This window comes from Macrotis lagotis, chromosome 1, assembly GCF_037893015.1.
Source record: "Macrotis lagotis isolate mMagLag1 chromosome 1, bilby.v1.9.chrom.fasta, whole genome shotgun sequence".
Taxonomy (NCBI): domain Eukaryota; kingdom Metazoa; phylum Chordata; class Mammalia; order Peramelemorphia; family Peramelidae; genus Macrotis; species Macrotis lagotis.
In genome coordinates, this window is record NC_133658.1 from 587,627,751 (window position 1) to 587,685,825 (window position 58,075).

Sequence of the window (58,075 nt, forward strand, 5' to 3'; positions counted from 1 at the left end):
GGAAGTTTATTTAAAGTTTAAAAATAGTTTAAATAATAGAATTTCAATGTGTTTGGTTTTTATTAGAATCTTGTCTATGTTACTTTTTTGCATTTTAAAAACACTTTTCTAAGAAGAGGACCTTGGGCTTCCCCAGATTGCCCAAAGAGTTTTATGGCTCTAGCCTCTTAGTTCCTTCAAGCTTTGATTATGTGACTAACTGAAAAGATAACTCAACAGTCTTGTAGAGGCAAATAAAGGAGTCAACAACAGTTGGCATCAGCATCCACCCAAAGAAAACAAATATAATTTCATAAGGCATCTAGTCAATTTTCCTTAGAGTGTACTTGATAAGTATAAACAAAAACTACTAAGTGGCTTTTGTGCATTATTTGTTGAGAAAATTAAGAAGTTCAGAAATTGAAAAAGGATTTATATCAGACCTCTATATCACAAACTGTTGCAAGGAATCCTAAAACACCACAAGTTTGCTATTTTTTCCCCAAAAAACATACTTTATATTATATGTTATAATAATAGCAGTAATGGCCATTAAAATACTAATTGTACTAGATTTTACTCTACATGGTCTGCCAAAGTTTTGTTTAAAACCGAAGGCTTCTTGGGGTGGCTAGGTGGCACAGTGGATAGGGCACCAGCCCTAGAGTCAGGAGTACCCAAGTTCAAATTTGGCCTCAGACCCTTAATAATTACCTAGATGTGTGGCCTTGGGCAAGCCACTTAACCCCATTGCCTTGCAAGAAAGGGTTCTACAACTGTGGAAAAGTTTAAGAACTATTGCCTTAAAGCAAGTTAATAATATATAAATATATATCTTGATACTTGATGGCTTCACTGAGAAACTGAGTACATTATTTTATAAAACACAATAGTCAACCAAATATTAAAACTAGTTAAACAGTGACTTATACCAGTGCTGTTTCTATCTGAATTTCATTCAGTATAAGGGAATAAGCATGTATTAAGTTCTTCTATGTGCAGGCACTGTCCTAAGTTTAGAAATATTTCATTTGATCTTCACAAGTTTATGAGGCAGGTACTATTATTCCCATTTTGCAGCTGCAGAAATTGAGACAATCAAAGGTGAAATGATTTACCCACAGTCATACAACTTAAGACGTATCTGAGGCTGCATTTGAATTCAGCTATTGCTCATGCCAGACCTGGAGCTCGATCCACTGCTCCATGTAGTTTCCGCTGTAGCATGCAAAGGATGAGAACATCAGTAGAAATAATGATATAATTTATTTATTGATAACATCATTAAGCCCAATCTGTCTTCCCTGTGGAGGTTGATTGATGTGCAGTGGCAAAGTTGAGAAATGCCAGCCAGTATAATATATAACAGAAGCTTCATGTGTCTTGAAATCATTATGAAAGCTATGAAAGACTGGCAGAATGCTAGTAAATTAGACTCTGTCAGTGTCACTGATTAAGCACACCTGTCAATCTGTTTTAATTATTCCTAAGAGTCAAAGAAATAGGGGCGGCTAGGTGGCGCAGTGGATAAAGCACCAGCCCTGGAGTCAGGAGTACCTGGGTTCAAATCCTGTCTCAGACACTTAATAATTACCTAGCTTCGTGGCCTTGGACAAGCCACTTAACCCCATTTGCCTAGCAAAAAACCTAAAAAAAAAAAAAGTCAAAGAAATAGACCTGATAGGTACTAGGTAGTTGTAGCCTGGCTACATGAAAATCTCTTAGAATGATCAACTTAATACAGAGGATTATGAAAAAATGGGCCCTCTAATATTCTGGCACCACAAGAAGTCAAGATCCACTGGAACAAACCAGAAATATCAGTATTCCATTTGCTAACAATACTTCATTACCAATGGTGTTGACCACTAAAGCAAGCAAACCATGAGGGCATATAAAATAGAAGACTTGACTATTTCCATTATGTGCCAGTATTCCATCATAACAAAACTGGAAATAGATCTTGTTATAGTTAAGAAGTACTACTTTTTTCTTTTTTTTTTTTTGCAAAGCAATGGGGTTAAGTGACTTGCTCAAGGTCCCACAGCTAAATATTAAATGTCTGAAGGTGGATTTAAACTCAGGTCCTCTTGATTCCTGAGCTGGTGTTCTATCCATTAAGCCACCTAGGTGCCCTACTACTACTTTTCTCAATGGCATTCAGAGCTCCAAACCACATAGCAGATTACCAACCAGTATGGGCAGGAATATGCTCATATTTTTAGTAACTGACTCTTTAAAAAATGTACTCACTAGAATTCCCTTTTAAATTTAATCTGCCTTAACAGTTTTTGCATCACTATCTTAACAAAATAATCTCAAAAAATAAGCTCTGATTTGTAGTGTTTTCTATTTCTAAAGTACAAATGTTCACACGAAAATTTAACAATTTTACAATTAGTTCTTTCGAACTAGTTCCATCTGAGCACAACCCTAAATTCAGGGCATTTTTAAAGAATAACTTCTTACCTAAACCCTACATTAGACAAAATAAGGCATAAAATCAAGATGATACTAAAATCTGAAGAGGGAAGAGTCAGAGATAAAAATTCAAGGATGATATCTTTGAAAGGCTGAAATGATGGCATATCTCCACTTAGAATCCCTATGGAAGCATAAAGAACTAATTCCCAGGGGTGGCTAGGTAGCACAATGGATAAAGCACCAGCCCTGGAGTCAAGAGTACCTGGGTTCAAATCCGAGCTCAGACACTTAATAATGATCTAGCTGTGTGGACTTGGGCAAGCCACTTAACCCCATTGCCTTGCAAAAACCTCCAAAAAAACCTAATTCTTCCATTTTGCTATGAAAATTAAGAATATTGGAAGTTTTGGTCAAAGTGACATCCTTTCTCACAGAAGGTATCCACCTGTGGACTCATGTGGAACTTAGTCATTTGGGTGCCTCAGGAGATTCAGGTTTTTTCTTGTACTTTCTGACAAAATACTTAACTATTGTTATTATCTAGGATGTCTCAATATAGCTCTCCTAGAAAGTTACTCATTGTACAAAATAGTATCAAGTATAGAACAGTTATTTATATCCTCTTCAACAAAAGAAAGGCTTAAAACACCAGACCAATTAAGCCTTTATTAACAAATGCTTGGTTGTAAACAGTTCCTCTGTGCTTTTCTTCCCAATTCACATTCACAGACCAGTCCTCCAGAGCACCTCCTCCCATGTTGCAGATCTTCACTCCTAAAACTATAACTCACAAGCTTCTGATGCATTTGGGGAGGAGGAGTGGGGAGGAAGAAGGGGGAGGAGGAGAGAGAAGTCAATATGGGTTAAGTGATTTACCCAGGTTCACATAGAAACAAAAGCATTTGTTAAAATGGCATAGAAAGACCATTAGCTCTAAAACATTCCCTCACAGTATACAAAGTGTCAGTGAGAAGAGTAGATACATACACATAGAGCACACCGGAGGAACACAGGGAGAGAAACATTTGGCCAATGTGAATCACACCTCTGATGCCCATTCTCTTGGTTTGCTCAATTTAATCCTCTTGAGATTGTCATCTCTACTAGACAGATCACTCACCTTACCCAACTACAGCTCAGCTTCCAATAGCCCAAACTTATTTCTTTTGATTCACAAAATTCCTCCATGATAATGCTTTGGCTGACTGGACCTACTTCTTGTTGGGTTGTTTCCTACTATAAAAGTAGATTCATTCCAAAATAACACTGATAGCAGAAGGAGAAAGCAAAAATCTCTTCCCATTCCCAGGGGCAAAAAAGTAATTCCCTCTCCAGTGTTGAGGTCTTTTTCCAAAACTGATTCTGTTTTGATTGCCAAAGTTCACACTCCTTATAGATATCTCTTACCTTCATTCATTCCTTAGATTGTGTCTTGTTTTTAAGGGGCCATTAAGGGTATGACCAATCATTTGACTAGCCACCCTCAAATTCCATCAAACTTGACTAAAAAACTCCTTTACTTATCAGAAAACCATAGCATAAATACTTTTTGCACATTATTTAAGATTCTTCATTGTCTTTATTGCTTACTTTTTATATTTTGTAATTTCACCAACTGGAAAAAGGGCAAAATGAATGGATTCAGCTGATTGTTTTAATAAACTGTCTGCCATTATTACAATTTAAACATGAAATATTTTGTGGAACAGCTGAACAAGTATATCACTCTCACCTCTGAACTATGCTGCCTATATAACTTATTAGTCCAGATTCCTGTCAAGATAGGGTTTAATTTTAGCCCTTCAGTTACAGAATCTTCCTAGTACTGGCAGTCTGTCTGAGAAGCAATTGTTGAAATCACTTTCTGCTGAGAAACTAGCATCTGGCCCTGGGAATTCCAGATGTCAGAAGTTGCCTCCAAAACCAGAAACAGCCATCCCTTGTTATCCTAATATAATACCTGTGCTCAGGGAAAGAAATATAAAGTACAGGCTTACCTAGGCAAGTACAAGTTTTTAATTGCCATTATTATTTGGTGAGGAGAAGGAAGAAAAATTCCTTTTTCTCCCTTGCTGGAAGTTCAGGGAATTCTTGGCTGTGGTCCAATAAAGAGACTGCCTTAAAAGTGGAAATTGTCTCTCCCTAATTCTTTTTTTTAATTTTTATTTTTAACTAAACATCAGATAAAATGAGCATTCCCATATTCTTAGTAGAACACAGAGACTTCTACAAGAAACTTTAGGTCTCTATTATAAGACATTTTGCTTTTGTTTTCATATATAAGAAATTTAACCTATAACTTTCATAACTATCTTGTCCTATTTTTCTGGATTTAATTGTTTTCTTTGCTGCATTTTTTTTTGAAGATTCCTAAATTCTTTTCATTCTCATTTTTTTTGGTTATAGTATCCTTTTTGCCCCCAGAACTCCTATCATCACGACTACTACCTCCATTGAGGAAAAAAAAGATGAAAGAAAAATAAGGTCTGTAACAAATAGGCATAATCAAACAACACTAATTCCTATACTCATTGTGTTAAAAAATGAATGTCTTATTCTACAGGGTCTGTTATGTATTAAAAGGTTGTTAACATGCTTCATCATCAGTTCTTTGGAACTGACTGCTCATTGTATTTATTAGAGCTATCAAGTCTTTCAATATTCTTTTTCTTTAAAATGTTGTAAGAGTATAATCCTATTCTTCTGATCATATTCATTCCACTCTGCATCAGTTCATATAAGACTTTTCCAGGTTTCTCTGAAATCATCCTTTTTGTCATTTCTTAAGGATCATTAATATTAGATTATATTCAAATACCATAATTTATTTAAGCATTCTCCAACTCACCAGTGCCCTGTTAGTTACAGTTCTTTGCTACTATAAAAAGAACTAACTCCTTTCAGCAGTTCAGTGATCAAGGACAGTCCTGATACCTATTATGGAAAATATGATCCACATCCAGAGAAAAAACTATGAAGTCTTAATACAGAGCAAAGCATATTATGTTCACTTTTGAAAACTTTTGTTTTTTTTCTTTCTCGTGGCTTTTCCCCTCTTAATTCTAATTCTTCTTTCACAACGTGACTTATATGAAAATATATTAAATATGACTGTACGGGTACAACCTTTATTAAATTGTTCACTGTTATGAGGAGGGAGGAGGGAAGATGATAGAAAAATGTGGAACACAAAAGCTTGCAAAAGGATGAATTTTGAAAACTATCTTTGCAACTGTCTGTAATCTTTGCAGTTATCTGTAAAATAGAGACACACTAGAGAAGGAAATGACAAACTGCTTCAGCATCTTTTTTTTAAAAAAATTTATTAATTTAAGGCAATGGGATTAATTGACTTGCCCAAGGTCACACAGTTGGGCAGTTATCAAGTTTCTGAGGTCAAATTTGAATTCAAATCCTCCTGACTCCAGGGCCACCTAGCTGCCCCATCATTTTCCTTTTCTTTTTTTCATCTTTTTCAATCTGGTAGATGATAGATAAAATTTCAAAATTTTTTAAATTTGTATTTCTCTATTTGTGATTTGGGATAGTTTTTTCCACATGGTTGTTATTAGTTTAGATTTCTTCCTTTGAAAATTGCCTTTTCATAACTTTTGATCATTTCTCTATGAGAGATCTCTCCCCAGTTCTTCTAGCCCACAAAGTAAGTGGCTGTTCCTTTCTTACTAATCCTTTTTGGTATACCATTCTGATTATAGGCTTTGAGGAGCCAACCAGGAGCATCTGGCTTTATGCCCTTTAGCTGAGGGACAGAGCACATTAAGCCCATCAGAAGGATCCAAGGTTCAGGCATGCTCCAGTTGATGGCTCTTGGTACAATATCATGATGTGTCCTGGTCTAGAGTCCTAGCCTTCCTTGAATTGAAGACCTAATCAGACTCACTAGAATAGATTGTATATCAAGCTGTGTAACCTCACTCTCCCCAAGCAAGGTGACAATATAATCTTCTCTGAGTTCTTTTTGTTAGATTTTTCAAGGCAATGGGGTTAAATGGCTTGCCCAAGGCCACACGGCTAGGTAATTATTAAGTGTCTGAGGTCAGATTTGAACCCAGGTACTCCTGACCCCAAGACCAGGGCTCTATCCAATGTGCCACCTAGCTGCCCCCCCTCTCTGAGTTCTAAGGATACCTTTGGTAGGCTGTGTTGTCTCTTCTCTAATGCTGTCAGCTTGAGTCCCCATTCTAGGAATGTTTCCTTCCTCCCCATTCATGCTTCCCCCCTACCATTAGCCACCACTGACTAACCAATTAATGTCAATAACATCATTCAGATTCTCCAAACAGATATTTGCTTCAAGAATAGAACAGTTGTATACGCACATTTTCCTCAAGACCTCCTATTAATTATTACCTCCTTGGTCTCTGGAGAAAGTAAACTCAAATATAATACAATTTGTAATTAGCATTGGTCCCATCAAGTTTACATCCAAATGCCAAAGTAGTCTTCATCTCTGCTACCTCAATCTTGGAACCATCAATGTTGGTTGCAAAATCTGGCACAGACTCCATTCCCAGATTCTGAGATTCCTGGAGTTTTGAACTCTGTACAGCTTGCTCTCCTGATGTTTTCAAATTAAATATCAAAGCCTCTAACTTCCTTCACCTAAAACATACATTGAAGCAAAAAACTGAGACCACATGTGGACCTCAGAAGGACAGAACCTGAGGCCTCTTTCCTCAAAGCACTGTCTTTCACTATCACACAGGAAGAGAAATACAACCAAGAGGAAGAGAAAGAAAAAGGACAAGGTGAAATAGTGCCTTTTAAATGCATCCCAAGTTCTGGTTTCTATAGCTGCAGCCAATCAAAGAGTCTTCTATTCATCACATTGTTAGCAAACTGGAACCCATTTGAGAATGTCTATTTGTACTCTAAAATCCCTGTAAAGAACTTCCAGAACTTAGCAGAGTGCCTTGGCATATTTGAATGAATGGATGAACTTTTATGATACATCATGAATACCCTTCCAGAATACCCTTTTCTCAAGTGGAGATTTTCATCAGTGGCATTGTTCCTAAAGATCAAACTCAACAGTTACCAGCCTTGATTAACATAGGTAATATAATTAATTGAAGATGTGAGAATCAGCTACTAGAACAATAGAAAGCTAATGGAGGTCAAAATAAGAAAAGAGTAACCGGCTAGTAGTGACCAAAGGAAGATTGGATGATCTGTTTTTTACTGTTGACCAAATGAGAGTTAGAATGTGTTTTTGTTAGCCAAATATAATTTGAAAGAGGGAGTTGTTATAGATGATATTTAGTGAGTGTGTGCTTTTGTTTTATTTCCCCATTCATATTTCTTTTTGTTTAATGACACTTTTTTTACTTTTTTTTAATTTTACTTATTAAGGCAATGGGATTAAGTGACTTGCTCAAGGTCACACAACCAGGCAATTATTGAGACCGGATGTGAACTCAGGTCCCTCCTGACTCCAGGGTGGGTGCTCTAGCCACTTTGCCACCTAGCTGCCCCTTTAATGATACTATTCAAAAGGGTTGAAAACTGCTGGGACAAGAAAGCTTTTCTAATTAATCAGAACCACTCTCAAAACAAGATTGATGGTCAGTGAGTCACGTCTGTGAACCACAGCATGCCAGACCTTTATAACCTCTACTATGTTCTGAAGTCTATCCAAGTTCATTTGTTTGCATAATACCTATGCATCCCATCCTCTTTTTGCCTTCAATCTTTCCCAAAATTAGGGTCTTTTCCATTAAATCTTGTCTTCTTATTAGGTAGCCACAGTGTTTAAGTTTCAGCTTCAGTATTTGACCTTCCAGTGAATAGCCTTAATTAATTTCTTTAAGTATTGACTTACTGATTTGATTTCTATGTTGTCCTAGAGACTCTCAAAAGTCTTCCTCAGCACCACAAAAGCATCACTTAAACCAACTTTCTTTATTGTCTTAATTCTCACACCCATATACTGCTACTTTAAAGCTCATAGCTTTGACCATATGGATCTTTGTCAGGAAAGCAACATTTCTGCTTTTTAGTACTGTCCAGATTTTCCATGACTTACCTTTTTTCCCCTTGTTTTTGTAAGGTTAAATGACTTACTCAAGGTCACACAACTAGGTATAGTTATTAAGTTTCTGAGCTCAAGTCTCAGATCAGATCTGAGCTCAAATCTGAGCTCAGATCTGAACTCAGGTCCTCCTGACTCCAGGGCCAGTGTTCTATCTACTGTCACCTGGTTGCCCCCTCCCCATAACTTATCTTTCAAGGAGCAAGTGTCTTTTAATTTCATGACTGCATTCACTCTCCACAGTGAACTTTGATTATAATATAAAATCTGATACTGCTTCCAATTCTTCCTCCTCTATTTGCCAGGAAATGATGGAACTCATTGCCAAGATCTTAGTTTATTTGATGTTGAAGCTCCAAGCTAGTTTCTACACTTTCCTCTTTCACTTTCATCAGGAGATTTCTTATTTACTCTTCACTTTCTGTCATCAGCGTAGTATCACATGCATATATGAGACTATTACTATTTCTCCTGGCATCTTTAATTACATGATTTCACATGATATACCTTGCATATAAGTTAAATAAATAAGGTGACAATATGCAGCCGTGTTTTATTCCTTCTCTAATCTTAAACCAATCAGTTGTTCCATGTTCGAGTTCTAAATCTTGCTTCTTGACCCATATACAGGCTCCTCAGGAGATGATCTCTTTGTTTGAGGGCTTGTCACATTCAGTCAAAAACTTTAGTGTAGTCAATGAAGCAAGAGTAGATTTTTTTTCTGGGACTCTCTTGCTTTCTCCATAATCTAGCTAATGTTGGCAATTTGGTCTCTAGTTCTGCTGCCTCTTCTAAAACCAGCCAGTTCTTCCAGTAATTCTCAATTCCTATGTTGCTGAAGTCTCACTTCCAGAATCTTGAGCATAACCTTGCTGGCATGCGAAATGACAGCAATTGTTCAATAATTTGAACATTAACATTGCCCTTCTTTAGGATTAGAACATAAACTGATATGATCTTTGTACAGTAATTAAAATGTACATGACAAATTTTACTAAAATACAAGAATAAATTGTTTTTTCTTCCACAACTACCAAATATAATGAATCTTTTTAACTCTTGATAATTCTTTAGACATGGACAGATAACTAGAGCTTCTATTCAAGTGGAGTGCTCACTCCCTGATGAGATACAATGTCATATAAAGGGACAGAGCTAGCACTCATAAATTTCTAGGATTAGACTGTCATCTTCTGGGCAATTTCATTCCTCTAGTGGTCTCTTCTCATGTTCATCTAACATCTTCCCAGATTCAGTGAAAGCATCTTACCTAAAATTAAATCCTTGATTAGTTAGGGTTACTAACAACCACTGCCCTGAGTCTCTTAAAATTTTCCAGGAACTCAGAAATCTCTTGGGATATGTGTTCAATTTGGTGGGAAAGCCTTTATGTTACTTGAAAGAAAAATAGGATTTAAAATAGAAGAGATAAAAAAAATTATTTCATGCACAAGGACTAGCATATATGTGATAAGTGACCTGAGCAAAGAACTGAAGAATGATGATTCCCCTGTCATAAAAACAGTGACAAAGATAGGGACAATGACTAGAACACCCTGGAATCGGTAGGATCTGAGTTCAAATCCTACCTCAGATATTTACTAGCTATGTGACCTTATTGCTTCAAAAAAAGAAAAGAAGAAAACAATGACAAATGCATCCATAGTATCACTTTTGAACACTTTTCAAGTATACATAATCTGTCTATGTAAACCAGAAGAAAATTTTTTCTTTTCAGTTTTTTTGCAAGGCAATGGGGTTAAGTGGCTTGCCCAAGGCCACACAGCTAGGTAATTATTAATCTGAGGTAAGATTTGAACTCAGATACTCCTGACTCCAGGGCTGGTGCTCTATCCACTGTGCCACCTAGCCACCCCCAGAAGAAATTATTAATTCATCCTGGTAGCTAATGGTACTCCCAATAATGAGAGAAACAAAGGAAGACAAATATTGAAAGGGAACTTCTAAAAGGATAAGTTAAACTACTCTTGCTACATTCTACTATTTACTTGGATTTGGGGGTTCTGGATTAGTTATTACTACCCTTTGAAAAGTAATTACTCTATTGCAAATTATTGCAGTTCTTTCAGCACTGAAAAATAGCTGATCTTTTCTTTTATTTCAAGGTTTGCTCAAAATTTAATTTTATTTTTATACAAAATTCAAAATGTTTTGTAGCTGAAAAGGAATAATATGGTTTCAGAAATTTGCTCTGAAATTATAAAGGTTTGACAAACTTGGTCCCAAAGAAGAAAATTTGAGAATATACCTTCCCTTCCTTCCTTCTTTATAGAAACAATGGAAAAGGAACATCATATACACTGAAGGATTTGATTAATGTGTGATTAGGTTTGCTTATCTGCTTCCCCCCCACTTCTTTTTTATTCTTTGTTTAAAAAAAAAAAGGATGACAGTACAGTAGGGGAGAAATATACTGGGAAATTAAAATGACATAAAAACAAAAATTTCCATTGCAACTTTTAAAAAGGAAATTATAGAGCCTCATGATATAGCTGGCATTTTGCAGTTGGAGGGAAAAAAACTTACTTTGTGGTATAATTTGGAGTACTATCAAAAAAGCTGTTCCTGTTTCTGAAATATCTTCTCCATGGCCTTCCCCAGGGATTTTCATTTTACCATTAAAGTCATTCTTTTGTAAAAAGATTTGAGGAGTGTCCTGTTAAAATGTAAATTATTTATTTCCAAAGGATCATATTAAGTTATTTATTCCTCAAGGTTTTGTTATTGTTTATGACTCTAGCTAATGGTTTTGTAACTTGTCAAATGTATCAAGGACCTCCATAGACTCTTAATGTCTGGTTTTATAGCTTATAGTCCTAAAGCTTAGAGAGATTAAATAACTTCCCCATGATCACCTAGCTATTAAGAATAATGGGCTGGATTTGAAGTCAAGTCTTCCTAAGGCCTGACTGCCTCACAAAAGCTTCTGATAAATAGTCCTCATTTAATGTGATCCCTAACTTTTATAGCCAAATAAATATTTTTTCCATAACTATTATGTTAGTCTGATAGAACCAGACTATTAGTGTTCAGGTTTGAATGACAAGAAACTGAAAAGGACAAAAGATATGGTTTGAGATAGAGCTGGCAAAAATTTAACATCTACAGAACTCTCCTTAATGTCTGGTTTCTTCAGTTTCCATGACCCCCTTTTTTTTATTCTTATTAGCATATGGTTTTGCTTCTTAGAACTTTATGATGGAAAGTACTATCCTTCACTCTGAGAAACAAATGAATTAATATTACTTACTATGGAATAATTTATAAGCATATTCAGATTAACTATGTAAATAGTAAGTTATTTTTTGTAAATTGATGTAAAGTGAAGTGAACAAAACCCAAGAATTTATACAATACTATAATGAAAAATAAATTTGAAAGACTTAGGAACTTCGATCAGTGTAATTGTATTACACTGATTGTATTATGATGATCCCAGTCGACTGATAATGATCTATGCTACTCACTTCTTCAGAAAGAGATGTTGGATTCAAAATGAAGAATGAGACACATTTTTGGACTTCACTAATATGAGAATATATTTTGCTTTCTTTGCTTATTTGTTCTGAGGGTTTTCTTATTTTTGTTTATTTGTTTGTTTTGTTTTTTTCCAGCAGGTAGAAGATGAGAGAAAATAAATTCTTGTTAATTGAAATTATATATGTGTGTGTGTGTGTGTGTATAAATTTTTGTTTAGGTTTTTACAAGGCAATGGGGTTAAATGACTTACCCAAGGCCACACAGCTAGGTCAGATTTGAACTCAGGTATTCCTGACTCCAGGGCCCGTGCTCTATCCACTGTGCCACATTAGCCACCCATATAATTTAATTTTTTTAAAAAAGTAATTTGTGATCTCTTCATTAAAATATTTTTTAATTGGAATTAAATTCCTTCTGATTTAGAATTTCACATGTAGAATCAGAAAAAAACTAAAAACTATAACTAACCATCAGTTCTATGAGGTCTTTCATTTCTCTCTTAAGAGAATTAATCTCAGACCTATTTTCCTGGTGCCTGACAAATAATTTCCATACATCTAGTAACTGTCCACTTATTCTGTTTTATTTCTTTTTTTCATTCACTCCTAAAATTAGTCAAGATGGTCTCCTCTTTTCCTAATAATAACTTCCTAGACTATTGAATTCACAGTATCTGAAATCATAGCTAAGAGTTTATATTCCACTCTTATTAGCCAACCTTTGGTAAACTGGGTAGCTTTCCATTCCCTTGCTCTCCTCCCCTTCAGCCCATTACTGTACTCAAACTCTTAAAATAGAGCTCTAGAAGTAGGAGAAGTACATTATGCTTTTCTCCCCACCATTCACTACTTTCCCAAAAGGGAGGATCTTTTAATTTACATCAGAGATGGGACTTTTCCTATACAAAAAAAAAAGGTGTGGAGAAGGGGAATGCTAGTTTTTCCAGCAGGCAGTTACAGACAGACTTCACAAGGAGTTTAGAAACAAAAAAGAAAGATATGGGATGTTAGCTGAGGGGCATGATCAACTGAGGATTTTTTTGAAGATGAAGGAGATTTGGACATTTTGTAGGTAGCAGGGAAGCAGCCAATCAACAGGGAGAGATTGAAGGTCAGTGATAGAATAGGAATGAGAGGGAGCTCAATCTTTTGGAGAAGATGGCTTGAATTGGAATGACTTGGACATATAGAAGATTTTATCTTGGTATGTTATTAGAATATCACTGTTATCTGGGAAGCTGCCACATTATCAGTTTAGAGGCCAGTCTGCAGATCTGAAGAACCTTACTCTTGTCTCTAGCCTGAAATATTCCTTTGATAAGTCTCTATGGACAAATTAGTCTTATGCATGGGCTTCCTTTTCCTCTCTCTGGTATGGACACAAGGTTACCATACATAATAATTCATGTGGACAGACATTTGCTGCCAAACAGAGGGACTGAAATGGGTAGGGGAAACTGAACATGGTTCTTCCTCATTTCTAAACTGTTGGAATTCAAGGAGCCTTCATTCTAATTGCAGCAGTGAGAAGCCCTAATTTACCACTGAAAGTAGCATCTAAAGCCCATAAACTACCTTACCTCAGTTTCCATTACCCTGAGTTACCATCACTGATATCCCCTGACATCAGGTGTTTGAAATCTCATGAAAAACATAACAGAATAGAGAAATAGTGCTCACTCATTTCCCCTTTTTATCCCACCCCTCTTATAATCTCACCGGGGGACAGGAAGTGGCAACATTTTGACCATGATAATTGGTCAGGCTCCTGGCTAAGGGTCCTTAGTCCCAATCAATGGTTCCATAGTATGTCCATGTCTGACTTGTCTTGGGCAACTAGGTGATGCAGTGATAGAGTACTGGACTTGGAGACAGGAAGATTCAAATATGAGTTCAAATATGTCCTCAGACACTGACCAGCTGAAGTCGCTTAATCCTATTTACCTCAATTTCCTCACCTGTAAAATGAACTGGAGAAGGAAATGACTCCAGTTTCTTTGCCAAACAAAACCCAAAAGAGGGACACAACTGAAAAGAACTAAACAAAATCTCTTCACTGTCCCACTCACTACAAGGGCTCTTCCAAACCTTTTCATCATTCTTACAACTCCCCCTTCATCTTCTTAGCTAAGAACCTTACTTCGTATTTCACACACCCACTCACACAAATTAAAACCATTACCTGAGAATTCCCTCTTATTGCCTCCTCTCACTCATATTACTTAGATGACTTTTACCACTTTCTCCTTCACCTCTGCCTAACATGAAGGGGTCCCCCTTTTTCCATACCAAGATAAAATCTTCTATATGTCCAAGTCATTCCAATTCAAGCCATCTTCTCCAAAAGATTGAGCTCCCTCTCATTTCTATTCTATCACTGACCTTCAATCTCTCCCTGTTGATTGGCTGCTTCCCTGCTACCTACAAAATGTCCAAATCTCCTTCATCTTCAAAAAAATGCTCAGTTGATCATGGCCTCCAGCTAACATCCCATATCTCTCTTTTTTGTTTCTAAACTCCTTGAGAAGTCTGTCTGTAATTGGTACTTCAACTTTCTCTCCTTTCAATTCTCTTAACTCTGCAGTCTGACTCCTGACCTTATATGCAATGCAACAGAAACTGCTCTTTCTCCAAAATTAAGATAATCCTAATTGGAAGATCTAATGGTAATCACATCAAATGAAGGTTTTGTTTGTTTGTTTTTTGAAGATGAGTGATGGAAAGGAGACATAGGTGCATTTGTAGGCAACAGGGAAGAAGTCAGCAGATAGGAAGAAATGGAAGATTAGAGATAGAGTGGGGATAATAGTGAAAGCAATTTTCTATTGGAAAGGTGAGGCAATGGGATCAAGGGAACATGTATATAGAAGAAATTTGTCTTGGCAAGAAGGACAATTTCTTCAGTTCTGCATGTTATAGGCTTTGCTGTTAGTAATTTACAGATGTAAGCTCTCTAATGAATAGACACTTACTAACCATGTTATGACTGAGCACTGGTACCACTAAATATGTCCCCAGTCTAGTTTCTGATTTTATTCCTCTGGAGATAAATCTAAAGGGGTGGAACAAGGTAGGAGCTTGGGGGTAGAGGTAGGGAGTGGGAAATGCCTGCCTTATCTCTTACTTAGCAGGATGGGATTAGGAGACAGCACAGCCTGGTTCATAGTGAATGCAACTTAAATGGAATAAAAGTTGTATCCCAAGAAGTTTGCATGGGAATGGACCTATGGGGTCATCTCAGGGAATAGACTCCCTGGAATCAATCTCTATTATATAAATTTATAAAGAAAGCTTAAGAAAAAAATTCATGAAAATCATTTATTTATCTTACCAAATATCGAATACTAGATTAAATGCTAGGTATACACAGTCATACAAAAAAACAAGATAGTCCCAGATTCCGTGCAGTTTACATTTTAGTGATGGATACACATACAATAGGAAGGTGTGGCCAAGGCACTTTGACCCCAGAAAGTTAGAGAGGTGGAAAATTCTTCCTCTGAGGAGTAGAATGATATTACTCCATCCTTGAGCAATGGCAGAGTTGAAATGATCTTTGTTTATGGTTCCAGAACTATGTGGGGAGGGGAAAGAGGAAAAGATCTTTATTCTAGGAAGAATCTGGAGGGGTTTCAGGATTCCAGTGAAATGAAAGCTCCATGACAATTCCACACTCTAGTTTAGACTAAGGCAATCAGCTTATTTGAGTAAGGTGAGGCAGTGGGGAGGAGGTAGGGGACTTGGAGTAGAAGTTCTGGTACAGCCAGCCACTTCAAGGAAATACCTTAAGTAAGAAAGACAGAAATAACCAAAGTTACATGATCATACTCGTAGAGAGAGGGCTGAAATCATGTTGGCCCCCAGTCATGCTCCTCTCTAGAGATAGCCATGATCCCCAGAGGTCTTATACTCCACTCTGGCTGCAGGTGGCTGGCCACCTGCAAGAGGGTGCTTTCCAGTAGGGCTAGGAATAGCTGAGCCCTTCGAGGAGTGGGTACTAGCATACCAAGAGTATTCTTTTATGCAACATAAGGTGGATTTACTGAACCGGGAAGAGGATGCAGGTGGGTACCAGGGACACACAATCCCCCAAAGGGCAAGAGGTTCAAGGTTTCTAAAAACTTGGTACAGTATGAGTACTGATCTTACTGAGAATAACTCAACACCAGGGATATGTAGCTGAACAAGGTCAAGAGTTAGGGCCTTCTAATAATTTTATTTCAGAAAACTGTACCCCTGTTGGTTGGGGAAAAGGCCAGAATGAAGAGGACTGGTGCTTCTCACTGAAGCAGTGGCCCAGAAGCAAGACACCAATCAGGAAAGGAGGACTTCAGGGTGGACTTACTATATTAGTTACTATCTTATGTAATATGTAACATACTATATTAGATTAGATACTATATACATATGCATCTAATTCATAGAAGATAAATAGCATAATACTTGAACCTTTCAACCTAATTTAATAAGTCAATAATATAATTGCTGCCTCCTTTACAGCTGACATTTAGTTTCAAGAAGACAATAAAATGAGGAAATTATAGGAAGTTAAAAAGAGTATTTGTACAGCAAAGATATGGAAACCAAGAAACTATTCAGTGACTATTATAGAAATATGTTAAAACATGATTGTACATGAACAACCTATATCAGATGGTTCACTGCCATGGGGAGGGGTAAAGGAAGGGAGTGTGGTAGAAAATCAGAAAAGTTTGCAAAAGGATGGATGTTGAAAATTATTTGCATGTAACTGGAAAAAATAAAACTGAAAAACAAAGAAAAGAAAAAATGTTCATCTCTTGGGGGAACATCTCCATCTTCCAATCAAAGTATACAAATGTAAAGCAATATTCTGTGTGGTCAGAGATGATGCAGGTGAAGAATTAAAAGAAATGTAAAAAAGATGTATATGAACAGATAGAGAGTAAAGAAAGCAGAGCCAAATATACACACATGGATGATAATAATGTAAATGGAAAAAACAACTGCAACCATAACCAATAATAAAAAAGCCTGATACTGAATATGGTCATTAGAATGACCAAACTTGACCCTGAAGAAGGATGAGAAAATGTACTTCTGTCTTTTTCCTCTTCTTCTTTTTTTTTTTTTTTGCAGCTATGAGTGTGAAATATGGACTATATTGTTAGACTTTTGGTTATGTTAGTTTTCCTGAACTATGTTTTTTTCTCTATCACACTGGTTATAGAAGATGTCCTATCATTTCTACCTTCATAACATCTCTCAAATATATCTTCTTTCTATCACAACCTACATTGGTCTAGGTTTTCATTATCTCTTGCCTGGACTTTTAAAAGCAATAAACTTCTCATTGCTTCAAGTCTTTTCCACCACTCTTATCTGAGCTTCACTCAGCTATTAAAATGATTTTTGTAAAATGTGGATCTGGCCCAAGTTATTTTACTTCCACTTCCTTTTCAATAAACCCTTTGTGGTTGTTTTGTTGATTTAGTCCTGTCTAACTCTTTCTCTCCCCATTTGAGTTTTATTGGCAAAGATACTGAAATGATTTGTCATTTCCTTCTCTAGTTCATTTAAAAGATGAGGAAACTGAGGCAAACAGGGTTAAGTGACTTGCCCAGGGTCCATGACCTGATTTGAACTCAAGTTCACCACTGACTGTATCCACAATACCATGTAGGTGTAATAAACCCTAGTAGTTCCCTATTATATTTAGGATCAAAAAGAAAATCCTCCATTTGCTATTTCAAGCTCCTTATCATCTGGACCCTTCCTAACTTTCTAGTCTTCTTACCCTTTACTCTCCTCTGTACCCTCAAATATCCAGATATACTGGTTTACCTACTGCTCTTCTTTTCCTATTTCCATGCCTGGAAGATTCAAGCTCTTTATCTCTGATTCCCAGTTTCCTTCAAGTTTCAGATCAAACCCTACCTTTGGCAGGAAGCTTTTCCTAGTCCTTACCCTCTTTTCTAGTGCCTTCTCCCTAAGATTACTTTCTACTAACACTATTTATATCTTGTTTAAACATAGTTATGTGCAAATTATCTCTCTATAAAAATTCTAATGACTGTCTACCTCCAGGACACTTCCTTTCTAGCGTTTGACTGTTTCTCCTCCCCTGTAGCAGCCTCATACTAGGAACTTCAACATACATATTCATACTCTCTCAAAAACCGTAACCTCGCAGTTCTTCAACTTACGCTTTTCACATGGCTTCCTTCTCCATCACTCAGTCACTCCCAAAGCAGTCACACCCTCAATTTTGCCATCATTCTCAAATGCACTATTTCCAGGCTCATGAACCTTGAAATTTCCTTATCTAATGATTAACCACTGTCATTCTATCTCCCCCTCTACCTTTCTAGCCCAAATCTTCTTCTTGTATTCATCTTTTATAATATATTTTAATTCATTATTTACCAATTACATGTAAACAAATTTTAACATTCATTTTAAAAAAATTTTTGAATTCCAAATTCTTTCTCCACCTTCACCCATTTTAAGAAGGCAAACAAATATGGTATCAATTACACATATGAAGTCATGCAAAACATGTTGCAAAAGAAAACACACATGGGGTGGCTAAGTGGTACTGTGGATAGAGCACCAGCCCTGGAGTCAGAAGTACCTGAGTTCAAAGCTGGCCTTAGACACTTAATAATTACCTAGCTGTGTGGCCTTGGGCAAGCCACTTAACCCCATTTGCCTTGCAAAAGAAATCTAAAAAAAAAAAAGTTACCTGAAGAAAACACACATACACAAAACAAGAAAGTAAAAAAGCACACTTCAATCTGAATTCAGAGTTCATCAGTTCTCTCTCTGGAGGTGGATAGCATTTTTCTGAATACTGCTGAATGAAGTTGGAGAAAAGAACAAAACCATGCTGATTTGATTCCATTACAGATTTATGTTCTATAACCTCAGTTGGACCTTTACCATTTTTACACTTCCCTAATTTCTATCCCACTCTCCACAGGAGCTCTTCCACATCTTTTCATCACTATTCAAAATTCTCATGGCTGCTCCTCCCTCCTAATCTCTCAGTTGAAAATCTTACCTCATGTGTTACTGAAAAAAGTTGAGGCCATTCTTTGAGAATTTGCTCTTATCCCTTCCTGCTCATCTCACATCAGTTAGATGTCTCTTGCCCCTGTCTCCTTTTTTATCCCTGTCGCATGAAAAGATGCCTCTTCTCCTTATCAAAGCACTCTCCACATGCACAAATGATACCATTCCATCCCGTCTTCTCCAGCAGATTGCCCCATTCTCTCACTTAACTTGAATTCCACCTTATCTTCCCTACTCCCCTACTTCCCACAGATATACCTGTGCTGCCCCATCCTTAAAAAATCATCACTTGACTCATCATTCCATAATTCTTTTCCCATTTGTAGCTAAATTCTTTGAAAAGGTCATTTACTATACAAGCCTCCATTTTCTTTTCTCTCAGTCTCCTTTTGTTTGGTTTGGGGGTTTTTTAGGTTTGTTTTTTTTTTTGTAAGGGAATGGGGTTAAGTGGCTTGCCCAAGACCACACGGCTAGGTAATTATTGTCTGAGATCAGATTTGAACTCAGGTACTCCTGACTCCAGGGCCGGTGCTCTATTCACTGCTCCACCTAGCTGCCCTCTCAATCTCCTTTTAACGCTCTACAATCTGGCTTCCAAACACATCATTCGACAAAACTGGTCTTTCAAAAGTTACTAAAGCGGGGCAGCTAGGTGGCACAGTGGATAGAGCACCGACCTTGGAGTCAGGAGTACCTGAGTTTAAATCTGGCCTCAGACACTTAATAATTACTTAGCCGTGTGACCTTGGGCAAGCTGCTTAACACCATTACCTTGAAAAATCTTAAAATAAAAGTTACTAGGGGTGGCTAGGTGGAGCAGTGGACAGAGCACTGGCCTTGGAGTCAGGAGTACCTGGGTTCAAATCCGACCTCAGACACTTAATAATTACCCAGCCATGTGATCTTGGGCAAGCCACTTAACCCTATTGCCTTGAAAAATCTAAAAACAAACAAACAAATAAATAAAATAAATAAATAAAAAGTTACTAAGTTACTAAAGCAAGAGGACTAGAATTCAAATCTAACCTCAGTCACTTACTAGTTGTGTGACCTAGGGCAAGTCATTTAATCCTGATTGCTTCACGTCCAGGACCATCTCCAGTAGTTCTGATTCATATCTGGCCACTGGACCCAGATGACTCTGGAGAAGAATATGAGGCTGGTGACTTAGCACAGCTCCCCCTCACTCAAGTCCAATGTATGTGCTTGTCATGGCATCACCTCTCCTGATGTCATGGTCTTCTATTTGAACAAAGGACAAACATCCTCATTTATGCTCTCTTAATAATCAAACAATAAAATTTCCTCTTCCTTTTTGAGCTGTCTGGGTCAATCACTTTCTTTTCCTTGATATTCTAGTCTCCCTAGTTTTTCATAGTACTGCTCTACCTTCAGTGGCCTCCTATTAATCTGATCATTCCTTCTCAGACTCTTTCTTTGGAACTTTATCTGATAAACATGTTCCCAGGGGTTGGGTCCTGGTCTTCCTTTTTTTTTCCTCCCTGTATACTATTTTATTTGTTGATTTTTTTCAGCTCTCATGGTTTCATTATAATCTCTGTGTTGATGTATCTCAGACCTATTTATCAAGCCCTAACCTCTCTGCTGACCTCCAGTCTCATATCGACAACTGTCTATAGGGACATCACAAACTCAACTCTATACCCCCTAGACATCTTAAGTATAACATGTACAAAACTGAACTCAATTTTTCTTCCAACTCCTTCCTTTTCCTAATTCCTATGATCAGGGAGGCACTACCATCCTCTCAGGCAATCAGGCTTACAACCTATATGTTATTCTTAATTCCTCACTCTTAGCAGAGCCAACATGGCAGCATGAAGGCAGGATTTCCCAGAGGCTTGCTTCCAAGAAACTTCAAAGGCCATAAAATTATGACTTTAATTAAATTTTGGAGAGGCAGAACCCATAGAAAGAAGCAATGAGGCAATTCTCCAGTCCAAAGTAACTTAGAAGATCTGTGGGAAGGCTCTGTTCCACTGGGGTCAAAGGGGGTGGGAGTGCAGCCAGGATCACGCTGTGCTGGAGTGAACAAGCTCCAGCCTTCTAGGAATAGTCTGCGAGGCACCTGGGTTCCTGGAGGTACCTGGATTCATGGCAGTGGAAGCCCTTATCCAGACCTCCCAACCTGATCACCAAGTATAATTTGGAAGATCAGCGGGGAAACCTCTGCCAGAGTAAATGCAGAGCCCAAGTCAATGTAGCCCCAGTCCTAGAAACAGAAGGAGGTGTGGAGCCACCCAACAGGGAGCCACCTCACAGCTGCTCCCAGAGTGTTCTGTCCACAGATGGTAAGAGGGTGGTGAGGAGACCGTCAAGGTCTTTCCTCAGTCCCTGGGACAGAACTCTGGTCGCAGTCTGGGCCCCCATACTACCATAGAGGAGTAGGGACCTCTTCACAGCTCCAGGGCAGAGGGAAGTGATTGTGGTCATCCAAAGAACATAGACAGGAGAGCAGTCAGAGCCTCTCATTAACATTGAATGAACTGAGGTCCTTGCCAGGATATACCAATTACACTCAAAAGCTTGGGAAGTACCTCAAAACCAGGTCATAGACTCGGTAAAAGGAGTAAACAGAAAAAAAAGAACCTTACCATAGATAATTAATTTGGTCCCATGGAGGATCAAAGCATACACTCAGAGGATGACAAAGTCCAAACTTCTGTATCCAAAGTCTCCAAGAAAAATAGGAATTGATCTCAGGCTATGGAAGAGCTCAAAAAATATTTTGAAAATCAAGTAAGGGAAGTAGAGGAAAAATTGGGAAGAGAAATGAGAGTGATGTGAGAAAATCATAATAACCAAGTTAGCAGCTTGGTCAAGGAGATACCAGAAAATATCGAAGAAAATAACATGTCAAAAACCAGTTTAGGTCAAATGGAAAAAAAGCAGTCCAAAAAGTTAATGAGGAGAAGAATGCCTTAAAAGGCAGAATTGGCCAGATGGAAAAGGAGATAAGAAAGCTCCCTGAAGAAAACAACTCCTTCAGATATAGAATGGAGCTAAGGGAAGCTGATGACTTTGTGGGGAATTAATTCCTCACTCTTACTCATCTTCCATTCCAATCTGTTGCCAAATCCTACTGATTCTACCTAGATAACATTTCTCTTATACCCCACCTTCTTTCCTCAGACTCTGCCATCACCTTGAAGAAGGACTTTCTCATCTCATCGTTGACTATTAAGAGAGTCTTTTGGTTAATCTCTCTACATCAAGTCTCTTTCCACTCCAGTTGATTCTCCATTTAGCTCTCAAATTAATCTTCCTGAAACCAGATCTGGCTATATCAGCTAATCAGTTAATAAACCTTTAATAAGGTCCTTCTAGAATTAGGCATTATGCTAAGTATTGGGAATTAAAAGAAAGGCAGAAGATACTCCCTGATCTCAAGTATCTAATATCTAGTGGGGAGGCAACATTCAAATAACTATGGATAGATAAGCTATATACAAGATAAATTGGAAATAGTCAACAGAGGGAAGACACTAGAATTAAGGAGCTTTAGGAAAGTGATCTTGTTAGCTGGAATTTCCAGGAAACCAAGGAAGCCAAAAGGCAGAAACAATGAAGAAAAGTGTCCCAGGCATGAGACAGCCAGAAACAATACCTGGCAAGGAGGATGGTGTCACTGGGACACAGAGTACATGATGAAAGGTGTGAAAGGTAGAAAGAAATCTAGAGAGTAGAGGTGGACCAGGCAATAAAAGGCTTTTAACTCCAAAAAGAGGATTTTATATTTTATCTTGACAGGGAGCCACTGGACTTCTTAGTAGGAAGTTGACATGGTGAGAGGTACATTTTAGGAAGATCATTTAGACAACTGAGTGGAGTATGTGACTTAAAGAAGGTAGAAACCAACCAGCAGCTAATGCAATAATCCAGGCTTGAGGAGATGAGAGCCTTTTTTTTCAGATGGTGGCAATGTCAGAAGAGAGAAAGGGGATTATATGAGAGATGTTAAGAAGGCAAAATTAAATAATTGGTTAAGGGGAGTAAGAGTCAGTGAGAAGTGGAGGATAAGATTATGAGCCTTAAGTGCCTGGGAGGATGTGGTTACTCACCATAGTAACAGAAAATTTAGGAAGAGGGGAGGGTTTGAGGAGAAAGATAATGAATTTAGTTTTGGAATGTTGAGTTTAAGATGTCTGTAGGACAACCAGCTGAAGATTTCTAGGAGACATTTAGAAACATGAGACTGGAAGTCAGCTGAGAAGTTAGGGCTGAATAAGTAGATATGAGATTCATCAGTATAGAGATAATAATTGAATTCATGGAAGTTAATGAAAACATTAAGTGAGGACCTGGGACATCCATGGTTAATGGTTGAGACCTCAATGAAGATCCAGCAAAGAGACAGAGAAGAAACAGGTAGGCAGGAACAGAACCAGTGGAAAACAATGTCACAAAAAACTAGTAAGAATAGAATATCAAGAAGTAGAGGATGTCTGATAGTGTCAAAGACTGCAAGGAGGTCAAGAAGGATGATGACTAAGAAAAGTTCATTACATCAGACAATTAAGAGATCACCTCACCCCCATTCAATAAATGCCAATAGCTCCCTATCATCTACACGATAAAATTTAAAATATCCATTAGTTTGGCAATCAAGTTTTTCATGATGTAACCCACTCTTATCTTTCTAGTCTTTATAACTTACCCACTCCCTACTCACCACCCCCACCCTTCTGCAATCCAGTGACACTGGTCTTGCTCTTCCTGGAATAAGACACTCTATCTCATGATCATGGGTATTTTTTTATTTGCTTTGTCCCAGGCAGGTAGTACTCTCCTTCCTAATTTTGGCATCCTTCAAGTTCTGCTCTATCCCCACTGAAGGTTAAAGTCTTCCCCTCTAAAAGACAACTTGGTCGTGTAGTAGATAAAGTGCTCAACCTGGAACCAGAAAGATCTGAGTTCAACTCTGTCCTCAGGCAAATATTACTAGCATTGTGACCCTGAGCAAGTCACTCAAACTGCTGGGCTTCAGTTTCCTCATCTGTAAAATAAGGTTAATAACAACACCAAATTCACAGGATTGTAGTAAGGAACAAAGAAGATGACTTCAAAGCACTTATCATAGTAAGTACTATAAAATTATTAGCTATTATTATTGACTGCCTCCAACTTTTCCTGCATATTTTCCATTTGTATATACATGTCTGCATTTTGTGACCCCCTATTAAATGTGTGCTCCTTAAAATCTATGTCTGACCTTTCTTTGTATCCCTTGAATTTAGCAACTATGCCTGTCAAGAGTCAAACAATAAATGCTTAATAATTGCTAAATTGTTTGATAAGTGACTCCTTTTAAATTGTTCTTATATGAGATGGTTCTCAGAATGAGAGAAGGAAGAATATACTGTGAAATATAATTGATCTAAAAATGGAAGATATAAACTTTTTTTAAATGTTAAGCCTATTTATACAATTCAATCCAGATTTTATCCAAATATAAATGGGACTAGGCAAGTTCTTCTGACAGCTTATCATATAGAACAGTGGATTTTAAAATCAGAAAAACTGTTCACATCTGCCTCAGAGACTTAATAGTGAAGGAGTCTTAAACAATTAATTTAATCCCTATGCCTCAGTTTCCTCATCTGTAAAATTAGGATAATGATAGCATCTGTTTCACAGTATTGTGAGAATCAAGTGAGATGATGAATGTAAAAAACTTAAAAAGTACTACATACAGAGGACCTTTTATTATGAATTCCCCCTTCCCTGCTTCACTAACACTTTCCTTCTTGTTAGACAGCCTTATCCTTTCCTCATCCTCTCTTTTTCTTCTAGGGTATGGATTGTTATGATTGAGGAATTCATCACCAAAGTCAGGCTATAATAGGAAATGAGCTTCTCCTTAAACAGTTAGACAGGTTCTCAAAAAGAAGACATGGTCTGTTGCCAGACTTGAAATCTTTCTAACATGATAGATCCTTTGGATCTTCTCCTTTTCTGATGATTTTGATATTTTTTATTTTCCTCTCTTTTTAGATTGTTACTAATGATTTTTATCAGTTATGTTGGTTCTTTAAAAAAACTAGTTTTATCATTTCTTTTCTTTTTTTTTTGACTTTCAGTTTTGGGTGTGTTAATTTGATTTTCTATCTTTTAAATTTTAAACAGTCTCTTAATCCCCTCCGTTTCTATTTTATTATTTTTTAAGAGATATCATTTTCCTTAGAAGACTAGTGACATCTCCAAATTTTGGCTTATTCTATTGCAGATGCTCTTTTTAAAAAACATTTATTATGAAATCTCATAATTTATCATAACTTATTCTGTATAGGTCTACATATTTTATTCTATCATAAAGGATTTGTCTAGTATTTATTTTTTTGTATTTATTTATGATTTTTTTGTCCTATAGAGTATATAAAAGTGGACGGCTAGGTGGCGCAGAGGATAGAGCACTAGCCCTGGAGTCAGGAGTACCTGAGTTCAAATCTGGCCTCAGACATTTAATAATTACCTAGCTGTGTGGTCTTGGGCAAGCCACTTAACCCCATTGCCTTTCAAAACCCTAAGAAAAAAAAAGAATATATAAAAGTGCCATTCATGTTTAGAAAAATATATATTCTTTAATGTGCCTATTCAGAATATGTCTTTCAAATATAATTTTTACAAAAGTCTGTTCAACTTTATGTTTTATTTTTTGCTTATCTTTGTTAGATTGTGTATCTCTGAAAGAGGAACATTAAAATCTGCTATATTTATTATGTTATTATCTGTGTCTGCTTGCAATATGATTACCTATTCTTTTATAAATTAAGATACTATGGTATTTGGTGCATTTATTGATAATAATATTGTTTTATTGTCTATGGTACTATTGAGTATAACATACTTTTGAGCATAATCATAGCTGATAATGTAATTACATTTCTGTTTTTTAAAAAAAAATCTAGGGGTGGCTAGGTGGCACAGTGAATAGAGCGCTAGCTCTGGAGTCAAGAGTACCTGGCTTCAAATCTGGCCTCAGACACTTAATAATTACCTGACTGTTTGGCCTTGGGCAAGCCACTTAACCCCATTTGCCTTGCAAAAAAAAAAACCTAAAAAAAAATCTAAGTCATGGTAAGTTTTGTCATATATTCTTATTTTCTTCTGGGTATCTTTAGTTTTTAAATGTGTTCTTTTTTTGCAGAAAGTTGTTAGATTTTGCTTTCTTATCAATTCTATTGTTTTCTTTCTTTTTATTGGGAAGTTTAATTCATTCATATTTATAGTAAAACTGTTAATGAGAGAAATGATTATTAAATAACCAATTATTGGGGAGAGCCAGGTTTTCTTCCCTTCCTATTTTCTTATTTTCTACTAAATCAAGCCAATCTCTGAAAGACATTGCTGATAATGAGACTGGATTAACTTTCTTCTCATTCTTGTTTGGACTCCACTCAAGTAAGGAAGCCCATTGTGTTCTATTCAGACTTGGAAGGGAAGAAGGAGGGAGTGAATCTTTTGTCTAGATTGTTCCAAGTTGGGATGATTTGGGAGAAAGAGTGAACAGTCACATCCCCCAGCCCTCATCTGAATACTTCTATCTCTCATTATAATATTCATTTTCTAATTACTTGTTAATCAATCAGAGTTGATTTCCACCTACTCTTCCAAAGGCCTGTAATCACTGAGTGATCCCCCTGAGGGGATTTAGGCATTTTAGAGAGTCATTGACCCCTTCTATTCATTATTCATTAGCATAATTAATAAAATAATTAATAGAAACTATGTCTCTCAAATTTTTATACATCACATTAAATTTATATTTTCCTTCATTTTAAGATTTGAATTATTCCTTTTCTGAGCCCATACTTGGTCCTGGATTTCACCTACATGTTAGCTGCACTCCCTTATTTACCTTTGCCTTATTTTAAATTTTTAAAATTCACTTGAATATTCTTCTTTCCTTCTTTCATTCTGTTATAAATGGCTCATAATTATAAAAATTTAGTCTGGAGCGATTAAGTAGCTTTTATTAATTAACTTTTCTGTAGAAAAGGGCTATCTTCCCTAGAGGGAAAAAGTCCTGAATTGTGGCAATGTTTAATCTTATATACTGTTTGAAAGACTTTCTCCTCCCCTCTGGATCAACCCTTGCTTAGAATCCTTAGGGTTACAATCTAATAGATATGAAGAGCCTCAATTGTCACTGAGGGAGTGTAAATGAACCTCATTAGGCAAGCACACTTGCAGAGGTCAGGGACCCTAAATCAATTCAGGACAATTTGGAGCAAGCCTCGTGTAATCTCAGGTCTGATCAGCTCTGACCCCTCCCAGTTGTGATTAGTTGGAGTCAATTCTTTGTCTCCTCTTTTATCTAACTCTCACTTATCTGCACCTAGGCTACAGACAGACTCCAGTCTTTGTGATGTATATATGTAGATAGATAGATACTTTTAACTAATAGTCTCCTCCCTATGGAAACCTAGCACCCTATATTCCTCACAATTCTTTTCTCTTTTTTTCTTCCTCATTCTTTTCTATCTTCCTTCTTCTTTTCCTTCCTTCCCCATCATCCAGTAACACTAGTGTCATTGTAATTCCTCACACACAAAACTCCTGGAACATAGTAGATTCTTAATAAATGCTAATTAACCAGACCCTTCAAAATGAGATTTTTGTTTTGCTTGACCTATTTGTTATAATGGTTTTCTTTTTATTATTCTTTTCCAATGGAGGTGAGAAGTAGGAGTAGGAAAGAGAAGGGAGAAAAAATAAAACTTTGCTCATCAATGTTTAATTTAATTTAAAAAATGATTGGTCAACAGTATCAAAAATCTGCAGAAGTTAAGAAGGTTGAAGCAGTGAATAGAGCACTGGCCCTGGAGTTAGGTGGGTCTGAGTTCAAATCCATCCTCAGACATTAAATAATTACCTAGCTGTGTGATCTTGGGCAAGTCACTTAACCCCATTGCCTTGCAAAAAAAAAAGAAGTCAAGAAGATTAAATTGAGGGAACCTGTCATAGCTCTTTCTGTTCTAAATATAAAAGACCATTGTAGTTTAAGATATTGTTCATAATGTAGAGAGAGCCATGTCATTAAGGGAATAAGAAGGATGGAGAAGCTAGGGCAGCAATTACAATTCCACCTGCACTTAGGAATTTCACTATAGTAATAGTTCTGTTGAGTTTCCCATTAAAGTGAAAGCTCTCAGAGGGTAGAGTCTTGTTTTTGCCTTTTTTTTAAATCCCCAGCATTTAGCCCAGTGACCAGCACATAATAGATGTTTACTGTTTACTGATTGCTTGATTTCTGATCATGGTCCCTTTCCTTGCTCCCTCAGAGATATTTGACTAGGCTTCTGGTCCTCTGAGTCCATTGTTGTGTCTTGTTCAGTTCATTGATGTTTCTTATCTAAGGCCTGATTATAACACAGCTGCCTAGGGAACACTCTATTCTTCCATTTCCCTTGAGATTGAAGAGTGAACAAACATGCAAACAAAACTTAACACATCCAATATCCTTCTCAAGGCCTGTTCTCAGCTACAGCTTAGTCTGTGGTATTGGGGAGACAACCACCACCTATTTAAATCTAAGGGGATTACATAGCCTGAGAGAGGGGTTGGGGGGGGGGGGGGATGGAGGGGATGTGTGCTGATGGTCTCTGGGCTTAATCTACAGAGAATCTTCAATTCTTTAATTCCAGGCAGGCTAACAGTAGCAGTGCTTTAGTCACACACTGCTAAAACCAAAGGGATTCGGTGCTCTGATCCTCCTTCCTCATATAAATCTTGGGGGGACTGTCTTTATAGATGGTATGAGCAGGGTGCATAAACAATCTGAAAGTATCAGATTTACTCTCTTTTTCCTCTTTGACTCTTACCGCTAGTTTTTGCTAATGGAAGAATCATCTCCTGTCCATTTAAAGATTTGACTCCTAACTCACTTCCCTCCTCAATCTTACTCACTGAATTCATATTCCTAGATGCAAAACAGAGCAAATAAACAAAGTTTTCTTGCAGGTGAACTGGTATAGACTGAGGGTAGGTGGGGGGGGGGGGGTCTACCCCAAGCATGTGAAGTTTTCCATTGTTGGAATGAGTGGATGAGAACTCTTCATTCCAAGGGTCATGAAGGCAATTGAAGCAGATGCAATGGAGCTCTTAGAGCTTGGTCAGACATCAAAGACGCCAAGGTCCATTCACTGATTTTGAGCCATCACCAGGGTCTTGACTCTGTGTTCAACTCTGCCTCAATTAAATCTTATTTATGCACAAATCAAAAGACTTCATATTGATATCATTTTGGTCTTCTTGGATAACTAAGGACAAAAACCACACAGAAATCAGCATTTAATAAAACAAGCTCCTCATTTCAGGTTATAGTGACATCACAGCTGGGAAATAGGGTCCCTTTTTCTTTTCTTCCTCCCCACCCCCAACTTCCACCCCCATCCTTTATCCTCATGATCCTAGATGGAAAGATGAAAAGGGGGTAGTTGCACAGTTAATAAAGAACAGGTTTCCATGGATTAAGTTTCTAGAGAGGAACAGAGGGAGTAACCAGTAGGCTTCCAAAGAGACCCAGGCATCTCACAATGACAATTGTTCTGCCTCTCAGCTCTTCAGTACAGTCTTTTTTTTGGTTGTTGCTTTTGCAAGTCAGTGCGGTGAAGTGATTTATCCAAGGTCACACAACTAGGTAATTATTAAGTGTCTGAGACTAGATTTGAACTCAGGTCCTCCTGATTCCAGGGCTGGTGCTGTATCTACTTAAGTCACCTAGCTACCCCTTCAGTACAATCTTAATTTGAATCTAGTCAGTATTTCCCTGAGGGCCTCTGCTAGTGATGCTCAGCAAAGAATCCCCCAATAGTCTGCCATCACTATCATATCTGCACTTGATTCTTTTAGGCCACCCTAACCTCTTTTCCCCAACTCCTCCATGGAAGTGTATCATTCTTCCAGCCCCCTCAGAACAGAACCAGAAGGAGTTGAAGCAAGAGCATCAATTTTCCTTCTTAGCCTCTGGGCCCCCATAAGTAAGGCTGGGATGTTATCCTCACAAGCTCCCACCAGTGCTTTTTTTTTCTTTTTTGAAGGGGTGAATCACTTTATTTCTTTTCATTTTTTATTTATTTATTTTAAAAATTCATTTTAAAGTATTTTGAATTCCAGATTTTCTCCCTCCCATCCATCCCTCCCCAAGTCATTATGGCAAGCAATATATGAAATATACATGTGATCATCTGGAAACACTTTTATATTAGCCATGTTACAAAAAAAAGCAAGAAAAATAAAGTAAAAATATATATATTTCAATTTGTCCTCAGAGTTCATCAGTTCTCTCTCTGGAGGTGGATAACATTTTTCATCATGAAACTGAAATCATGGTGGATCTTTATATTGATCAGAAGAGTTGCCTTTCACAGTTGATCATCATAAAAATATTGATATTGTCATAGATAGTAATCTCCTGGTTCTGTTTTGAAGCCGGGCATAGAGAAAATGATGTAATATTTTGAGGTTTTTCTGTACTGTGAAGGGTGTTCTCTGTTGTTCTCCATTTCCTAAACCATGTTGGACTTTTGGTTACACCCTTTGGGACAAGAGAGGGTTTACAACCTCTCATGCCCAATGAATACTGTCTTAGCCACCCCTTGGGGACCACCCCTGTGATTTATGCATTGGAGATACCTGGAGCCAGGTGCTAAACCACCCCCTCAAGCACCTCCTTTGTCCCCCCCCCCCCAAAGGTGTTGGAGAGGACTTCCATCCAACTCTCTTTTTTCCTTCTTGCTTTCCCTTCTTCTGCTCTCTCGCTCTCTCTAAATTAGATCTATATGGTTTGGCCATGTGGCTGGAACAATATGACCCCAGATCCATGTGTCTGGATCTCTGTTGATCTATATTTCTCTTCTCTTTCTCTCTTCTAAGCTTCTTCTCTTTCCCCTTGTCCCTTTTTTAACTTGACTGCTTCTAAACTTCCCTTTTCCCTTTTTAATTTGACTACTTCTAAGCTTCTAAGCTTCTTCTTTTTTCCCTTGACCACTTGACCACTCCTTTCCCAGCTTGTATCAACCAATATGGCCTCAACTCTATGTGGCTGGATCTATTTTGCTCTAAGCTTCTTTCCTTCCTTTTTCCTCTTAAGCACATTAGACTTTTTAACCTCAACTTCTGCTAATCAGTCTGTCCTTTAAGTAGCTCACTATCTTGATGCTTCTCCAGAGAGCTTAACCTGTGGTCACCTGTGATGTTTATGTAGTAATTTGTGAATTTTGCAGTAGCCTATGAATTAAAATCTAAGCTTTTCTTAACTGCAGGATCTGATGGTTTGTGAGTTTTTCACTTAAGAAATGAACCATTTTCCTGTCATCGGGTTCATAAAATTCTTCCCAGGTTTTTTGAAACTATCCTGCTCATCATTTCTTATAGTACAATAGTATTCCATCATCATCATAAACCACAACTTATGATATTCCTCAACTGATAGGTAGCCCCTTCATTTCTGATTCTTTCACCACAAAAAATGCTGCTTCATTTAGAGCTCAAACCAGCTTACCACGAAGCAAAGACTGAAATAATTTAGGCAAAAACAGGCAACTGACTCAGGTATTAAACCCATTTAACTCAGGTCTATTCCCAAATGAGTTCCACCTCCACATTTCCCTTAGGGGAGTGCTCTCCTTGTCTCCTGATTATAACTACCTTTTCAGTGGGAGGAGAAAAAGCAATTACTCATGGGAGCTGTTAGGGAAACTTGCCAGGAGCTCTACAGGAGGCTAGACTCCCCTGCAAAGGAGCTGAGTCAATGAAGACTCAGAGAGGATTTGAGAGTCTTGTTTCTTGTCAAAGAAACCTGACAGGAGCTCAGAACCCAGCTGCATAGATTGTCAAAGATTCAGTTTCTTCATGAGTCTGGATCACTTCAGGAGCTTTTTTCAGAGACAAGGAATTGATCTGAGTATAAGTTGATTTGGGGAATAATAAATTTGAGGATTTTTATATTCAAGGGGAGATGTCCTATGGGTAGCTGGAAATATCTATCTTGTCATGCAAATTTAGGGCCAAGTTTGGGGACCAATACCATTCACAGATATTGCTGAAGGTTAGAATAGTTGATTGATGCCCACAACAAGTACAGGTTAGAAAAGTACAGCAGTTTAGTCAGAGATAGAGGAACATGAGATCCCCCCTGCCCCTACCTTCTCACAGGTGAATTTATCTGATGTTGACTTGGATGAGTAGTGAGACATACTCTCTTGTCTATGGCAAAGAACCAGTGGTGGGATTCAATTCGGTTGATAACAGTTTTACCTAAGTTTTTGTTGAATTCTGCAAACTGGTTGTTAATGTATTTGGTAAAATGCCTTAGAGTTTTTGGATCTAGTCTGTGGGGCAACTGTATTGTTGCTGGTAGGGCAATTATATAGGGAAAAATGAACCAGTGGCAAAAAAAAATCTTTAATTTCTAAAAATTACCCAGGAAGACCTATTCAAGATGAGGAAGGTAGATAAACCAGTGCTAATTAAAATTGAGATGGATAGATAATATTGTGAAAACAATGTGAGAAAAATGATTACTTTATTACAAAATTAATAACCAATTTTATATGTAGAAGCCATAGATCCTATTTTGATTATTAATAACCAATTATTAGTAGGTTACCACTAATAAGGAGGGTTTTTTCTCTTTTTAATTCCTCATTCAAAGGTCAGTCCTTTTTGAAAGTCATGACTGACAGTGAGAGTACTCAGTCTTAAGCAGGACCTCTCAAATGGGAGAGCTTATTTCTCAATAAAGGTTAAGAGAATCTAGTCTAGGTGAATTCCCACTCATTGTTCAACAACTTCAGTGGTTTGGGTGGAGATGAATTCCCTTCTCCAGATAGCTGGAAGAAGCTGTCTCATCAAGCCATATTGTCTGAAGGAAGAGCTGAAGAATTTTTGCCTACCTCCTCATTAATATGCCTACCCTTTCATTAATTGTTAACCAATTAGAGATGATTTTTACCCTGAGATATCCCATTTTCCAAAAGTGATTAAAGATTCAACAACTTTAATGTGGGATCTTTGGTTATAGAGAGAACCACTGACCTCAATTAATCGATTATTTGCAAATCTAATTAATAAATTAGTAAATTAGTTATTAATTCACCAGAAATTCTGTCTCTCAGAATTTTCATTCATTTCAAAGAAACATGAACTTGGACAGACTTTGCTAATGGAGGACAGAAGGCCTTGCCTGGTATTTTATGGTCCATGGAGTCATGAAGAGTCAGATACAACTGAATGACTTAACAGCAACAACTAACTAGAATTTGGTGAATTCTACATTTATCGGGCAGAAGTGTTGGTTAGAGAAGTTGGGTGAGATCACCACTCAGTGTTGGGGTTTGAAACTTCAAAATATCAGGGTTCAGTAATGGATGTCTGAGAAAGTATGTATGCTCTCCCCCAGGAAGATGTATGCTCTCTCCCAGGAAAATTGGTATTTTATTGGGCACTGTGATGCCACAGTGGGCTGAAAGCTAAGAGACAGTCTAGCAAAAAGGGAACTAGCATATTCTTGTTTATACAGGGAGAGGAGAAGGAAGAAAAGAGAAGAAATGATCTCAGATAATTATCTGTTTGAAGTGGGTCAGGATGTCAGAAGTTGACACTAAGAGATAGAACTTTTTTTTAAGGTTTTTGCAAGGCTATGGGGTTAAGTGACTTGTCCTAGGTCACATAGCTAGGTAATAAAGGGTCTGAGGCTGAATTTGAACTCAGGTCCTCCTGACTCCAGGATGGGTGCTCTATCCACTGCCCCATAGAACTTCTAATTAAGTTATAAAACATGCTTGTAAAGAAGGGCTTTTGAATATAAATAAGAGCCCAGGTATTGATTATAGATGATTAAATCTTAAGGTACTAGAGAGCAATATGGAACTATGCCCAAAGAGAAATAAAACTGTTCCCACTCTTTGACCCAGCAATTCTAATTCTAGATCTATATCCAGAAGAAATTATTTATAAAAAAAAAAAAGGGAAAAGTCCCATATGTTCCAATTCTTTTTGTAGGGGCAAAGAATTGGAAATTGAGGGGATGCCCATCTATTGGGGAATGACTAAATAATTTATGGTACATGAAAACTATGGAATATTATAGTTCTATAAGAAACCATTGATGGTTGGACTCTACAGAAGCATGGAATGACTTGTGGGATATGATGCTGAGCAAAGGGAGTAAAACCAAGAAAACAAAGTACACATTAACAGCATTGTGAGATGAACAACCTTGATGGAAGCAGCTCTTCTCAGCAGTTCAGAGAGCTAGGACAACTGTATTAGACTGGCTATGAACAATGTTATCCCCATTCAGAGGAAGAAAAACAAAACAAAACAAAAACATACACACATACACACACACACACACACACACACACACACACACACACACACAAACAAAACCACAAACCTTCAGAATCTGATAAACACATTATGAAAATTATCTCTTAGGTATCTCTTTCACTTGATCCTAATTCCTCATACCAAAAATAACTATCTGTAAACATGTTTATCAAAAATATGTACAATGCTACCCTGACTACCGAGGGGAAGGGGGATGGGAAGGGAGGGTGGAAGGAAATTTTGTAACTTAAAAATATACATGTGCATATGGATGAAAATAAATAAATAAACCAAAAAAAGGGAAAAAATTAAGTCTGAAGGCAAACATTTTTATTAGGTTAAAGGGAAAAGGTAACCTTAAGCACTGGATACTGATAACAATCAGAAGACAAAAAGACCTTGGGCAAAAGGCAGGGGTAGGGATTGTAGGATCAGTAATGAAGTCACAGAATTCCTGATTCTGGCAAGTATCCCAGAATGACACTGAAGGTTAGGGAAGGGGTTTACTAATTGGGACCCCATTATAAGGACCCTTCAAACTCTTAGCTAACTCAGGCCTAATCCAGAACATGTAACATGGGACTGACTTTAAGAAACAGTCTTCAGATAGATTCTTTTCCCTTAGTTACATTAAGGGAGGTATGGTAGGTTAATGCACCAAAATAGACAAATGAAACAATAGGTTGAAGTGGAATAGTGAGGAGTAGGATGGTTTACATGGGCCTTGGGGAACTTCCAATCTACCTGAGTTCAATCTGACATTCTAGCCCAACCAAGATCTTCGATTTCTTCCACCTTTTTCAACTGAAGAACTCTCCAGACAATTTCAAGTACTGAAATATGCCCTTAGTATTCATGGGAAGAAATAAGATATAAACATGTATTTTTCCTTTCCTCTATGGTTTTTAAATCTCCTCTTAGAATTTGTATGAATTCTCAAAAAAATCTTCTAGGATTCATCTAGTATTAACCTTTTTTTGTGTCATAGACACCATTAGCAGTCTGGAGAACCCTTTTTTATATTTTTATTTGAATTTTATTTATTAAATATTTATTTATTAATGTATTAAATATATATTTAAATTTATATATTTAGATTTATTAAATATTTATTTAAATTTATATATTTAGATTTATATTTTTTCCTATCCAAATTTATAGATATATCCCCACCATGAAATCTATCCTAATTTAAGAAGCTATGATCTAGTTTAATACCTTCACTTTACAAATGATGAAATTGATACTGAGAAAAGATGAAAATCTTCCAAGGCCACAAGATGTAGTTAGCAAATGGGCAGATCTGGTATTAACACTTGAACTTCCTAACTCTATTGCTCTTTCTCCTATGCCACATTTTGGCTTTTCTCTCTGGATAATGAAAAATTAAAATTTTATCTTCTTGAAAATCTCACCCAGATCCTTTCCTTCTGGTATTTCTTCTGCTCCTCTAGCATTATCATCTGAAGCCTGTTCTCCTAGAAGATAATTTGTCTGATTTAAATGTATTAATTAGGAATATTGTTCAATATGTAGAGTATTATAGCAGGCAATCTGAATTGCCAATAGAGTTTTCTAATTCACCACCCTCCTGGAGCATCATATTCTTCCCTCTCAAACTCCCATTTCTTTTTCTTGTCTGCTTTGCAGCAGTTTCTCAGGGTAAATAAAATTGTCTGTCTCCTAGACCCATCACAAGTGTCAGCTTCTTTCCCATGGAACTAGGTAAACCTATCTAGTTTCTAGGGGTGGTGTTAAATTTGAGTAGTGTCTGACATGTGAGAAGTCCTCTCCAGGGAATGTGAAAGGTAATAGAGGATGCTTTGTTTTCCTTTTTTGATGCATCCCATCCGATTCCTTAACACTGTAATCTGATGGTTGGGGAGAAGAGATCTGAACAAGGTGATAGTAGCACTGTCCAATATAATCTAGGGTCTGGGATACTTAGGTAGTTTCAACACTAGAAGAAAAAGAAATCTAGGACTATTCAAATGTGAGCCAGCAGACCTCTCTTCCTTGGTAATTTTACAGCCCTTGTTCCAGTCTCAGGGGAATCAAGCAAGTTAGAGAGAAATCTGTGACTTCCAGGCTATGAACAAATACTGAGAAAACAATTCCTTTGCTCAAGTTTTGGACTCTTTTTTAAAAAATAAATCTATCAGTAAGTATTTACTGAATATAAATTATGTTCAGGACTTTATAAAAGTGAACTGAGCTAGTCAAAGATCAAACACAGAATCCTCTGCTCCACTTTCATTATCTATTGGATTTTTCTTGGGGTTCTATTCATCAGGATCATGGGTGAGATTACTGGGTAGACTGATTAGATTTGCTCTGTTTTGTGACTTCATGTTATTTCCTAATCCATAAACTCATAAGCTATTTCTCTATTGCATTCATCAAGTTGTATTACAGTCATTTCCTGGACTACAGGCTCTGAGAGAGTGGGGATCATGGCTCATCTGACTTATCTGCTTTGTATCTCCCTCTATGTGGTACTAAGGCTCTTCCATTTGGCTTCAACCTACCTTTACAGGCTCATTTTTTTTTTTTTTTTTTTTAGTTTTTACAGGACAAATGGGGTTAAGTGGCTTGCCCAAGGCCACACAGGTAGGAAATTATTAAGTGTCTGAGGCCAGATTTGAACTCAGGTACTCCTGACTCCACAGCCAGTGCCCTATCCACCACCACCTAGCTTCCCCTCCAGGCTCATTTTTAAATGACATAATGATTGTAATAATTGCTTGTTCCTTCTCTTTCTATTACAATGATGATGATGATGATGATGATGATGATGATGATGATGCTTGTCCTTTGTTAATGAAGAAGATGAGGTGATGCCATTGTTGTTGATGGGATCAAGGGTAACCAGATAAGCACAGGAATTTGGGGGCCACTGAAAAGGCAGATGAATTCATAGTCTCTCTGGGATATTAAAGCTGCTCAGGATTTCATTATAAAATATAGCAATGTTAACAGAAGCCCTTAAGACAGAATGAAGAACAAAGGCCTAGGAGGCAGAGAGTGAGGCAGAGACAGAGGGAGATAGGTAAAGAGAGAGGGTAGAGGGATAAGAACAGTCAAGAAAAGTTGACTGGATTGGGGGAGCTGGTGCTTGGAGTGGAAGTCCAACTCAGATTTTATAGCCTTGCCCCTTCTCTGGGCTCTGAGGGCAAAAAGGGGAACTCCCCCTTTACACAGGGAATCAGAGGATTGAAGACTGAGATCAGGTTACAAATGTAATATTAAACAATGAAACAATGGGAGTCAATTTACATCTCATGAGTGGGGAACCTCCACCCATTTAAACAAGATTTAATAGCATTTGGGATAAAATCCACAATTCTCTCATAATTCTCTGCATCACCATGATAGGCATATAAATTGGATTTGAGGGAGGGAGGACTGTGCTAAGTCACCAGTCTTTCTCTTCCAGTGACTTGTGCAAAGTCCCACAGCTAGTATCTAGTGTCTGAGGTCAAATTTGAACTCCTGTCTAATGCTCTATCCACTGTGCCACCTAGCTGCCCTTCAAGAAGATAGTGATGTGATGGGTGTCTCTTATGCAAACACGGGAGAGTACCTTATCCACAAGAATCCAAGAGGCAGCATGGAGAGAGATCAAGCACAGAGTTTTATAGGCCACACAATTGGAGTTAGCAGTGGGTGAAATGGAGAAGCCCACCCCTGGTCAAGACAATGAGGAGTCTGCAGCCCTGCCTTCCCACCCCAGTTTGGTTAGGCAGGAAGTAAACCCAAGGTCTGTTTACATCGCTCAGTGGCCCCCCAGGAGGGGATCTTTGACCCAAACATACAGAGGACTGAGCTCACTTCACCCAGGGACATATTTAATACAGTAAAAATACAAAATTGACTTTAGAAGACCTGGAGAAGCCCACAAGTCACACCCCTGGTGTGGAAGCCTCAGGCCCACTTTTTCCAGAACCCTGTTGGAAGCTTGTCAAGTGACAGATGGACAGAAGACAATCTGATGGTCAAGGTTAACTGAAGAATCTCTGTGGATAGTTGTACATGAAGGATTTCATCCCACTGGGACTCCTGAGCACTCTGGGTTGCAGGCCCCCGAACCACTGACTGGCCTCCTATGGCACTGTATGAATCAGCATAGGATTGTACCCAAGTCTTGATGGCTATTTCTATTCGACCTCACATCTTATAAGTCCTGCTCCCTTCAAGGTACTTCTTATATATCGACTCCCCTGTGACAGAGGCAGGTAGGAGGGGCACTGGAGAAAGGCATAAGAACTGAGTTCAAATGTGATCTCAAACACTTCCTAGTTGCATCACCCTACATAAGTCACTTAACCTTTATTTGCCTGGCACCTAGTGGGTGACACACACACACACACACACACACACACATCTATATACACAAATACTTATTCCCTCCCCTACCCCCATATATAAAGTCTTTCCTGATTCTCTCAGTTGTATTATCTCCTAAAAATTGCAAACACACACACACTTCTTAGCTTTTACAAAGAGAGTAGCTATGATGATGTTATAGTCAGAATAGGCAGCTAGGTGGCTTGTAGAAAGAGTGCCTGACTTGGAGTCAGGAAGAACCAAGTTCAAATTCAGCCTCAGACACTTGCTAGTTCTGTGACCCTGGGCAAATCATTTTTTCCCTATTTGTCTCATTTTCTCTCATCTGTAACATGAACAAGAGAAGGAAATGACAATCCATTCCAGTAACTCTTCCAAGAAGACACCAAATGGGGTCATAAAGAGTCAGACATGCTTAAAAGAACTTAATAGTAAGAACAGAAATTATAAACATCCCTTCACCCCCTGTTTTTCAGGGATACTCTTTGATATATCACCTCAGTCTTCTAGGAAAGCTGGCTGACATTTAAAGCATTTTTCACCCCAATTATGTATTTTCATTTTTTTTTCGTTATTTTTTTGCAAGGCAATGGATTTAAATGACTTGCCCAAGATCACAAAGCTAGGCAATTATTAAAAGTCTGAGGCAGGATTTGAATCTGGGTCCTCCTGACTCCAGGGTCAGTGGCTCTATATACTATGCCACCCAGCTGCCCCTCCATTGCGCCACTTAGCTGCTCTCAATTATGCACTTTCAAATGTGACATAGTTCATGGATAGATAATGTCTCTAGTATCACCAGGTGGATTAAGTCAGTAGCTCTTTAGACTATTGGCTACTGTTTTACCTGTGACCAAATTCCTGGCAAATCTCAGCTTGATCTGTAGCTTCCAAACTTCTGGTACTAGCTGTTTCTATGCATCAAAATTCACCAAGTTACAGTTATACCCAATATTTCATTTAAAAGTAGGAAGAATAGACAATTCAATAAGAAAACTTCCTCAATGGGGACATTAAAGTCTGAGATCTCTCTCTTCCCCTGAGGCTTTAATGCAGTGTTTGCCTCCTCATCTGAGCATAGACAGGCAGAAAGAGGAAGAGTTAGTACTGCAATTCCATCATTAATCCCCTGAAGGGGTCACATGTATTTAAATTTCCTTTCTTGGAACTTAATAAATTTTAAAAATATGATAGCTAGTCCAAACCATTGGAAAAATGCAAGATGAATTCAAATAATGCACTCACTTCAGAGGATTCATTATTGCTACCAACTGAAATTAATTCTATTAACTCTGATATATATTATATTCTATATTCTATATTTACCTGTCTCTACCCTTTTTTTAATTTTACAGTAGAGTATAAACTCCTTGAAAGAGTTGGCTTTTCACATTATATCCCCAGCATGCATAGCCTATGGCAAACAAGAGGCTTTTAAAAAAAATTTATTTTAGGCAATGGGGTTAAGTGACTTGCCCAAGATCACACAGCTAGGCAATTATTAACTATCTGAGGTCCTATTTGAACTCAGGTCCTCCTGATTCCACAGCATCACCTAGCTGCCTCCAAACAAGAGGCTTTTTATAAAAGTTTGTTGAATTTAAATTATTTTTTTTAATGGGACAATAGGGTTAAGGGACTTGACCAAAGATCACACAGCTAATAAGTATCAAGTGGCTGAGGCCACATGGCTGATGCTCTAACTACTGAACCTCCTAGCTGCCCAAGTAATAGATTTTAAAAAATTGAACTGAACTAATGACCATTTTATTAATGAATAATTGCTAAGATGACTAATGAAGTGATTGCTTACCAAGAAATTATGCCTCTCAGACTTTTCATTCAGTGAAATATATATATATTATATATATATAAATACATTCTGTAATACAAGTAGTTAGAAATTCAGCTTTCCTATAAGCCTCCTCTTAAAGACCAAAGTATTTGCCTAATAATCAAGTCAATTAGCATTTGAAAATGGTGCTTAGAGATGCTCCTTTTACTGGAATTTCTGGTCCCCCTCACCTTCCTTCTGCTTCTCCTGCACTTTGTCACCTCCCTAACTCACTTTGACCCTTCTCTGACTAGACAAGTTAGAGGTGATGTTTTAGACCATATCTCCATATGGACAAGTTATTTAAGGACAGAGTAGCCAGAGAGCTAGACCCCACCAGGAATGCTAGTGGGAGTTCCAGACATAAAGCAATATCAATAAATGGGTCGGTTAACCTAATTCTGTTTTGTTTCTCCTTAAGACCAAAATGTCTGGCAATGTTTACCTCTGATGAGGACAAACTCTGGGAAAGTTAACACATATTTAATTCCAAGAAGCCAAAACTGCCAATGAGGATCCCTCCAATGGATATTAATGGACTGTTACTAAAGGAGAAACCCAAAGTGCCTGCTCCACAGATGGCAGGACTGGAGCATCATCTTACTAGATGAAGCCTAACATTAGCATCATAAAACAAAGACCCCCAGTGATTTTGATAAAGAGAGATGCTCCATTTTTGTTATCTTTTATATCATCATTCCTTAGTTTGCACATCTTTTATGCCTGACTGAGCTATTGTACTTTGTCCTTTTAACCAAATTCTCTGCCTCTCTTTGCTCTGTCCATCAGAGAAAGACTAGGCTTTAGGTTTACACCTAGGAAATCCAGGGCTATAAAATTTTGGGGACACTTTTCTTTATAGGAAACAGTAGAATTAGACTCTGCAATCTTGTTCTCAGGACAAAAGTCCAATTTGCAGTCTGGAGAAAAAGGAGTTCACCTGACCCTTTGTTTCAAGTGCCCTTTCATTTCCCTTTGGGCTGCCTTTTCCTCTCTTTCTGTGACCCTTCCCCTAGTCAATTATCCAGGGTCTTTATGCAGTTCAGAGTTACCCACTATGATAACAAATACTTTTTTAGCTCCTTCCATTGAAATCCACTTCAGTGTCCCAATTTTGTCCTGGTTTTCTTAGGTAAATGTGATTAATTCTCACAGTAAGGTGTTAATGATTTAATAGGTTACCCCCTTCCAGATCACATTTGTAACTGGGGATTGCAGTATTGACACTGGTCAACCATAGAAATGTTTTGTGCATTTCTAGTGCCCTAAATTCTGAAGAATGTAGATAGAATAATAAGCTTCTAATTGCCTTCACATTTTAGTGGAGAGAGAGAGAGAGAGAGAGACAGACAGACAGACAGAGAGAGAGAGAGAGAGAGAAAGAGAGAGACAGAGAGAGAGACAGAGAGACAGACAGAGAGAGAGAGAGGTGTATGGTAGGGAGGGAAAGGAAAGGGTAAGGAGAAGAAGGTGAAGAGGAGAAGGGAAAGGAGAAAAGGAAAGATAACAGAATGAGGAAGGTGGAGAGAGTGTGTGTAGAAAGGGGGAAAGCAGTAAGGAAGATGGGAGGGAAGGAGTAGGGAGAGATTGAAAGAAACTAAAAGTATTTAGAAAATGTAAGAACAGTAACTCTAATATCCTTATTTAGAAGTAGCAAATGTTAATTTCACAATCAAGGATGCCTGAGACTATGAACTATGCCCAAAATTGTTAATATTTTATTTTATTGGTTTTTGCAAGGCAATAGAATTAAGTGACTTGCCCAAGGTCACACAGCAAGGTAATTATTAAGTGACTGGGTACAGATTTGAACTCAGGTCCTTCTGACTCCATGGCCGGTGTTCTATCCACTGTACCACCTAGCTGCCCCTATTGTTAACGTCTTAAAGGGGTTTCTGAGTTTAATTTTTTGAGCTAATAATTCTATCTATCCTCATCTGTAACATTTTACTCTTAGGTACTGAACAACAAATAACCTCTCAAATAAATCTGAAGAAAGAATAAAAGCTATTTAATAATTTTTTTTACTCCAAGTTCTTGTTATGGCATTGGTCTAAGTTTCCATTCAAACTGCTTAAAAATAAATACTCAGAACAAACAGATTTGATTTGAAAGGAGATTTAATTTTACCTCCTTTCATTTAATTCAATAAATATTTATCAAGCATCTATTAGGTACAGAGTACTGTGGAAAGTGCTGGAGCTACAAAAACAAAGTCCTTGCCATCAAGGAGCTTACATTTGAATGGAAGAAATGTAATGAAAGAAATGAAATATTTTTGTATTTCCGTAAAAAGAGGAAGGACTCAATTAGTAAAATTCAAAGGAAATAGGTAATCCATATAACTGCATCCTGATGAACAATACCAAGTAGACAAATAGATGTATGTATAAATCAAGAAGATTAACATAGAAATAGGGTGACTTAAGGGTTACTTGGATTCATTATTCTGAGAATGCTTAAAAGTTTATGCATATTAACTTCTCTGTCCTAGGAGGAGTTTAAGGTTCATTAGAATAATGTGGGATGTGTATGGAGGCATGACCAGGGTGGGGGAACATATCAAGGAGTAGCATACAAGAGGTGGACAGGAAATTGAGAATTACTTAATCCCCAGCCAATAAGGGTCTGAGGGAGGGAACTGGAGTTTCAGGGGCAGAGGTAAAAGCTGAGTCTGTCTTTGATGGCATGCATCCATTCCTGAAGGAATGTATTAAATTTTTAAGTTACTTCATTCATCCTAGAGTCTTTATTTTTCTTTTAAAGATTTATTTCTAACATATAACATGTTCATCAACAAGTAAATATAAGGCATTCTGAGAGGAAAGAATCTAACACCTAACATCTAGGAGAAGCAGAGTTTGAGGAAGAAGGGAATTCTATATGGGAGATGGTCTGAACAAATGCCCAAAGGCAAGAGGTAGAATTTTGAGATCAGGGTGAGAATCAGCAACTTGACCCCACTGTAACATGTGACTCATGAAGTGAAATAAAGTAGGAAAGGGATCCAAGAACTAGATTAAGGAAACCTTTAAATATTTAGCTGAGGAGTTTGTATGCTATTTATCTTAGTGCTGCTGATTGTTCAATTATCCACTATGAAGAATCACTCTGAGACATGGGGGTGATCATATTAGGGGCATATCATGGAATGGGCAGACCTTTTAGATTGTAACTCAAACTCTGAGAGCCTATGAACATCCAAGAGGGAGGGGAAAGTGTTTCCGAGGACAATAAATTACCTGACTCCTGAGACTAAGGTATGCTTCATAGCTAGGAGTGAGGTACCCATACCTTGTAAGGTGTATCTTGCAAGGTTCATGAATAAAATGTACAATTTTCTCTCACTCTAGCAGGTTTTTCTTTTCATTTATTTATAACAATTTGGGGGCTCGTTTGGGATCTTCAGAACACCTCAAGGAAGCCCCAGAAGAGACCGGGGGAAGGAGGCCTCATAGTTTGATTTCAAGCCGGATCCTTGTTTCTTTTGCAGGGTTCCCTCAGGTGGATCTCTGAATGGACCTGAAACCCTGCCATTGACGGGGAGGGTGATGGAAAATTGTGGAAATGACCCAGAAAGGTAGGGAAACTTAGGTTTTTATCTTTCAAGGCTGATTCTAGACAATTCCAGGAAAGGAAGTCCTAGATGGGAGGCCAGGGGTAGAAAAGGTGCCTCAGGGAGGGGAGGAAGAGACCCCCCCCAATATCCAATACCCAAGGAGAGGCCTTTGGGTAAGAAATGAGCTAGCTGGGACAGCAAGGATGCTGTCCAGGGTAAAGAGAAAACTAAGTTCATCAGATATTGCTGTTCTGAATGGCCACAAATCCCCATCCAAGGACAGTCTGTCTGGTGGCCAAGGTTTGGGTCTGATGAACAGTGAACCATAAGGTACCTTTAAATAAAGAGGTGAAATATGCAGCATGCTGGATAATTGGGAATGCTAAATTATGTCTAAGCAAGTTAGAAAAAGATTAAAAAAAAATAGGTGGGATCCTCTGGCCGCTCCTAGAGAGGAGGGGGCTAACAGCAGGGCCCAGGAGGAAAGTGAAAGTCTGGAGAGAGGAGAGAAAAAGAAATGCTTTCTAAATTAAGGAAGCTGATTGGATACAATATTGTATGAGTGAGTTTGAATGTTCCCACGGGAGTGTGTGTATTTATTATGTCCTGTCTTGTGTACATGTCTCTTTTAGGCATCTCTGGGTCTGAGGACCCAGCTTAAGTTTTAAAAGAGGGCTAGCTGGGAATTGGGCCCAGGAGTTTCAGAAGGTGGGGGAGAAGGAAGTAGTGTGCAGCGGCCCCCACGTGGAAATCAGCCCTTCCCTCACTGAGCCAGGGGTAGCTATGCCAGGCGTGTAGCGTTAAGGGAAGGGAGGGGGATTTGTAAAGAGAAAAAGCTGTGGTTTGGAGAGCGTTTAGAAGAGTTTAAGAGAAGGGAAGGATTGAGAAGTTCTAGGAGGGAAGATATTTTTATCCTTACAAGTGTCTGGGAAAGATTCCATGTTTTCTCCCTGGATTTTAGGAACTTTGTAAAGTGGCTTACAAATCATTCTAAGAGGAGAAGGAAGTGGCTGTGCAGCGGCCCCCAGTGGAAATCAGCCCCTCCCTCACCCGGTGGTACTGGGGTATTGTGCTAGGTGTGCAGAGTTAAAGAAAGGGGAGGGGGATTCTTAAAAAAAAAAAGCAATTTGTGCTTTGGGGAAAGAGTTTAGAAGAAGTTCAAGAGAAGAAAGAACCTTTAAGGGAATGAGCAAGAAGTTAGAGGAGGAAAGATTTCCTATCCTTATGCTTTCTCCCTGGGTTGAGGCAAGGGTTGGTGCAAGGGTTGGTGGGTTGGACTTGGTGGTGGTCTTGATCCCATCTGCCATCTTGTTAAGACTTGAACCCTAGACTGAGTCTACCTAAGTGCCCCACCCACCCATGGAGGGAGGGGGAGAGACAGGAGAGCTCAAGTGCTTAAGCCTTAAAGGGAAAGATCCCTCCACTGGTGGGCTGTGTGATGGGAAAGGGAAAAAAAGTATCTAAGATCCAGGGGTTAAGAGAATCCTTTATTGAAAGGAAATCATGTTTAATGAATATCTGCTGGCCACGTGGCCTGAGTGGTGACTCACATTGTTTTTAAAGTTTCTGAACTAGAGTTTTGGGAAATGCACTGAGGGTTTTAAAAGAGGGATACTAGTGTTGTAACATTCTGACAAAATTTGTACAGAATGGGAGGAATTAAATAATCTAGATTGTTAAATTAGTTTGGGATTAAACTATTTTTACACTATTGTAACTTTTGCAAGGAGTTATGTGGTTTGGGATTTTAAACTCTTTTGTAACACCTTTGGGTTAAAGAAAAGTGGTACTGTATTAACTAAGAAGAGAAATACCTAGGTTATCAGGGATGTTTACTGATTTCTTTTGGGGAAAAGCTCTAATTAATTTTAATGTTAAGTTTAATAATGCTAACAATTGTATTTTTATTTTAGATAGAGCTTTGGGAATGTGAGTGCTGGATTCTCTGTATAAGGTACTCTAAAACTTTTTGTTTTGTTTTTTGCAAGGCAAATGGGGTTAAGTGGCTTGTCCAAGGCCACACAGCTAGGTAATTATTAAGTGTCTGAGACCGGATTTGAACCCAGGTACTCCTGACTCCAAGACCAGTGCTTTATCCACTACACCACCTAGCTGCCCCTACTCTAAAGTTTTTATCAAACTAAACTGTTGGGAAGTTAGTTGAGTTATAATTACATTGGGGTTTTAAATGTGTCATGTATGAGATTGAATTCTGAGAATTTGGGTAAAGAGACAAAAGTTTAAAGAACATGGGATATTCATTTTGCTCTTGTTCTAAGGGAAATGAGATTATAAGAATCTTAATGTTTAATGTATATTAACAATGCATGTTTAATTTTAAAGAAGTCAAGAATGTGGACTTCTCTCTTGATAACTGCAGGCAGCTGATGGGGGGGCTCTGAACAAAATGCAATTGTAGGCCCTATTGTAAGGTAACTTATTGATGAATAAGATGTTTTTCAGTTATGTAATTCTTTTGTAACTGCAAGGAGATTATATCTGCAGTATTTAGCTATCTATTGTGAATATGTTATTTAAATTCTGTATTGTTAAAGCCTGGGATTAAGATGATTGCTTTAAAGGGCAATAAGGAAAATATGAAAAAGTATGACCCTTTCTGGGATAGATCTGTGGGTTCATGAATAATGTAATAATGGAGGGATTGCTTTGTACAATCTAGTAATTTGTGTGTTACTCTGTTACTATTATTTCTGTTCTGTTATAATGAAATTAACAACGCATATTGAAAATTTAAGGCTACCTAAGATGTTTTAATGGTTTTAAAAAATTCTGAAAAGTAAATTGTATGTTAGGGGGCGGCTAGGTGGCTCAGTGGATAGAGCAACAGCCCCAGACTCAGGAGACCTGGGTTCATGTCAGGCCTCAGGTACTTAGTGATTGCTTAGCTGTGTGACCTTGGACAGGCCACTTAATCCAATTGCCTCGGGAAAAATAACCATTTGTATGTTGAGGATGGCTAGTAGATACCCAAGTTTATGTATAGAAGTTTCTAGCTATGTATGTGAATTGGGAATATTTTGGATCTATATATGTATATTCTAAAGCAGTGGTTGTTTGCTTTGAAGTAAAAGCACTATATAAAATAGGAAAGATAATCACAAGATAATTTGATATTTCTCTGTGCAATCTCCTGGACAAAGGAGGCATTTATTTGTTGTAATATATAACAGTCTAGAAGGAGGTTTCTCTAGCCAAGGGGAATCTGATATGTCATCTTTATGTAGAGATAAAGTAGATATGATTTCAGACAAAGGGATGTCTCTAGTAAGTGGTAGGAGACAGGCCTGTAGGGCCAGACATAGTTAGAATACCAGGTTTTAGGCAAAGACCCAGCAAAGATAATTGAAGTAGGGGTTTCCTTAATTGGGGCTCCATTAAGATTATAATTGTATTCACTGGAAGTTCTAACTAGGTAAAACAACTATGTTAGATCACAGGACTTTTAATTTTCTCTTATGTCAGATACCAGCATGGTCAACAAAAAGAAATACTACTTGGTAAATATCATGTTCTTGGAGCCAAGGAAGTCAATGGGCCAAGGATGTCAGGTGATAGGGATGGGCAGCCGAAGGGGCCTCTTCTCAGTATGGCTGAGGTTGGACCCCTTTGACTTGATTTCCCCAAAATGACATTTGGATAATATCTCACCTGGAAGAATAAATCTGGCCTAAGACATTTGACTTACCCATGTGACCTCTGCCTGGACACTAATAGTCAATACTCATAAAGGAAATTTCCTTTAATGTCCTGGAAAGTTTTAGGTAAATTAGATCTAATAGCCAGAGATGGGTTAGGTGTCTGGCTCTGACACCTGCTATCAGCTACATGCTAAGATAGGAATTAAGTTTCCTTAGTTTTTGTATTAGAGGGGATATTTAGATAAGAAGAATGGAAAATTCTTAGCATAATTACAGTTTCAAGTTGTAGTTTGAGGAAACGAGTATGAGTTAGAGAAGTATACCAGGAAAAGGAAAATATGGGAATATTTGGGAAAAAAAATTCATTTTGGTTAAGGATGTTGTTAAGCCATCGTTATTGTAATGAGAGCAAAGGTTAAAATTGTTTTAAGCCAGATGCTGGGTACTCTTGAATGTATGTGTATGGAGCAAACTCCCAATGAGAATGATCACATTGACTCAAGCTTGTGAGTTTGCTCATGTAGTAAAATACTAATGGAAGTTTGTGTTAAAAGTGAACTATGTGTGTCAATATGGCAATAAGGCAAAATGTAAATTGCAATAAGCTCCAGAATCTCATTGTTTAGTGATGGAAACATGTGTTTTGATCTGAATAAGATGTTAAGTAGTTTCTCTACCAGAAGACAAGGTCTCAAGGAGTCAGAGCTGGAGAGGACTTTTTTGGAACATATTCAGAAGCTGCTGAAGGACATTGGATGCCTCCAAGGGAGAAGAGAAGAGAAGAGAGGAGAGACACTGGACCAGTTCATTTTCACCATCTCTCACCTATGTGTACATTGTTTATCTGTAACTTGCCCTTGACTCTGTAAGTGTGACACCCCTACTTATGCCCTCTCCTTAGGGAAAGGAAGAGGGGAGGCAGGGTGAAAATGTTCTCCATTGAGAGAGAAAGAGAGATTAGTGGGTGGCATTATTATAGCTATGTGAGTTTGTATAGGGAATGAGTCCTATCTCTGATTTAGACAACAGGGTGTTAGTAAAGGTGGGAGGAGAGTCTAGCTGGCAGAAGTCAATGCCCAGTCTTTTGGTGTGGCTGTTAGACTTGCCATACATAGTTCACAGCAGTTTGGTTACCCCTGGGTCTGTCCTAGATTCTCAGTCCCTGGTCAGAGGTACACTGCGGCACAGAATTCTGATCCAGAGGAGAGAGGTACCAGTGGCATGTGACTGAGTCAGTTCAGGATGACTATTGTTTATAAGTGACTGGCCAGGATATTTGCCTGGGGAGTAGCAAATGTCTGGCCATGTCCAGAAGCAGGGTACATATATTCAGGACTCAACAATGATAGGTGGCCTCAGACTCATGTGAGATTAATGATGGTACCTGCATCCCTTGTAAAGATGTGCAAACTGGGGCATTTGTTAAGGGAAACTGATTATGAGTTAGTATGGATTTGCAAGGAAAGTGCTGAAATGGCCATTTGCAAGAAAGATAATTTAAGGAACATCACTAAGTATATTAGCTATTCTTGGGGTTGATCCAATGGCACAAAATAAGGAATTTAGTTTGGATTTTGGAGCCTGGAAGACCTTTCTAAAGACATTTGGTTTAAAAACTTGCAGTGGAAGGAGGTACAACAACTTTGGAAATGTACCTATTATCATGATGATTATATGGCCTATTTAAGAGGGCCCCTTGGAAGTAAAGAAGAGGAACAATATTATCCATTTGATGGAAACTATTCCTGGAAGACCAACTAGCACTAGAGGGACATTATTGGATTTGTAGGACTACTGCCTGGACCCAGTTGTCCAAAGAGTTGGTCAGGAAGTTATCTAGACTTAAGGGCCTACTACCTGGGCACAGGATGGGAATTGGGGCTATGGAACCCCAATTTATATCCTGAATAGGCTAATAAGACTCCAAGCTATAGTGGAAAAATTACCAATCACACAGCTAGGGCCTTAGACTTGCTGGCTGCCCAAGTCACGCAAACAAGAGAGGTGAGTATTCAACATAGATTGGTACTAGACTACCTGTTGGCCAAGGAAGGAGTAGTCTGCAGTAAACTGAACTTGTCAATCTGCTGCCTAAAGATATATGACAATGGGCAGGTGATAAAGAAGATAACTAAGGATATTAGAAAGTTGGCACATGTTCTAGTCCAAACCTGGACAAGCCCATTTAGTACCTCTTGGATGAATTGGTTTACTGGTTCTTGGTGGAAACAGTTACTGGGTATCTTACTATTGGCCTTAAGTGGGAGAATCCTATTAGCTGTGTGCATCAACCATGTATGATCCAGTTAATAACTCAAATAGTACAAGATTCTATCAGCAAATTAGGACTGGTGTATGGCTCTAATAAGGAAGAGGTAAAAATATTAATTGAGAAAGTTAGTAGCCCTATCAAGGATGAGGAATGTGAGTTAATATTAAAACAATTTGAGGAAGACACTGCTGGTGAAATGTGAAGATCAAGTTGTTATTAAGAAGAAAAGGGGGGAGTTGTGAGAAATGTAGGGTGTTCATCTTCACAGGATGTGGAGAGGAGACTAAGGGAATCCATTACAAAAGGGGAAGTTGTGAGAAATATAGGGTGATGATGATCTTCACAAGATGTGGAGGGGAGCCTTAGGGAATCCATTCCAAAGGGGGAGTGGTCCAGCCAATCACAGGACTGGAAGAGTTTTCCTAATCCCATTCCAGGGATACCCAACCCCAAACTGGTTCTCAACCAGTCAAAAGTGACCTAGAGATCCTGACCTAATGCTACCAAGTCTGCACAATTACATAATTGAATATTAACCCACACACCCCCTGTGACGATTGGGGTTCATTAGCATATCATGCACCGTATGATATGGGGGGCATCATATTAGGGGCATATCATGGAATGGGCAGACCTTTTAGATTGTAACTCAAACTCTGAGAACCTATGAACATCCAAGAGGAAGGGTTTCTGAGGACAATAAATTACCTGACTCCTGAGACTAAGGTGTGCTTCATGCCTAGGAGTGAAGTACCCATACCTTGTAAGGTGTATCTTGCAAGATTCGTGAATAAAATGTACAATTTTTTCACACTCTAGCAGGTTTTTCTTTTCATTTATTTATAACAAACTGAAGTCTGGAAAGGAAGAGAGAAAGACAAAGACAGAGAGACAGAAGGGCTTAACCAGACCACATGGTGAGGCCCCCAGTGCTCTACATGGATTAAAGAAGAGCCAGAGAAAGCCTTATCCTTCTGGATGGGAGACAGAAGAAGAAAGAGACGCAAAGGGCCAGTGCTTCCTGTTAAATACCCCCTCCATTGTAGGCTGGACAGAGGGTGGTGCTTGGGGAGTGGTCTCACACTTTGGACTAGGTAACTTCCAATGACAGTCTATGTATTGGTCCTTCCTGTCTCAAGGTATTTGATCTCCAATTTCATCATTTCCTGCCCACCAGTGTCCAGGCCAAAGTTGAGTGGAAGGAAAAATGGGGACAAAATACAGTCAACAGTGTCCAAGGGAGGCAGGTTCTCAAGAGCAGGAACCTCCACCCATTTAACAGATTTTGTTTCTGCTATTCATAATTCTCTACATCACTAGAAGATGAAAGTATTTGAGGGAGGAAAAGACTTGACTATAGGGAGAATAGATAAGACATGAGAGAGACTCCAAGCAGGGAGACCAATTAGAAAGATATTCTAATAATCCAAGTAAGATGCTACAGGGGCCTAAACTAGGGTGGTGATTATATGAATAGAGTAGATATAGAGGTAAAAGATGTTATGAAGAATAAAATGACAACAGATTAGATGATCTACTAGACTTAAATATCTTCTTTCATTTCTGGTAATTCATTAAGCTTTATTCTGAACATTCTGTTACATATGTGATATCCCATCACCCTCCTCCCTGCACCAGACTCATGGTGAAACAAACTGGTGGCCCATTGACATCTTAAACTTAACAGGTGCAAAAGTTACCTTCCCACCCAAACATTCCCCCCTATTCTAACTTTCCTACCAAGGGTAACCACTATGTTCCTAGGCTCACAATTTAGGTAATATCAACCTGAAATAAAGAAGACTACTAAAACAGCAAAAACTAGGATCTTTGGACCAAGGCAAAGGAATTGCAATCTGGGGGGCCACCCCAGAGCACCAGGGTGTGAGAGTGCTCAAGACAGGCAGAAGAGGTACAGGCTTAGATGCATTTCAACAGGGGAAAAAGTCTCATGGAAGACAAAGCCTTATATACATTGTTTTAAATAACAATCAAAAGTTCTTAGAGAAGGCTGAGAGCATATTTAGGGGTGACATCTGGTTAGATAATATGTCTTGGGTTTTCAGAGCAGCAACTAGAAATCAGTTTGGATATTCCCCAATCATGGGGTCCATTGAGATTAAAGGCAGGTAGTCTGTCATTCTCTCAAGTCTGTCATTCAATGTTATTTTTCAACATGACTTCAGTAACCCCCAGGAAATTCATAGCACTAGATCAGGCAAGGTCAATAGCTGCATTCTCATTACCCCTTGATGTCTGGCCGCTTTAACTGCCACCCCCACTTCATCCAATCTATTCTTAGGGGCTATTGACTCTCCCTTCATAACATTTTTGATATATGTACTTTTTCTTCTCTGACTCTGCCATCACCCAGGTGCAAGTCCTTAGAACCTTACTCCTGGACTATTGCAATAGCCTGTTGATTGGTCTTCCTATCTCAAGTTTCTCTAGGCTCTAGGCCATCTTCCATTTAACTGTTAAATTGATCTTCCTAAAGCACAGATCCAACCATATCACTCCCTTATTCAATAAACTCAAGTGGCTCCCTATTTTTTTTTTTTTTTTTAGTTTTTGCAAGGCAAATGGGGTTAAGTGGCTTGCCCAAGGCCACACAGCTAGGTGATTATTATTAAGTGTCCGAGGCCAGATTTGAACTCAGGTATTCCTGACTTCAGGGCTGGTGCTCTATCCACTGCGCCACCTAGCTTCCCCATGGCTCCCTATTTTTTCCAGGATCAAATATAAAATTCTCTGACTTTTCTAGTCCTTTATCACTTTATCCCTTCATAGTATTCTAGTATTCTTAGTCTTTACTCTGCTCTCGTTACCAGGAAAATATATTCAGCTAAAGGTTTCAAGGATTCCAGCAAATGTAGAAGAATTCACTTAAAAGATCAACTCTGACCCAGAAGAATTTAAGGGCAAAAAAAAAAGTTAATTTTATGTATTCCTGTGATTAGCAAAAGCTAAGGGAAGAAAAGATTAGCAGTAGCAGCATCAAAATCAGCAACCACCATGAGAGAATATATAGTATATATGGAAGGGTATTGGTCTGAGAGGTTATTTGGGAGAGCATGCTTCCACAGAGTGACCTAGCTTCTCAGAGGAAGACAAATGACTCAGTTGAGGAGTGGGTGAGCTTTTTTTAATTTTTATTTTTTTTAAGGTTTTTGCAAGGCAATGGGGTTAAGTGGCCTGCCCAAGGCCACACAGCTAGGTGATTATTATTAAGTGTCTGAGGCCAGATTTGAACTCAGGTACTCCTGACTCCAGGGTTGGTGCTCTATCCACTATGCCACCTAGCTGCCCCAAGGGTGAGCTTTTAAAAGGGCAGAGAGTTGGGTATACATTGAAGGGAACAGGAACTCAAAGACTTAATCCTTTCAGGTTAGGGCAGGGATTCATTTTTTTTGTTGATGGGGACTTGTCTTATGCCTGGTGACAGGGACTTGCCTAGTATTTTCCAGGAGGAAAGGTACTTCACTGAAGTCTATTGACCCCTTTCCTCTGACAACTTTTTTTTTTAGGTTTTTTTTGCAAGGCAAACGGAACCCCGGTTAAGTGGCTTGCCCAAGGCCACACAGCTAGGTAATTATGAAGTGTCTGAGACCGGATTTGAACCCAGGTATTCCTGACTTCAGGGCCGGTGCTGCGCCACCTAGCCACCCTTTTCAGTCTTTTTTTTTTAGGAAAATTTTTTCCATTCTGATTTGTTCACCCATTACCAGCATACTATGTTTAGTATGACTAATTCTTTTTTTCTTTTTTCTTTTTTTTAGGTTCTTGCAAGGCAATCGGGGTTAAGTGGCTTGCCCAAGGCCACACAGCTAGGTAATTATTAAGTATCTGAGACTGGATTTGAACCCAGGTACTCCTGACTCCAGGGCCAGTGCTTTATCCACTATGCCACCTAGCCACCTAGTCACCCCTCTGACAACTTTTGACACTGGCCTTCTCTCTGCTCCTCACATGAAATACTCCAATTTCCTACTCTGATGATTTTCTCACTTGGGAGAATCAGTAGGGGACTCTCTCTCCCATGCCTGTAACGGTTCACATCTGTTCTTACTTCAGGTTCCGATTTAAATCTCACTCTCTACAAAAAAAACTTTCCTGATCTCTCCTTAACATCAATTTTTTCCCTGTTGTCAAGTTTTGATTTTCATATTGATTAATATATAAAATGGGGGTAGTTAGGTGGTGTAGTGGATCAAGCACCGGCCCTGGAGTCAGGAGTACCTGGGTTCAAATCCGGTCTCAGACATTTAATAATTACCTAGCTGTGTGGCCTTGGGCAAGCCACTTAACCCCATTTGCCTTGCAAAAACCTAAATATATATAATGAATTTAATAATAATAATTTAGTTTCTAGAGAAACTAGTTTCTACTTTTCATAGGCAGAGACTCTAGCTGAGAATTAGTGAAGACAAAGCATCTAGGAACTCTCTGTCAGTGATGACAGGTCCTGCATTCTTACCCTCAACTGTACTTGCCTGTGCTAAAAGAAGTGAATCTGTTCTATACCCAAAACCCAAGCAAAAATAGCATGCTTCCATGAAGATATGAGGAAATGAGTTTCAGGAAAGGGACCTTAAAGATTGGATCTATGGGTATTCATTTTTTTGTGAAGAACTCAACCAATCTCTACTCAGGGAAGTAGGAAAGGTTTAAATTTTAATTCACAGACCATGCAAAAATTCTCAGGTTTTTACAGAAAGTTCATTGGTTATTACATTAATTTCAGAAATGACTACAAAAAGTTCACAGGTTAAGTTCTATGGAGAAGCAAGATAGTGCATTTCTTAAAGGAGTGATTAACAGAAGTTGAGGTTAAAAAGGCTAAAGGAAAAAGACTTAAGAAGGAAAAAAGGAAAGAATAGAAACTTAGATCAATATGGATCCAACCACATTAAATTGGAACCATATTGTTCCAGCAGCATGACCACACCATATGGATCTAGCTTATAGAAGAGAAGAGGAGAGGGTGATCACTAGGCCTGGAGAGAAAAGAGAGAAGAGAGTTCCTTCTTGGCAGATATTTGCTTAAATCTAATTTCTGTGGTTGGTGAGGAGAAGGGTAGTGCTTGCGGAGTGGTTTAGCACCTAGCTTCAGGTATTCTCCAATGTGCAGGCCACAAGGAGCAGTCCCCCAAAGAATAACTCAGAACTCATTGCACATGAGCAACTTTCTACTAAGCTAAGTCTTCTCCTAATTCAAAGGGTGTGATGAAAAAGTAATAGAGAACAACTCTGTGCTCAAAGTTCCCCTGCTTCACAAAGACTATACAATAAACTTTATCATTCTCACAGGACTTGAGGACACTTGTGTGGTCCTTCTTGAATGGTCATCATTGTTGTAATTGTTGTATTATCCTTCATGATGGTGAGGTCCTGGGTAGATCATGCAAGTCCTCAACCTGATAGTTTTATGATCCACCTTCCTCCTCCTCTCCCACTTATGATCACATATATAACAAAGTGGAGTTCCAATCAGAAGAAATACCATGATTTGCAAATCAGTTCCTTGAAATGGATAAAGGAGTACCAGATTACTGGCACTCTGTGTGTTACACCCAGGCTGGAGAACAGCTCTGTAAAAATTAGCACTGTTTGTTATCTTCAATTGATCTTGTCTTTATCTTGTTTAAACTGTAAATATATGAGGCTAAAATAAAATGAAAGAAAATAGAGGTTAAATATGAAGTTTTATTCTCTGGGATTTTCTGTAAACCTTTCTGTAGACCATTCTGGTAAAGACCACCCCAAGCTCAAGGAGATACTATACAGCAGTAAGAGAGGGGAAAGGTATATAAGAAGAATAGACAAATCTTAAACTTTCCAGAAGGTCATAGTGATGCAGTTGGAGACAGCTTTTGTTTGCATTGTAAAAGGAATCTTCCTTCTTCCTTTATCATCTAATTTAGGCCACACCTGAAGGCCTGACCTTCAACCTGGTTTGTATTGCATTGTCTTCTGGTAGGACAGCTAGGGAGCACAGGCCCTGGAAACACCCAAGACCACCCAAAAGGCAAAATCTCCATGGTGGGACTTGGTCATTCTGAGGTCACCACCCCCTCCCATGGACTCTGAGGGAGAATTTAAGGAGATTTTGGAAGGGGCTCCATCTTTTACCTTCCAGCTTCCTGTTGAACCCTGGTCAGCTGGCCTGGCCAATTCAATCAGCAATCAATGAGGACTTCTCTTTAAACTCTTTTTAACTTTCCTATTATTCTCTTAATATGTTGTAACCTTTAAAAAAATCTCTTATTTCTTTTGATTCATCACAGGGCAGAACAGAACCCAAGAAACAAATCAGTAGCAACAATTATATTATTCTGAGATGCTATCTTGCCTCAGGGAAGTCACATTCTTTCATGTATCTAAGTATGTGGAGAGCAGGACTAGGACTCTTTTTCCAAATCTAAAGGAGCACACACTCTTTCCTGGAATAAGAAAGGTAGGACAAGTCTTTCCTTCAAGGTCTAAAGGAGGACACATTCCATTCCTCACAATAGTTAAGAAAATCAACCTTTTGATCAGGAATATAATTGTGAAAAACTTATAGTACTTATCATTACACTTTGACAATCCTTAATTGTTTGCCTGTTTTCTCCCCTATTTAAGCTCCTTGAGGGCAGGGACTGTTTTTTGCTTTGCTTTGTATTCCTAGTACTTATCCCAGTGTTTTGCAAATAGAGGGAACTTAATAAATATCTATTGATTTCACATACATACATGGAGACATAGGAAGAAACATGTAGCCAACAAAAATGTAGTCTGCCTGGAAATAGTTCATATGGTCAGACATATGCACAAGACACACACATAGGGACACGTGCAGCAAAGCTTCTCTCTGACTGGGATTATTCCCATCTCCAATGCTATCCCACTACTGCAGCTCTTATCTCTTAAACCTTGTTCCTCCCGTCTTCAATGGTCTTCAGCTATTCAGGTTTTTGAGCTATCTTCTGATGCTGAGATGCAATAGTTGATAAACCTCACCTTTGCAGTGAAAAGACCAGAGCTCTTGAATGCTTTGAATGACAAAAGATCAGCAGAGGCCCTTAGGCTTGGATTATCTATTCTTTGAATTGACTCTCCCCTTTTGCCATCTCTTCTGACACTCTCACTCTAATTATTCATTGAGTTAAGTTCTCAATTCAGGGAAAAGATGTAGAGTATTGTGAACTAGCAGAAACAAAAGGTTGTGTAATAAATTAGGACAGCAAAGGCCCTTGTGAGAAGTGAAGAGTTATCTTGGCTTGTCTGTGAAACAGTATCAATCAAGTCTACCATGTGCCAAATACCATGCTAGTCATAGGGGATAAAGACCAGAATGAAATAGTCTAGACAGAGGAAATGTGTACTTTATGGGCATATGCAGAATGTAGATGTCTCCCTCAAAGGACCCTACTCTGGTCTCAAATGGACCCAGAGGGGCTGCCATTATCTGTTGCTTGGACTTATTGCCCACATTTCAGAGTAACTTCAAGAAAATCTTTAAAACAAAGGTAAGTCATAATTCTTCTCTAGAGCCCCCTAAAAAATGAGTAACAGAGTCCCTTCTAGGAAAAGTATTTAATGTATAGTAAAATATGGATATCATATATAGGACATATCCATCAAATGGGTAAAACCAATAAAATTCAATGTTGACTCAGCTGTGGAAAAATTGGCATGCTAATAATTGTTTGTTCTTTTGGGGAAACAGTATGGTTTGATATAATAAAGGTTCCAAAAACAAAGGCCCCACTATTAGATTCATATCCTAAGAACAATATTGACAGGAACAAAAGACCTAGCTATACAAAAATATTACTAGTAGTCTTCTTTGTAATAACACTAACAAATTGAAACAAATTATATTCCCACTTGGGGGATTTTAAAATAAATTTTAGCAGATGGAAATCATGGGATACTTCTGTGCTATAAAAAAGATATATGAAGAATTCAAGGGGATATGGCAAAGCTTATTTGAAATGATACAGAGTAAAGAAAAATAGAACCAAAAGAATAACACACATACAGGCTACAACTAA

General features: G+C 38.2%; 1 long non-coding RNA gene across 1 annotated transcript; it reads left to right on the plus strand.

The window, feature by feature from the left end:
- Nucleotides 1-566: 566 nt before the first annotated feature.
- LOC141507304 (uncharacterized) lies at nucleotides 567-46,126 on the plus strand. Its single transcript, XR_012474117.1, has 3 exons — nucleotides 567-7,480; nucleotides 44,040-44,126; nucleotides 46,019-46,126. It is a non-coding gene; the product is annotated as an uncharacterized LOC141507304 (long non-coding RNA).
- Nucleotides 46,127-58,075: the final 11,949 nt, after the last annotated feature.